General features: G+C 45.3%; 1 protein-coding gene across 1 annotated transcript; it reads right to left on the minus strand.

The window, feature by feature from the left end:
• Positions 1-33603: 33603 nt before the first annotated feature.
• LOC137417026 (uncharacterized) lies at positions 33604-55454 on the minus strand. Its single transcript, XM_068102743.2, has 3 exons — positions 55324-55454; positions 43383-43533; positions 33604-37013 (listed from the first exon to the last, which is right to left on the minus strand). Exon 3 carries the CDS (start codon positions 36964-36966, stop codon positions 35629-35631), a length of 1338 nt encoding a protein of 445 aa, XP_067958844.2. The 5' UTR covers positions 36967-37013; positions 43383-43533; positions 55324-55454; the 3' UTR covers positions 33604-35628.
• Between the last annotated feature and the right edge of the window lie 16635 nt (positions 55455-72089).

Genomic DNA, 72089 nt, shown 5'->3' on the forward strand with positions numbered 1-72089 from the left:
CATTGCCTAGATCAAAAGAGCTCTCTGAGGCCTTCAGAAAGAAGGTTGTAGATGCCTACGAGTCTGGGAAGAGATTAAAAAAGATTTCCAAACAATTTGAAATCAATCATTCGACTGTCCGGAAGATCATCTACAAGTGGAGAAGATTCCAAACAACTGCCAACTTGTTCAGGCCAGGCCGCCCCAGCAAGTTCAGCCCGAGAACAGACCGCAAGATGCTGAAAGAAGTCTCCAAGAACCCCAGAATGTCATCACGGGACCAACAGGTAGCTCTTGCCACTGTTGATGGCAAAGTGCATGAGTCTACCATTAGAAACGGGCTGCACAAATTTGATCGACATGGCAGGTGTGCCAGGAGGAAACCATTGCTGTCCAGAAAGAACATCAGGGCAAGACCAAAGTTTTCCAATGAACACCGAGGCAAAGACCAGCACTTCTGGGACAATGTGCTCTGGACAGATGAGTCAAAGGTAGAGCTATTTGGCCACAGTACCAGAAGACATGTTTGGTGAAAACCAAAGACAGCATTTGACCACAAGAACCTGATACCAACTGTAAAGCATGGTGGTGGAAATATTATGGTTTGGGGCAGCTTTGCTGCATCAGGGCCTGGGCAGCTCACCATCATAGAATCCACTATGAATTCTTCATTGTACCAGAAGGTGCTTGAAGATAATGTGAGGCCATCTGTCGGAAAGTTGAAGCTCAACCGAAGGTGGACCTTGCAACATGACAATGACCTGAAACATACCAGTAAATCCACCAAGGAATGGCTGAAAAGAAAGAAATGGAGGGTTCTGGAATGGCCAAGTCAAAGCCTGGATCTAAATCCCATCGAGATGTTGTGGGGGGATTTGAAACGAGCTGTGCATGCAAGAAACCCCTCAAACATCGCACAGCTGAAATAATTCTGCATGGAGGAGTGGGCAAAAATTTCTCCCAGTCGATGTCAGAGACTGGTCGACAGTTATAAGAAACGCCTACTTGAGGTTGTTTCTGACAAAGGGGGCAATACCACCTATTAGAGCCAAGGGTGCGTTTACTTTTTCCCCATGTGAAATTTGCATTTATGTTTATTTAAATTATACAATGGACTTCAAAATGCAAATGTTTCATGATATTTGTTATATTATATCACCTTTATCTATCAATATTGTTGAAATGAAGATCAAATAGCTGTATGTTGAAATATGTTGAAAAAGTCAAAACTTTACACGGGGTGTACTTACTTTTTCACGTGACTGTACATACCGGAAGTGGTCTCTTTTTTATAGCTCATCTGGAACAAAAAATATTCAGGTGCGGTATTAGCATCTTGTGGTGTCCGTAAGTCAGTCAGGCTGAATTGTAATCACTTGGAACTTCTTCTACGAAACTACACACATGATTTCGAGGAAACTTAACCACAACCTTCATCACCCGTGATGTATTAAAGTTTGCTCACAGCATTAAAAAAAAAACATCAGGGTTTAAGGTGCTCTATGGAGGGGGCGAGGGGTTGCCCCCCTAAAATAGGTACTTGCTTTCTTCTCTGAAACTACACACACAATTTCGATTACAATTTGACCACAACCTTCATCACCCACGATGTACTAGAGTTTGTTAACGGCATTTAAAAATTCAGGGGTTTGCCCTATACAAAAGGTATTTACCTTCTTCTCTGTTACACATTTTGTGGTTCATCCATACCGACCAGTGCTTCACTGGTTCTACCAGGTGATCCCACGGGCATTGCCCCTATTTTTTGAGTTTGACATGACGAAGTGTATCTGTGAATCTTCACTATTTTACAAACTACATGTTCATCACTTTGCTGTGAATGTGCAAATGCAGCTCATGCTACAAACACATTCAACTTATTGAAGGTTTGAGAGGCAATCAACACAAATATTAAGTCTTTCTTTAGCCCTGGACTGAAGCGAAAAACAATTTTAACTTCCTTCTGTTGCATGGTTGATGGATCAAAGTAGAAAACAACTCTGAGCACATTACTGTAGTACACACAGAGTGAGGTATGTATAGTCTGGGACGATGAAGACAGTATGTCATGAATGTTTACTACTTGTGTATTTTACAAAGCATTTCTCTGCTGTTTAAAGTGTAGATCTGTGATCTATTTTAAATGTAGAAGATTCCAGTGAAGAATGGATAAGGAAAGAGTAGGCCATATATTATGGCAAATGGGACAGGAGTCCCTACCTTTGATGACCCATGGAAATTCCACATAATGTTAAATCTCTCTCCACCATCCCTCTCCCCTCTTTCTCCTTTCCCAACTACCCCGCTCCCTCACCTCTTCTCCCTCCTCTCACTCTCTCTCCCCATCCTTCCCCTCACTCTTCCTCTTCCCCTGCCTCCCCTCACTCTCTCCTCCACTTCTTTTTTCCGATTTTCAATATCATGATTATATGGAAGGAAGAGGTAGTCTTGCTAAATCTTCCGGTCATTTCATTTATAGTGTTGGTATTTGTCACAACTACTTGAACATACTGTAATTTATTGCGAGGTGTGTATGATTGTTGGGTAGTCAGGGTAAAACTTGGTGAGGGGGACCAATGGTATCCAACCTGCTATTAAATTTTTTTTTTTTTTCGTATACAGGATCGAGGCTCGTGTAAGAGCTAACATTAATGACAAAAAAACCAAACGGACACATAAGACGAAATAAAGGGAGCGGGAGACAAGATGGGGAGAGAGGAGGAAGCACACAAGTACAACATTTGAGAGCAGGGACATCGGGAGATCTGTGGGAGGGAGAGGGATTGGCGGGACTAGGCGTGGGAAAGGGGAGTGGGGAGTGGGAGAGGTATAAAACACATGGACACTGCTCAGACTTCCAGGAAAGAAGTTGGTATTTCAGAAAAGTGGATCTGGAGTGAAATAACGGGGGTAGAAAAGATAAAGGTTTTGGATGGGGGAAGATAAGAGAAGATGGTGAACAGCTGTTTTAAAGACCTGGAGGGATGAGTGGGGAAGTTGATGAGTTGAAGTGATGGTGCAGTTACCACTAACTGAGGAAGGCCATTCCATATCTCAGTTACCCTTTGACTGAAACCGATCTTTCGTAGAGCCATATAACTCCTCTTCTTAAACAATTTCAGAGTATGTCCTATTGTTGCATGATATATTGTTGGAACAAAGAATTGCCTGGGATCCATGGCTACAAAGCCTTTGATGATCTCGTAGACTTCAATCAAGTCTCCTCGTCACCTGTAGTAAAGGGAGAACATAACCAGTTGTCTGAGTCTTTCCTGATATGCGAGTTGACTTGAGTTCTGGTACTAGCTTTGTTGCCCTCCGTTGCACCCTCTCTATCTTCATTTACATTTTCTTCCCGTTTTTTTTTCGCAACGAATCCTAAACCATCTTAGCGACTGTGAAAAATGAAATTTGATATTGAATTAGAGTTACAATAAAGTCTTGAGAAAGACAGAAAGCGCGAGCCTTACAAAAGAGGCCGATGAAACCTCAGACCCATTCGGAGTACGGCAATATGGCTGCCATTGTATAGAAATTGTGGGTGGAGTCAGGTGAACTGTCCAACCAATGGGTGGAACCTGAACGCACGGCTCATTTTATAGTATAGAAATGTACACAAGACTCCCAGGAGGATACGCTAATATGGTACTGTTGATCATAGAAGCGATCGAGAAAAAAAAAAGCCCAACCTCTCCAAAAGTTATGCTGAGTACCTCAGGGTATGTTCAATATGTGGTGGACCCCAGTGGAGACCTTGCGAATGAGCTAGCTGAAATTGTGGACATTAACATTTCCTCAAGAACAGTAAGATACACATTAGCGCAAAGTAGTCACAATGGATGTGTAGCTGCCTGGAATTTTTATTCCGAATTTTCCTCACTATTTACCTGTCCTTCGAAAAGGTTTTTTTGTACTGAGGACAGTTTGAGCTTCATTCCTCGACCATTTCTATCATCAACACTACCATCTCAGCTTATCCTTCTTCAGAGTCTTGTGTTCAACCTCTGCTGAACCATGAAGTTTCACTACACATTCACTACTGCACCACAATGACATCACCACCTATACCTCAATAGTCCATTCAGCAGGTGTGGCCTTCTGATTGCTTGCATGTGATAACAACCAACCACAGTGCACTATATCAACACGTGACTCCACGATGGAGCATTTCATTTTTACAAATGACATATGATTGCTATTTGCATTTTACACCTAGTTTTTTTTTTTTCCTACGTTTCCATAATTATTTCCATTACTGTATAATAGCTTCAATCTCCTCTTCGATTGGTGCATGTACCTCTCCAGTATAAAAGCATACACATTGTGCCTTTCAGCACTATCCTGAACAATAATGGATTTTATTGCAATACATCAAGCATTTACTCTTACAGTGGAAACACACCTGATCTAACGTGTATTTTGAAAACACCATAGCGGTACAACCAAAACAAGTGATAAGGGAAAAATATGCTTAGCATTCTCTTCAACTGTAATTACTCAAACTGCAGCTAAACATTGATGTGATTGGAATCTTAACTCGTGCATCCTACATGGTGGTCCACATGTATTGTTACCTCCTGCGAGGAAATAACATTCTGCATATGTTTTGTTATTTTTTAGCAGGGCAACAAGACGTACATAAGGAGCATGATGCATATATGTTACATGCTATAGAATTTTGGATATCTTCAGCTTGGAATAAACCTGTAAGATATTTGGTGCCAAGTAGCTTACCGGTCTAGTTCCTGCTCCAGTCTGATGTTATTAAATTCCAAGAGCATTGGAGCACTAAGGCAGCACGATCCGTTCGCGCAAGGTACTCCTGCATCCAAACACCCAGCGACAGAGATCGACAAACCGGCCAGTGTAATGAATGCAATAATTGAGCGTGGCGTTGGATGTTCGAGGGCGTGTCGCTGATTATAGAGGGCGTGGCGCTAGAGTTGAGAGGGCGTGGCACTGAAAATAGTGGGCGTGACGAAGGCGTGACACCTCCAAAAGCTTCTTGCTCCATATAAGATATAAACCAATGAGGTTGGTTATTTTCCTCTTGTTTTCGAGGTTTATTTTCATTTTAAACTCTATAGACTCGATTTTTATTTCCTTTTGCATTCATAGCTTCCTCCAGAAAAGGGCTTTGACTCTTTCTCGTTCATATAATAAACAGATGGCCTTTTATAATGTGTTTTCCTTTCCCTCTAAATTTAGTCGGGTAAATTAAAAAGGACGTTTTATTTCTTTTTTTTCGTCGTATCAACAACGGATCATACATACATAAATATTTGTTCTTGCAAAAAAAACAAAAAACATTTGCTGTTAATACTCGTAAATTCAATCAACAAGAAAACACCACCAGCGGAGATTGAAATGCTCTGTGTGAATTGGTTGTTGTTGTTGTTGTTGTTGTTGTTGTTGTTGTAGTAGTAGTAGTGCTTTTGTTGGAAAGGTTACAGAGATTTGCGTTCAGAGCTCATGCAAGCTCAGGCAAACATATGTTCCCAGTTTAATGTCGCTCAATTCCTCATCTCTGCAAGTCCATGGTTTAAACTACAGTAGACAAGGTAGAGCATTTTGAAGAGAAAGCACTACCAAGACAGATAAGGGGAAGGTAAAAGAACGCCAAAGAACACCAAAAAAAAGAACGCCAAAGAACACCAAAAAGAATGCCAAATAACACATTTATACAAATAAGAGCAAAATATCTTGTGGGGAGACCGTACAAAGTGCATCATTTATAGTCCAGGTTTCCTTAAACTTTTGAACAGTGTTACTATATTCTGCCGCCTTGTACTCCGATATAATGCGTGAGCGTATTAAGCCCTTCAGACATACAGAACTGTATTCCACCACATCTTTCTCAATTTTTGCCTTCCTGGTTTTATATATTGCCATTTTTGCACAGGCTAAAATAAAGTTAACAAGGAGATCTCGTGACTTGCTTAGTTTCTTTACCGGGTGCCCGATGATAAAAAGTGTTGGAGAGAAGTGAAGCCAGAAGCGCAAGAGAAGATTTTTCATCAGTAAGAACACTGGTTCAAGACGGTGGCATTGAAGGTATATGTGAAATATAGTTTCCCTTTCACCACAAAAGCAGCAATCCTCTGAGACGTTAGTGAAGTGCCGCATCATAGATCCAGAGCTCAGTGCACCATGTAGCAACCTCCAACTTAAGTCTGCCATCATTCTTGGCGTTGGGTAGAGATAGAGTGAATCCCAACGTGGATGAACAGTCGAAGGAAGTGGAAGAATCTCACGCCAGGGAGTATCCAGTCGGGTTGCAAGAGCTATATAATGGAGCGAGTGGATCACTAGCAGGTATATATTTTTCCTTGATAGCCCACAGAACGACATTTCCACTGTGCCAGGGGTCTTACTCATATTGTTTGCAGGTATTGGCTGAGAGAGCTCGCAACATCGTGGTCGGATTTTAAAATCCATGGAGTTACCGATGGACATCTGTCCAGATCCATCACCCTCTTTGGGATTCTCTAGATATTCCAGACAATCGGGAGGCAAGGAGCTTTTGACCTCTTCAAGTATCCTGGAGGGGATCCTGATTGTCCTCAGGCCCATTTTCGCTGCGAGTTCCTTGGGTAAAAGCGTTCTCTTACCATCGTTCAGAAGGTCTCCCACTGTGGATATGCTACCATCTAAGAGGCTCCTTCTTACTGAAAAGGAAGCCAGAGTTGGGCCCTGTAGAAGAGGGTTGAGAATGAGCGGTTCTTCTAACAGGTCCTTGCCTGGATAAGGAACTGTTCTTTGTACGTCGACTACATTCCAAGCCTTCAGCATTTCTTGATAAAAAGGAGGCAATGTAGCACTAGACAGGCTCCGAGATGTACTGATGAAAAGATTCCTTTTGTACCCAAGATTGAGCACTTTGCTGAAGAAGTATGATGCCAGTGAGCACCATTGCGGTGCAGGGTTCACATGTAGGTAACGTTGTATGGTCTTCAGCCTGGATGCGTGGTAGTGGCTTCGAAGGCAGGGAAAAGACTGTCCACCTTCTGAAAAAGGCAAGCTCAGAATGCCCAGGGAAACCCAGTGTTTACCATTCCAAAAGTAGTCCAGTAGCTTCCTCTGCATCTTAACCAGAAACTCCTCTGGAGTGCTTATGCAAGAGAGCCTGAATACTAACTTCGGAATTATAAACTGCTTAATAAGGAGTGTTTTCCCCTCAGAGACAGGACTTTTAGTAGTCCACTCCAGTCTCTCAACTTTGCTTCGATCTTGTCCCCTAAAGTGTTCCAGTTAATGAGTGGTGAGGACCCATGGGAAGTGGATAAGTGCACCCCCAAATATTTGAGCTCATTGCGACTCCAGGTCAATTTCTGAAAAAGTGTTGGTAACTCCTTTACCTGCATTTGTCCAATTAGAAGCCCCGAGCTTTTCCTCCAATTGATTGTAGCAGACGATGCTGCTGAATAGACCTGCTGACAATCATAAACTATTTGCATATCCCTTGCATTACTGGCAAACACGAGAACATCATCTGCATATGCAGAAAGTTTGAGGTTGACCGTGTTGTGTGGCACCACAATGCCAGTTAGCCTTCTTCTCATCAAACAAAGGAAGGGTTCGATACATAGGGAATATAATTGGCCGGACAGGGGACATCCTTGTCTTATTCCTCTCTCAAATGGAAAGGGCGCGAGCAAGAAACCGTTGACTTTGACTAGGCATTCTGCCGACATGTACAACGTCTGAATCATGCCTACAAATCTCCTCCCCAACCCAAATGTTAGCAAGGTTTCAAACAGATACTCATGGTTCATCTGGTCAAAGGCTTTCTCCTGATCCAAGGAAAGAAATCCGACTTGAGTCCGAGTCATGTCCGCATACTGTATCAGGTCTCTGACAAGGGATATGTTGTCATGTATTGTCCTGCCTTGAATGGCATAAGATTGGTCCGGGCTGACTAATTTTGTCAGGACTGGTCCGAGACGGAGTGACAACATTTTAGCCATGACCTTATAATCCACACACAGCAGAGACACAGGGCGGTAATTCTTCAAGTCTCTCAAGTCACCCTCCTTGGGAATCAAGACCAGCATCGCTCGACGCCAAGAAAGGGGCATTATACCTGTATCACATGCTTCCTGAGCTACGCTTAGGTAATCAGGTCCAACCAAGTCCCAAATTTTTGTATAGAATTCACATGATAAGCCATCCATGCCAGGGGCTTTATCTCTTGATAGGCTGTGCAGGGCGGTTTTCAATTCTTCCAGAGATAATGGAGTCTCCAGCTGCTCCCGGTCTTCTACAGAGGCTTCAGGAAGACTACTCCACAAAGTGCCACCTGCACCTGCATCTGTGCTCTTACCCGAATACAGCTGAGCGTAAAAGGCTCTAATTCGTTTTTGAACACCCTCAGAGCCATTGAGCAAGAGACCATCTTCTGCGAGAACACTCGCTATAGCCCTGAATTGACCTTTGCGTTTTTCCACCCCTTTGAGATAATTCAGGACATATTCATCCTCAGAAATAAACTGCAAACGAGAGCGCACATATGCCCCTCGTGCCTTCACATGACTACATGCTTTAAGGGTGCTCTTTTTTTCTTGGTATGCCTGCAGTTCAGTCGAGGTAAGTGTGGCCAGGTGCTTCTCAAGGTGCAGCAGTTCCTCTTCCAGTCTTTTGATCCCTAACCCAAGTGTTTTGCTCGATCCATACGAGTATTCCTGACACAGCAATTTCAATCGTACCTTGCCTACATCCCACCAGAATCCAAGTGAGCAAAAATCTCCTTTTTTATTCCTCCAGGCTTGCCAAAAATTCAAAAAGATTGACAAAAAGGCTTCATCCTGACTTAAAGCATTGTTCAGGTGCCACAAGCCAGGGCCTCGCCTTGTTTCCGCCAGGGAAAACTTAATCCAGGCCAAGTTGTGATCTGTGAAATGGGCAACTTTTATGCCGGAGTCACTGACACTCTTACACCAACGGTGAGACACGTAAATTCTATCGAGCCGGGATTGTGATATATGACCACCTCTGATACTCGTATACGTGAATGTTCTGTCTGTGGGGTGTTGTATGTGCCAAGTATCCCTCAAGTTTAACAGTGTTATGGTTTGTTGTAATATTCTTACAGAGGGATTATGCGGCTCCTGACCTATTCGATCAAGGGAGGGGTTTAGAGTGCAATTAAAGTCTCCTCCAAGAATTACACACTCTTCACCAGGCAAGGTGAGCATGAATCTCTGCAACCGGTTGAAGAAAACCCCCCTTGCAACTCCTACACAAGGTGCATAAATGTTGACGAAATTGACAACAAATTCTTCAAACTTTGCTTTTATATGTAGCAACCGCCCCACACTGGCTTCCTTTACGACAAGTATTTCAGGTTTCCTCTTTGGTGAAAAGAGGGTAGCCACTCCACAAGATGTGTCCGTTAGGTGACTGAAAAAGGCCAAGCCTTCCCATTGGTTTTCCCATCGGGATGCAACCTCTGGGGTCGTGTGGGTTTCCTGCAAAAAGGTTACTTCAAGTTTTTCCTTCACACAGAATGACAATACCTGGTGCACACGGAATGCATCCTTACAGCCATTGACATTCAATGATCCTATTCGTAAGTTTGATGTCATTATTGTATTGAGAGTTTTGTTTCTGTGAAATTCATCCTCCTAAACGAATTTATATTCAGGCCCGTAACTCAACAACTTTGCTAGAAACTTCCTGACTCGGGCTTGTTCGGCCGAGCCTGAAGTCCTTGTTTTATGTCCCTCTCTCCTTAGTGCATACAAGGAATGCACTAGCAAGTCATAATCTTTCCACCGTTTCAGTGCATTTTCCACTTTCTTCCTGCTATGCAAGCTTTGTTCCAGGAACTCGAGTATCTCCTGGCTGGGAATGCAGGAATGGCGTCCTGCCGGTAGGTCTGTCTCTAAACCAGTCAGTGACCCTTGATAGTCTTCCCCATCACCAATACTTTCCTCATCATCGCTGTCTGGAGGTTCAAGATCCTTCTCCTTTGGTGTACTTGTACAATGTGTCAAGTCTTCTGCCATGTCGTCTCTCAAGGCTGACTTGGCATAATCTTCTGGCGCAGAGGAACGCTCCTTTCGCTCTGATGCGGCGGACGTTGCTACACCTGTGGGAATGGATGCCTCCTCCTCAGTTGGTATTGGAGATCCAACCTTTTGGGGTCGTAAAATAGAGATGTGCTCAACTATTCCCCTTTCTGCGCCAACAGTGAGTGAAGTGACATCACCTGAGATGTCGGTCAGTGCCAGCAACTTTATTGATGCTTGTGTGTCTGGTTCCCTCTCTCTGTCTGTCCCACCGATGAATGCTACTTCAGAATCCTTTGAAACTTCGGTGTTAATCCTTCGGTTCAGAACTGCTCTTGTAGATGTTTCAATCCCTGGTTTATTTTGAAGCTTCGTTGCAGTTGTTATTATTGGATGCATTTTCTCAGGAGCCAACATCACAGTATCGTTTGGCCCTGTCAAGTCAGATACCTCTAGGTTGTTTGTCTTTACCGTGCTGGGTTTACTACCTGACGGTCTCCCTTCCTGTTCATTCTTCAAACTGTCTTTGGGTGGATCTGAGAGAGAAGACTCTCCATATCCTGTCGTTTGATGAATAGTTTCCTCTTCTTCTTCTTCTTCTTCCATTTCTTCAGATTGGGTTACCACTCTTTTCTCCTTCAGAATACTAGGCTTTACAAATCCCTTTGACACATTACTTCCCGTGTCATCCTCAATTGTACCAGGGTGTTCCGTGGTCCCATCCTCTGCGGGTTCGGATTTCCTCTTCTGTGCTCTCTTTGCCTTCCCTGCTCCCACTGCCTGCCATTGATTTATGGCAGCAGAAGAGTTGGGATGAGAAGCTGGTATAGAACTTTCTTGAGGGTCCACTGCCCTCGAGCACAAAGGAGCAACCGCCTCTCTTAGGTTACCTACAGTGACGCTGGGATCCTCTCGAGGCTGATCTGGACGTTGAGGAGCTGCAACCTCTTTAATGATGGTGGGGCAGTCTGCTCTCCTGTGATCCTTCGCTTTGCATACAAAACAACGGGGTTCGTTTGTCATATAAAACACCCTGTAATTCTTTCCGTCAAAAGGAATAACAAACGACCCCTCACATTCAGCCTCCTTTCCCAATTCAATGGATACTTGTCTTTTAAAAGACCAGACATGTTGTAGGGAGGGCTCATGACAGCCCAAAGACACAGGCTTGATGGGTGATCTCAACACTCCCAGTCGTTCCAGGAAAGGCACCACGAGATTGTCAGGCACGTAAGGAGATATATTAGATATAATTATCCTTGTACCAAGACTTGAGAGCGGCTCGACTTGTACAAAGAGTCCTCCCACACATCCCTTTCTCAATGGCTTTGTTTGCTGCAGCCTCTGAGTTTAGAAAGAACACAGCTTGTCCATACATTTTCGAGGCTGCAACTATCGTTGCTGGATCAACCACACTAGCGAGTGCGTTCACATAGGCCTCTATTTGGGTGATTTGTCCCAACTCGCATTTCACCCCGTGCTTCCTTGTTAACGCCTTAAACGGGTGGGCAGGGCGGTTCCCACCTGCACCAGAGGTAGTAGCGGCCATTTTTGCCCACGTACCATCCAGAGGCATGATTGCTATTAACGCCTAACGGTATATTTCCCGTCAAATGAAAATGGAAAAAAATCAAAAAAAAAATCAATGAGCTCGTTCGCGAGCTTCTGCTTATTTTAGCACGACCGTACCGGTATGCTAATGATTTGCTCAAAAGGATAAACAAACACGCGTTGAGCAAACAAGTGAATCCTCTTGGATTGCGCTGAGGTTCGGGCATGGAATTTCGAGCCTCGAACATGGTTCGAGCCTCGATCTTGTATACAAAAATAATAATAATAATCTATATTATAATAGCCGTAGATGATTCTGTCTGTCTGTCTGTCTGTCTATCTGTTGGGTGTCTGTCCGGGGTGTGGCTTACTCGGTTTGCAGAGTAGCTCCACCCATAGCTCCACCCATTCTGGGAGTGGCTATAAACAAATATCCACCATTTTATTAACTCGCATAGCTTTGAGTCCTGTTTTGTAGGCCCGTGGTGTCTTGCTCTCCCCCAGTTTTATTTCAAATCAAATTCGATAAATCATTTCATTTTTCACAGTCGCTAACATAGTTTTAGACTCGGTTGAAAAAAAACGGGAAGAAAATCCGATGAAAGTTGCCGTTTATAGAACGAAATGAATTCTCAAAGGCCTGTAACTTCAAGGCCATTGAGTCTCTCTCACGCCTTTATCTCCAATCTAACTCACCATATGATTTCATTTTTATCGATGGTTTTACTTTTAGACTCGGTGTCAGCAATAATTGAGAACAATCCACACACGCGGGAAAATGCAGAGATATATTTTTTAAAATCGCGTCATGGTGTATCATACACCGCCCAACATGACACCGCCGGCAATGTGTCGATATATATTAAAAATTCGCTTTTGCTTTTCCGTTATGATATATTACTATTTCGTTTGATGATAGTCGTCACAAAAACGTCAACAATGATGCCGACATATATTTCTTCGTTTATATTTCATTCAACATATTAGCCGGAAGTAAAATATGTTTCAGGAAATTACCGAGAGAAATCGCATCATGGTGTATCATACACCGCCCAACATGACACCGCCGGCAATGTGTCGATATATATTAAAAATTCGCTTTTGCTTTTCCGTTATGATATATTACTATTTCGTTTGATGATAGTCGTCACAAAAACGTCAACAATGATGCCGACATATATTTCTTCGTTTATATTTCATTCAACATATTAGCCGGAAGTAAAATATGTTTCAGGAAATTACCGAGAGATATTTCTTCGTTTTTTTTATTAGTTATGTGCGCATACACTTTAAATAGGTTTATTTGAAATCTTTAATTTTCCACAAACATTCCACACACGCGGGAAAATGCAGAGATATATTTTTTAAAATCGCGTCATGGTGTATCATACACCGCCCAACATGACACCGACGGCAATGTGTCGATATCTATTTTAAATTCGATATATCATTTCATTTTTCACAGTCGCTAACATAGTTTTAGACTCGGTTGAAAAAAAACGAGAAGAAAATCCGATGAAAGTTGCCGTTTATAGAACGAAATGAATTCTCAAATGCCTGTAACTTCAAGGCCATTGAGTCTCTCTCACGCCTTTATCTCCAATATAACTCACCATCATGGTTTTAGACTCGGTGTCAGCAACGCGGGAAAACGCAGAGATATATTTTTTAAAATACACCATATCACCGCCCAACAGCCAACAAGTATCATACACCGCCCAACATGACACAGACGTCAACATTTCGACATTATCGCTTTTTCTTTAAACCGAGCCGAACCGAATAAACCGAGTGAATTCACCGTTTACCTTTGATGCCAGTCGTCACAAAACGACATATATTTCTTCGTTTTTATTTCATTCAACATTTTTAGCCGGAAGTAAAATTACCGAGAAATTACCGAGTTCAGGAAATTACCGAGACATATTTCTTCGTTTTTTTATTTATTAGTTATTTGCGCATACACTTTAAATAGGTCTATTTGAAATATTAAATTTTCACAATGTAATTTACTTGCCATTTGTCATTTGATAATTATGAGACACTTCCTATTGAGGATCGTGACAATTCATGCGGTGCGTGGAAACTTCCATTTCCAAAATGGATGAGACGATCGATGAAGAACGCAGACTTGAACAGGATGTAGCAAGAAAACGAATGAGACGGGCGAACGAGTCCATCGACGAACGTCAATGCAAACTTGCGGGGTCACCCGTGGGAATCCCACGGGCATGGATGTGTGTGACATTTCGACATATTGAGTTAGATGCTGCACATTCATTTTTACAAAATGGTTACTGGCAAGTCATCAGATCCAGAAATGGTGTCATGAACACAATTTATTTACGCGCAAGCACGAAAGCAAGACGGGCCGATTTCCGATTCCGACGGGCCGACGGGCGAGATGGGCCGATTTGGAGCAAGAAAAAGAACGAGACGGGAGAAAAACGAGAGAAACGAGACGGGGAAAGCCGATTGGAGAGGCGAGTGAGGCGCGATTGGAGAGGAGTGTGAGGCACGATTGGAGAGGAGTGTGAGGCGCGATTGGAGAGGAGTGTGAGGCGCGATTGGAGAGGAGTGTGAGGCACGATTGGAGAGGAGTGATTGGAGGGGAGTGTGAGGCGCGATTGGAGAGGAGTGTGAGGTGCGATTGGAGAGGAGTGTGAGGCGTGATTGGAGAGGAGTGTGAGGCGCGATTGGAGAGGAGTGTGAGGCGCGATTGGAGAGGCGTGTGAGGGATTGGAGAGGAGAGGAGTGTGAGGGATTGGAGAGGTGAGGGATTGGAAAGGAGAGGGATGTGAGGGTTTGGAGAGGAGAGGAGTGCTAGGTGGAGACAGGAGAGTGTCAGGTGGAGAGGAGTGAGGGGTCACATATTATGTGAAATAAATAAATTGTGTTCATCACACCATTTCTGGATCTGATGACTTGCCAGTAACCATTTTGTAAAAATGAATGTGCAGCATATAACTCAATATGTCGAAATGTCACACACATCCATGCCCGTGGGATTCCCACGGGTGACCCCGCTAGTAATAATAATAATAACCTTGGGCCGAATCTCGCGCTTCACCAGTGCGCGTGCGCGAATTTACGTCACGTCGGCAGCGAGAAGGGGTTCCCCAACACGAACCAATCAGGAACTGCCACGTCACACTTATATGATCTCAGAATTCCTGTGACAGGAATTCGCGTTACACTGGCTGGAAGTCGTTCGCTAGAGGCGCTTCCTCAGCGCTAATAACTTATCGGCTTAATCGCCAAAACTATGCAAATTTAGCACAGAAAGTCAAGGGTGATTAAGCAAAAACAAGGCAGTCAAACAGTTTGTGATACGCCACAAATCGGGCGCGGCAAATCTAGTCCCACACGGGTGCGGCCGCACGCCGCGGCTAGGCCCGAACACAAAGGGCTAATAACTCAAACGGGACGTCAAAGTAAAGTAACAAAATGAACCAACTCGGTTCAAATAACCCAAATAAACCAAAAATACAAACGAAAACGGAAGAGGGTGAGATGGAAATGTCGAAAATAGCACGGCTCGAGGAGCAGCAAAATGGCGTGGCGTGGCGTGGCGTGGCGTATTAGTAGTAGTAGTAGTAGTAGTAGTAGTAGTAGTAGTAGTAGTAGTAGTAGTAGTAGTAGTAGTAGTAGTAGTAGTAGTAGTAGTAGTAGTAGTAGTAGTAGTAGTAGTAGTAGTAGTAGTAGTAGTAGTAGTAGTAGTAGTAGTAGTAGTAGTAGTAGTAGTATAGCCCCAGACAGTTCTCTCGAACAAGCCCGTGGCATGGCGACAGCCGATCGATCTCCCAGGAGCGATCCCAATATCCCCCACGTCCAGAGGCCGGACGAATCCGGGCAGCAGGGAAGAATGGGAATGATTTAGCCTCCGACTTGCGTTGGGGATGCGGGGGTGGGGGGGGGGGGGGTACAACCGTGGCATTGAAGAGCAAAAAGGAGAGCGATGCGCATCTTAAAGGGGCTCTGCCAGGTTTTGGAAAAAGGGGGCGGAGCTATGAATGCCTCGATGGGTGGAGGATTGACAAGAGAGTGGCAGGGAGTAGTCTGTATCGCAGGTTCGGTGTGCTTGGGATCGTGGTGATTCTGATGAGTAGACAGAGTTCTGAGGGTATTTGGAGAGCATCACAGAGTGTTTCTGGGTCACGCTCTGAGGAGAACTTTGGGGAATAGCATCGTAGCAGACTTTAATCGACTTTAGTTTATCTTTCAACTTCTACGAACAATAAGCAAAGAAGAAGAAAGAATAAAACTAGATGTTATTCATAGAATACTTACCCTGCGCAATCAACATGGTGTGAGCCAACTCTTCTGTTTTGAAGGTGTTTTTTTTCTTTGATCCAATATGGCTGCCAGACCACGTGAGCGATGACATCATAAAATTATATTCTCTCATATAATTGTACCGTAGATCACGCTCAATAAATTTCAAACTGATCAGACTAAGCGGTATCCCTGTCGAATCATGACGTCATGATGAAGGCAACAATGACGTCATCGTTAACCACACTCATTCCCCATGCAGAGTTCTTTACAATGAGCCACGTTTCAATTTTTTCCATGGAGCGGCTTCGGAGCAACGTTTTTCGGTTTTTGCATGATGGCGCCTGTACCACGTGTCCGATGAGGTCATAATAAAATATTCTACAGGAGGAGATGCTCCCATGGTGAAAGTTCTCTGTCAATCGGACTAACGTTTGCCGAGAAAATGAATTTTAACTAGAATAATGCGACTGTGTCGTCAATATGCCTCCGCATAGTCTCACAACGGGCCCTCGTTCACTGTCCTAAAAATAAACAAGTTTGATTTCAATCCCATCAGCTGTTTTCAAGTATCACATTTTCACCAGCCATGACAGGTTACACATCGATCGGTGAAGCGGTTTCAGAGAAGGCATTTAAATATATATATATAATATGGCTGCCCTACCACATGACATATGACCTTAAAAATGTACGCTCTGCATCTGTATGGGTAGGGGATCACATTTGTGAAGTTTGATGTTGATCGGATAAGGTTCGTTTTTATATCCAAGATGGATGCCAAACCATGTGACCTACGACATCATCATTTTCAAACTATATGCAACAGTGGTGTTGGATGACATCTTACTATAATTCACCAAATGTCCGTCTGTCCGTCCGTCCGCCCGTTCACAGGTACCGCAAAAACGGCTGAACCAATCCAACGATATTTTGGGTGGGTAATCCTAGGACCCCCTGGAGGAAAATATGCTATATTGTTTTTCCAATTTCAGCTTTGGCCTCCAGCATTTTCCGGTTTGGACTCCCGCATAACGTTATTTTCCCGGGTACTGCACAAACAGCTGCACTGATCGCTGCACAGCTGCACTGATTGGACTCGGTGACCTCGGACAAAGACCTTTTATAAGGACATGGGTTGAACCCCTGATTGAGAGAATGCCAACCCCCTCCCCACCATCACGGTCGTCTCTCCAACTCACAATCCCACGAGATATGCGGAAAGGACGACCCAAAACCAATTATCTTCTTTTTGATTCATATATAAACATCATTAAAAGTAAATAATGACCTCGGCCAAAGTTCAAACGACGTGGATTTAATCTATACATGAGAGAATTCCACATATATATTTGGGCGGTGTATAAGCTAACAGATTGCTGTCTCCATCGATCTTGCCAAGGCTGTAACACCTATAGGCTCAAAATCCTTTTAACTGTTGACTTGGTAGTTTTTACAATGAAGGAAACACGTATCGGGAGTACAAACTACATCGCGATTGTGAATGTGACAGCTCTGAGTATATGGCTGTCACAGTTATCTCCTGGCTGGAGATGAAATCAATGGGCTCTCCAATATTCGATGTGTTCATGGTTTGAATTACATAACGTAACGTTTGTGACGATGTTTTCATTGTGACGATGTTGTGACGATGTTTGTGTTCACGGTAGTGTTTGATGTGACGGTATGAACTAAATTTCGTAATGTTTTTCGTTTTAATTTTCGTAATCGTTCAATGAACGTTTAATGTTTAATGAACATTTAATGAGCGTAAGAATGAGCGTAATGATCATTAATTGAATGAATGAATGTAATGAATAATTCGATGCGAAGCGAAAGATGCCTCAGAGCTGTCACATTTACAATCGCTATGTAGTTTGTACTCCCGATACGTGTTTCCTTCATTGTAAAAACTACCAAGTCAACAGTTAAAAGGATTTTGAGCCGATATGTGTTACGGCCTTGGCAAGATCGATGGAAAAACAATATAGCCTATTTTACTCCAGGGGTCCCAGGATTACCCACCCAAAATATCGTTGCTATCGATTCAGCCGTTTTTGCGGTACCTGCGAACGGACGGATGGACGGACAGACAGACATTTGGTGAATTATGGTAGGATAAGGAATTTGATGTTTGGCATTTTTGGCTGGTATACCACTTCAACTATGATGTCATCATTATCATGCTTTTGTTCCCCATTGGAAGTACTTGACAATGTGTCAAATTTCAAATTTTGTCCATTCAGTGGGTTCCAATCAATATTTTAAAAATTATTTGCATTTAATCCAATATGGCTGCCATACCACGTGACCTATGGCATCACAATCATCATAAAAACATTCTGCATGGGTGTCACTCCTACCCTGAAAGTTTCGTTTCAATCGGACATGTGGTTCCTGAGTAGGACGGACGGACGGACAACCTGAAAACATAATGCCTCCGTCCACCTTCGGGGGCGGAGGCATAAAAATGCAGACACGTATGCAACCGAACGATCGCCTAACCAAGCTTTCGCTTCACAAGTGCATGGTAAGAATGGAGAAAACGTCATTTTGTTTTTGTTTAAATCCTTTATTAAAATTTTCACACAATCATTATACATTTAAAATATCATTAGCCTTTGTCCTTTGGTCATTTATCTTCAAATATGTTGGTCTTCCTTGTCCTTGAAGGGGCGAAATGTACACCTTCTTCAGAGTTAGCTGAGCGTCCTCATCCCCTGGATCTTGCGCTTCTTGAGTGAGTTAGATGAACACCCTCCTCCTCCTCACCGTCCTCTTGATTCCTTTTCTTCAGCAAAAAAGGCGTCTCCTTGATTGAGCCATTGTAGCCTTGAGCGACTTCTTGAGGCGGAGCGTCTCCTTGGGCTAGATGAGCGTCTCCTTGAGTGGGAGCCTCTCCTTGACGGAATTGACCATCTCCTTGAGTGAGATGACCGTCTCCTTGAGTGAGATGACCGTCTCCTTGAGTGAGATGAGCGTCGCCTTGAGTGAGATGACCGTCTCTTTGAGCTAGATTACCGTCTCCTTGGGCTAGATGAGCACCTCCATGAGCGGAAGCCTCTCCTTGATGGAATTGACCGTCTCCTTGAGTGAGATGACCGTCTCTTTGAGCGGGAGTGTCTCCTTGACGGAATTCACCATCTCCTTGAGTGAGATGACCGTCTCTTTGAGCTAGAGGACCGTCTCTTTGAGCAGTCCGAATCACAAAAACACAATCACAAAAACGATCCAAAACGCCAGCTTGCGATCCGCCATCTGTACCTGTATCAGGTTAGAGACTGCATGACCCATGGAGACGTGGATTCGTGTTTGCGTGAGGGGCATTTCACCACCTCTCGATGACGTCGCCGTCGATATGGCGTGCGTCATCACGCTCCTCATGACGTCCGACCTAAAAGAGCTTCAGAAGTTTTTCCAAGATGGCGCCCGTACCACGTGACCATTGACGTCATAAGTATCACAAAAAATACACAGATGGAGGTGCTCCTATGGTGAAAACGTCGTGTCAATTGGACTAACAGTTGCAGAGAAAATCAATTTAAAGAATGCAGCATTGTATCCATTATAATTCATTATAATAAGATTCGGCCTACTGTATAAAACAGTTCGACGTCGTTCATATTTGCGTGAATGCGTCATTTTGACGTGATGATGCCGATCCTCCCATAAAAGGTCATGTGATTCGTGTGGTAGGTCACTCATCGCTTGTCCGGTATTACTGTTTGTGGTTTTATTTCAACGCTGGGTGATTTATATTAGACCTTGAATCCTTGTCTCCTATCTTTGCTAACTTTGGGACAACAAGAGAATAACATTATATTTATAAATAAATGTATCTTATGTTTATTTGGGACCCTTCTGGAGTCTGGGACCCCTCTGGAGTCTGGGACCCCTCTGTTAGTCTGGGACCCCTCTGGACTCTGGGACCTCTCTGGAGTCTGGGACCTCTCTGGAGTATTGGACCTCTCTGGAGTTTGAGACCTCTCTTGAGTTTGGGCCCTGGACAAATGTCCCGTTGGTCCTCCCATAAATCCGGCCCTGGATACAACCACCACGAATAGGCGTCCCCAATAGTTGTGTGTCAACTGGTTGTTCTCTCCACACCTTTGGTAGATGTCGTGCAGACACCCAGGTCTATATCCTTTGTCTTTTGAAGTTTTTCTCTGTTGAGACTGACATATACTGTAACAAGAACGTTTTCCAATCGATGTTACATTCTCTCTTTCCAAAGATACTAACTATTCGATGTAATAAGATGAATCCAAGTCTCAACTTAGGAGATGACCAGTTTAATGAACAGCACAGCAAGCCACGTCACTCGGCCTCGTATCTCCCATCCGGCCTCCCAGCCCCCATGCTCCTCCGCATAGGCCACGCCCTCTGCTCACATATTCACATGACATCCCCCTTTCTCCAAAATAAAAAATAAAAAAATAGACAAGTTCATACAGAGCATCAAATGGGCTGGAAACATAAGGAGAGAGAGAAACAAAACAAAAAAGAAAATCACAGTATTACTGGGTGAATTGCAATGCAGTTCAAGATGGCTATCCACCCACAAATTTCCCTTAGCTAGACCACCAGGAATCAAATATCAAGCCTGACAAGCCGTCTGACCATGCGACCAGATCGAGTTTGGGATGCTGGTGGTGTGGTAGGCGCTTGGGTATGTGGAGATGATGGTGGCTCCTCGTCAGCACCCAGTTGTCCCTTGGCAATGGCACGGTCAACATCGGTATCATCGAGGGAATTGTGGAACATCTCGGGCTCCGGCCGCCATAGGCTGGGTCTGTTGAACGTGTCGGATGTGGTGGCAATTCCGCCTCAGGATGTTTCCTGTTTCCGTGACGACTTCGTATGACCTTGGCTCCGAGCGGGTGGTGGACACAATTGCTGGTTCCCAAGTGTGGGACCGCCCAGCCTCCTCGAGAATCCAAATTCGTTGGCCCGGTTGAAGTGGCCCAAGATCGGGGCCAGCCCGGCAGTCAAAGTATTCTTTTTGGGATGCTTGCCGACTTTCAAGTGCCTCTAGGGTTACGTCCCGATTCGGTGCTATGTTTGGCACCTTGGTAGGCAGGTTGGATATCATTTTCCTCTGATTCAGTACTCAGCAGGTGATGTGAGATGGCTGTCGATGGGTGTGGCCCTCAAAATGAGGAGGGCCATGTGTGGGTCAGCACCAGAGAGCTTTGTTTTGTGTAGAGTGTTCTTTATGGTTTGCACTTGGCGTTCTATGAAGCCGTTTGATTTCGGGTAGTGTGGGCTTGAAGTACGTAGGTTGAAGCTCCAGTCCTCAGGAATTTTTTGTTAAAGCGTGGCTGCTAAAATGGCCTGCTTTGTTGCTCATGAGAGTCTCTGGAATTCCCTGCTCTGAAAATACCAGCCGCAGAACACCAATTACATCGTTACTCATTGCCCCTGTTGGAAGTTTTCGAACAATGGGAAACCTGGAGTACACATCCGTGAGCAGGAGGTAGTCATGTCCATCCAGGAGGAATACGTCTGCAGCCAGTGTTTGCCATGGCCTGGTCGGGATCTCGTGTGGGATCATTGGTTCCTGGGACTGCCGACGCTGATGGGTCTGGCAGATGTGGCATGAGCCAATCCAGTTTTCAATGTCCTCATTCACCTTGGGCCAGAACACGCAATTGCATGCCCTGAGCTGGGTTTTGAGGATACCGAGGTGGCCCTCATGTAGCTTCCTGAGGGTTTCATGTTGTAAATTGGCAGGGATAAGGAGCCGGCCCCCCTTCCACATGACAACATCTTCAACACTCAGCTCATCGCGATAATTCCAGTATGGCCTCAGTTCACTGGGCAGATCCTGACGCCTTTCCGGCCATCCAGTCATGATGACTCTCCTGAGCGTGGTTAGGAGGGCATCCGCATCTGTGGCTTGCTGCACTTGTTGCGTCTTCTGATGGCTGAATTGGAGGTGCTCCACTTTCACGTCAAGCTGGATAGTTGGCGCTTGCGTTGGTGCCAACAAGCGAGACAGTCCATCGGCTAGGAGCATGTCTTTGCCAGCTTTGTACTTAATGCGTGTAAGGTTTGTACTTGATGCCGTAAATGTTTACCCCTGAAGCCGCAGTAGCATCCGTTGCAGTCGGGGGGGAGGGGGGAGCGCAGTGAGGTTTTTTCAAGCTGATCATTTCCAGGGGCTTGTGGTCACTCTCGACAACGAAGGGCCGACCGTATAGGTAAGCGTGGAAGCGTTCGCACCCAAACACGATGGCTAGCATCTCACGCTCCATGTTGGCATACCGTTGCTCCACCTCGGAAAGGCTCTTTGACGTGAAGGCGATGGGCTTGTTATCTTGCATTAGGCAAGCCCCAAGGCCTTTTGTGGAGGCATCGACCTGTAGTATTGTGGATTTGTGTGGGTCAAAGTAGGTTAGGCAGGTCTCCTGCCAGATGGCATCCTTGATCTTTTGGAAAGCCTGGCTGTGGCTGGCTGTCCATTCTAGTTGCTCTGATTTCACCAGTTCCCGAAGGGGGGCTGTTAGGTCAGACAGCTTTGGTATAAAGGGGCCCATGTACGTAATGATACCAAGTGCCTTGCGAAGTTCATAGAGGTTTTTCGGGTCTGGTAAGCTTTGGATTGCGTCCACTTTTCCTGGGTCTGGGTGGGCACCTTGTTGGTCAAAGATGAGACCAAAAAAATGAATCTGTGGCTTTTTGATGCTGCACTTGTCGCTGTTGAACTGCAGGCCGAATCTGGCAGCTGTTTTCAAGAGGTGGTGAAGGTTTCGATCATGTTCTTGCTCCGTTTTGCCATAAACAGCAACATCATCAGCAATGCCGATGACACCTGGGCATTGCTCAAGAAGTTGGTCCATCCTGGCTTGGAAGACGTCCTGGGACATCACCAATCCAAACGGCATTCGCTGGAAGCAGTAACGGCCATATGGCAAGTTGAAGGTCATGAGCAACTGGAAGGGAGGATCGAGCTTGATTGACCAGTACCCATTTTTGGCATCCAGCTTGGTTAAAACCATTGAGCCTGCAAACTTGTGCGTCAGCTCTTCAAGCGTGGGAGTACGGTGGTGGCACCTCTTGATGGCACAGTTCAAGTCCTTCGGGTCCAGGCAGAGCCTAAGTTTGCCGTTTGCTTTCCGCACGTAGGTGAGGCTACTGACCCACTGGGTCCCTGGCCCCCTGGTCTGCATCGACCCACTGGGTATTCCTTTTCTTGCAGGGGACGACAAGGGTGCCAAATTGCCGAATTTGTGAGCCATTGTAGGCCATTTGTCTGGGGTTTCTCCTGAATACGACCAGGTAGCGGCAGCCCAGTGGAGTCGACATTTTGGGGATACATTTGTCTGTATATCCGAAGGGGCAAGGTATTGCCCTCTGCCCCAGTATCGACCTTGACTCTCAGGGAGTGAACACCAGCTCGGTCAGGTAGTGAAATGGCCAAGTCCGTGAAAATCTCTCACCGGGAATCCATGGTCTGGCTGTGGATTTTGATGGTGGTGAAGCTCAACGTGTCGCAGTCCCCGTCGGGGTCTTCATCTCTCCCCAGGGTGTGGATGGGCTTTCGGGCGAAGGATTTGTGCCCTCTCGTGTCTGGGCGGGTTGTCTGCCGGCCTTGTTCTTGCCTCGCTCTTGAGAGACAGATGGCCTTCCAGTGGTTTTGCTTTCCACATGCCTCACAGGTTGAGCCCCATGCTGGGCATCGGTGTTGGGGCTGGGGTGGATGCTGTCTTCCACAGAAACGGCACTCTTTTGGGTGGTACCCAATTGTGTGGACAAAATTGCTTGCCTGTTGGGTCTGGGTAAACTGCTGCATGTGAGTGACAGAGGCCTCATGTGCCCGACTTATTTCCAGGGCTTGGTCCAGCGTGAGAGAGTCATCTTTCGCTAGGAGCTCTTTCTGTAGCTCCTGATACAGTGTCCCCGCAATGAGCTGTTCTATTATGCGCTCGTCCGCCTCGGGGGTCTTGAACTTGCATTTGGTCGCTTGGTGGTGGCATCTGGAGATGAAATTGTCCATAGTTTCATCTTCGTCCTGCTTAAATCGTTGTAAACAGAAACGAGCCACACGGTAATTGGCCTGGCGTTTCAGCTCAGCTTAAAAACGCTGCCAAACAATCGCTGGCGTCACGGTGTTAGGCCATGTGCCTTCGGCGTTCTCAAGGCCCCACGAACTGTAGCGTCGCAGGCCTTCCTCACCTGATAGCAGGAGAATGTGGTCGACTTGTTTGTCACCTGCTACATCCTTCACAGAAAAGTACAGCTGGGTACGCTTTCTGAATAGCTCGAAGGCTTCACCGAGGTTGGCGCTGGTCCAATCCATGCGTGGCATCATGGGTGCGTCCGCCATTGTGAGCTTGGCTACGAACCCCTAGATGTGGTTCCAATCGGGTGCATAGGTTTGCCTTTCGCTGCCACCATGTAATAACAAGAACGTTTTCCAATCGACGTTACATTCTCTCTTTCCAAAGATACTAACTATTCTATGTAATAAGATGAATCCAAGTCTCAACTTAGGAGATGACCAGTTTTAATGAACAGCACAGCAAGCCACGTCACTCGGCCTCGTATCTCCCATCCGGCCTCCCAGCCCTCGCGCTCCTCCGCATAGGCCACGCCCTCCGCTCACATATTCATATGACATTCTAAGCCCTGGCCATGGATCATAGTGCAGGGGTGGATCCAGGGGGGGGTGCAGGGGGTGCGCACCCCCCCCCCCCCCACTTCGATCCAGGATGAGGGTGCAGGCGGTGCGAATCTGCTGAACTGTTGGACCACGGAAGAACATAAGGAACTGCAGAAACTTCCAAGAACGCACGAAATGCCGTTTCTGACGATCAATTTTTTAAAATTTCCTGGGGGAGGACCCCCAGACCCTCCCCCCCCCCTTTATCCCCCCTCCCCCCCAGCGCTATAGTTTCATGCACCCCCTGTCTTGAAATTCCTGCATCCACATCCACCCCTGATCGGGCTATACATTTGACAATTACGGATGACAATGTCTGAAGCGTTTGAGACTATGTAGAACAGTAATGCCGTACTGCATAGTTATCTTGAAAATCAGCCATCCCATCGAGGCCAACGTTGTTGTTTGTTTTATTGAATGTGAAAGTTCCAGAAATGACGAGAAAGTTCCAGGCATACTGAGGGTTGCAGACCATCAGATTTCTGTACCTCGAGCAGTTTTAACCTGCGGGATGGGAGGGGCCGAGGGGGACCCGTTGCCCGGCAACACTGGGTACCTTTGCTGGTGTAGAATAACATGACAAAGAAAAAAGCAAGTTTTAATCGGATTATTGCATTTTCACAATGAATAACGTGCTCAGGAACATTGAATAAAGGACGCACGACTCTATGCCCTTCTCGTTTTCCGTTTGAGGCTTTTCGTTGGTGGAGGGTCGTGGGTGGGGGGGGGGGTAGGGGGGGTTGGTATACCAACGACTGTACATTTCGAACATGACCGAAGGTGCGGTTCACAGACCGCCATTTGCCTGGTTTTCTCAGAGCACAGCACACTCAAACCGAGACAGTGCAGTGAAATGGCCGGATGGCGACGTTCTGTTTGGTTTTTACCCACCGGGAAAACTCGTTCAAGCACTTTGCCTTTTTGAAACAAATGGCAAACACATGCGGGATCCATTGACCCGACAAAAATGGCACAAGGGATAAAATTGCTGCCCTTTGGTCAATCAATCCGGAGCGATATAAGATGCGACGCTGCCAAGCGCAACTATATACATATATATATATATATATAAACATATGCCCGACATATATGTATATATATATTTATATTTATATGTATATATATATTTATATTTATATGTATATATATATTTATATGTATATATATATATATGTATATATATATATATATATATATATATATATATATATATATATATATATATATATACATATATATATATATATATATATATATATATATATATATATATATATATATATATGTATATATATATATAGATATATAGATACATATATGTTTATATACATATAAATATAAATATATATATACATATATGTTTATATACATATGAATATAAATATATATATATATATATATATATATATATATATATATATATATATATACATAATATATATAAATATATATACTATATAAATAAATAAATATATATATATATATATATATATATATATGTATGTATGTATGTATATATATATATATATATATATATATATATATATATATATATGTATATATATATATATGTATATATATATATATATATATATATATATATATATATATATATATTGTATATATATATATATATATATATATTATATATATATATATATAGTATATATATATATATATATATATATATACTGTATACGTATACATATATGCCTATATGGAGTGACGCGTATTATATGAATACTTAATGTCGGGCATATGTTCGCAAAACCTGCTCTAATGCAGAATACGTGATGGTACTTTCCGGATGGCGCGCACAACCCTCGCGGAAACCTGTGATTTCGCAAATTAGTGACGTCATTAACGGGCTGTCACGATGGTCTGGAGGTCCGCACACTCGCCTCTAAGCTATCTATCTTAGGTTCGAATCCCGACGCAGCTATAATCTGTCATCCCAGTATAATAACACTAACAGGCAGGCTGATTCATTAATGTGCGTCGCTCGGATGGACGTTAAACTGGGTGTCCCGTCTGCTGGATTTAATTGGTGGATGTGAAAGAACCCACGGTGTCCTTCGTGAAGAGTAGGCGAGTTATCACCGGCTCCCCGAAACAAATTGTCAATAATAGCTATAACGACGTAATCGAACGTCAAGCCTGGCAGCTGGTTCGTGAAAGACCTGAGCCAACAACTTCCCCCTGCCAACCTCACAAGAACGTGAGAATAATTGTGCCCAGTAAAGAAGAAGAAGAACTCACGTCAATTGACGTACCTCAGTCTGGGCAAGGTTCCATTCGCAAAGACACGGCTATAGTGTGAGCCATCGTGGTCAGACGATTAATTCTATACAGACCTGAAACTGACATTTGGGAATTTTATTTTCCCAATCGTTGATCGCCGCACGACCACCACTGACTGACTGAAGATTGTTGTTGCCGTAGCACGCACGGCCGCGCGCCGCGTCCATGTCCAACGTGTCGCGCAGCGTCGTCCGTGTTTTTTCCTCTCATCATGCCGGCTTGTTTAAACAAAGGCCGATCTCGTCAGTCCTCCGGTCTCCTCACTCACCACGTTAACCGCAGAGAGAGGGCGCCTCGTGCCGGTGACCGACGTGCCTGATGGATGCCTCCTCCTCTCACGTCGGCTTCATTCCCTCAGGAAAAACGTGCTCCTTGCATTTCCTCTGGCCCACGGGAATGCTGCTGATAAAAAGTAATAATATAAAATGCGATAACAACTCAGGCTCGTCTAATAGCCGGAGCAGCCGTCACGCGATGCGGTAAAACTGACGACGTTGTGCGCCAAGATGCCGCTAAGAGGCGCTGTGTTTGGGATTCCTACTGAGACCGATGCTCGACCTCAACCTGCCACTGTTTTCTTCATTTCTCATGCTCAAAGATATCCATCATATGATCTCGAAACACCTCAAACAAACACGCTCAGTCATTTCATACTTCTATGTTCTGCATACAATATGTTGTTGTTCGACTTGTCGCTTCGTTCCAGGTGTCCGGTTCGAATCCAGCAGGTCGTGTCTAAGCGACCTCAACAGTCGGCCGTTTGTAAGATTTCATCACCAGATCACGTGTCTGAAATCACGTGACTGGATCTTAATCTCAACCGAGCAACCTAAACCACGTGACGTGGTCTTGTAAGCGGTGTGGAGCACAACCAACGAATCCCTTAATGAGTCTGTAAACCTCCAAATGAAGCAGCCATCACAGTCAGAATTCACCCCCACCCTGAGACAAGGTATATTTAATAAACAGCAATGATGGTATGGGGGAAGGAATATACAAGAAGTAACAAAGAGCAATCAGAGATTGCAGACCTTGGCCAGGACGTGTTTTCAGTGGTTTTTAAGGCTGTTGTGTTTAAACAAGTATGGTGGCCGAACCACGTGACCGATGACGTCAGCATCTTTTTTTTCTCAACCAATTTATCTCTAGATGCTGCTCAAGAAATTTCATCTTGATCGGATGAAGTTTTGTACTTGTCGAATTGTGACGTCATAATGGAGGAACCTATTATATCATCATTAACGTATTGTTACGTTTGTGGGGGGTAGGGATACCATAGTCCAGGTAGAGTGTATAGATTAGTGTGCTCCGATTGTTGTGAAGAAGAAGGAACCTCGATGTATTATAAGTAGGGAATTTGTGGAGACTGGATGTCGAGTAAGCTTGTATCTTCGTCCCCATCAGAGGGGAGGGGCTTGTTAATTAGCAAGGGATTATGGGTAATTAATCCCCTGTTTGTAATTGCCTCTGTAATCTTTCCCTATATTCCTTATGACACCGAACTACAGACACCTAGTAAGAAATCGCCCATTAAACACAATAATTCAAAACCAACCGGAAACCAGGCATGAAGCACTGCCGTGGATAACACTGACTTGGTGATCGCAGAGGACAGGCAGGTTCATGAGGCCACACCTAGAAGAGCAATGATTGGTCAGGGATTTGATGGGCACAGAGACTGGTAAGATGGGACTGTGGAATTGGTGAAGCAGGCACGGATGACGTCAGAGCCGCGCGTACAAAATAGTTGAGGCGGTGGACATTTTCCCCTCTTGCTTCTTCTGATTCTGGATCCCATCGCGAACGGTCGCCATTGCTCTTGCGCAAGAAAGCTTCATCGTGAACGGTCATGTTCCGACATCTTGCTAGTGATCGTGAGGAGGCAGAACTGCGGGCCGGGAACTGCGGTTTCCCGTGCAGAGATCGTGAGGACAAGTGCAGCTGGAAGAGTGATCTGCACGTCAAGTCTGTTCGCTTCGCAGAAGGAGCCAGGAGTGAGCGGGCCATGAGTGAGGCCAAGTACACGCCAACGAACGTGTGTTTCCCGCCAACGCCTGAGACGATCTTTGACGATTCCTGATGAGATACACCAGCCGATTTGAGCTAAGTGCCCACTAAATAACACATATTTATCTTCAGTTATTTTATCCTTTGTCTGTATTCGGGTCTGTGTGGGGGTGCTCCAATTCAGGAATATAGTTACATTTATCGTGCATTTTTTTTTGTTGCCAGCATTTTCTTCAATAACTCCGGTATTTTTGTACATCTTACTTTCGTGTTGTTTGAGTTAATTTATCTCGGTGTGAAGACTGCCGGTGGGATCCTTGAAGGTAAGCGCTCTTCGGTCTCTTCCTCCCCACGCATATAACGAATACCGTCATATTGAATTGAACGCCTCGGAGTGTAAAGCTTGTTCGGCAATCCGTTTCCTTGGAGGATTTTAATCACCAGGAATGTGACAATATGTTATTCCACATGGAGAGTTCTTTACAATGAGCCATGTCTCAATGTTTTCTATGCAGCGCTTTTGGAGATATAGAGGTACAATTTTTTTTCTGTTTTTCCAAGATGGCGCCCATACCACGTGACCGATGACGTCATACTTATTAAAAAGTCTACAGGAGGAAGTGCACCTATGGTGAAAATTTCTTGTCAATCAGACCAATGGTTGCAGAGAAATCATATTTACTAGCCGAAACCCGTGGAACATCCACGGAAGGGAGGATGTGGTGTATGGATAGAGTGTACCATTATGGATGGCATAGGGGATTTGCTTGTCTGAGTAAGAGTTAGGAAGAAAGATGAGAATGAAGAGTGCGTATATGAACAACGTATTTATTACAATCTACTTAAATGACAACGCTACGATATACTTTTGAAAAATGAATGGATTCGTAATAGGAATCGGCATAGCACCACTCTGGGATTGTCCACTCAGTGGACGGCTTGCTGTCGCCTTCGACTGTCCAATCAGCGGACGGCTTGCTTCGCCTTCACCCAGCAGACGCCAATAAGATGGCGTCGTAAGATGCGTCGTATCGGCAGTTAATCGGATGATTTTGGGCCCCAACGCCGGCTAATTGAGATTTTTCGAGTAAGTCTGTACGTGATAAACAAAGAGCGCGGTTCGTAGATCGTAAATCAATTAGTGCCGTGGGCATCGGGTCACTGGGTGCGGCGTAAAAGGGATAACAAAGTCGAGTCCTTACGGTATTATTATATAGATTCTGTGCCGACAAACAAACAAACGGACTCAAATGCAATACCCTCTCCTCATGCAAGGGAAATGATATCAAACCCCTTACTCCACTACCGATGATACGTGTCCATGGTGTCAACGAACGAACAGGATGCCTTGCTTATCTATTCTCTTAACTGGGCCCACATTCGTACCACGTGAGAGAGACAGAGTTCAGGACAGACTAATTGTTCCACAAACCAGCAAAGTCTGGCGGACAGTTTGGCTTCCTTGAACCCCAAACGACGTGGGGCTGCTGGAGAGGAAAACAGAGGAGGTGTGACTCTGCCTGGGTAGGTGCAGCTAGACTGGGCAGGATGTGGCTTCCGCTCCAGAGCTTTCAACTGCGTGTTACCCAGATTCTCTTTCTCAGATCCGCCTTTTATAAGGTCTCCCACACATGTCACTGGTGATGCTTCATGCCCTTCCCCTCTTACTCACCATTGGCTGACATTCAGCACAGTGGGCAGAGTGACCTCTCCGTGACCTGTCACCCTGGGCTCCGAACCATCACGGCCCCATCACAATGGCTGTGGTTCATTTTGCCGCCGAAACTTGTGGTTAGGGCCTAACAAAATGCTGAAAAGAACATAAAAAGACTGATTGCAGAGGGCAGATCAGTGAAAATGGAGTCGAAAGGGTTGATAATTGTAGATACACACAAAAGGGAAGGTTGATGATTATATACACGTTTTTGGTTTGTTGAATTAATCTTCCACGACAGCGATCCAAATATTTTGTGGATGGCAAAATACGGGAAGCACCAACATATAGTGACAACGTGTGAAAACTGGATCAAGCAGGTACACTCCACTCCAACTCATTACAAAGTTTGATTTTGAGCCTTATTTATTGTCATCGAGGCCTTTCTGGGTTTGCAGTCATTACATCGTTGAGATGACATCATCACGGCATTGGTCCAAGTTCGGAGCACTTCAATAATTCCATTTGCATCTCCTTGGGTTCGACTCCCAGGTTAAGGCAGAACTTTTTCACATATATATAAAAATATATATATATGTATGTATATACTGTTACGTTCTCCTCCCCAAATCCCGGTCACAGTGTACCTCCGAGCCCCGAGAGGAGTCACAGCAGAAAGATGTGTTCTTCTGTATGTCAAAGATCAATGGTGAAACCACACCAATTGTTACCAAAAAACAAGTATTGTATTAAGATTACACAAGAATAACAGTACAAAAAATAATAGTAATCAATTGTACAACCAATATATATTTCCTATGATGGTACCATCAGTTTCGTACAATGTAACTCACTGTGCTCCAAGTGAGCGAAAAAAGAACATTCCCAATGTCTCTATCCCGGCATCAAGCCAAAGTCGATCCACACTCCGTGATCGTCAGAATGATGTCGTATCGAGACCAGAATCCCGTTGGGTTGACAGTCACACTGCCAAAGATGGGCGAAAGTGTCCTCAAGAGGCGACTGGGAAAACACAGCTTCGGGTATGGTTCAACGGCTCCCAATCAACGAACCGCAAATTAACCTTCGGGAATGGACGTTCAACGGCTCACAGACGGCGAACCGCAAATTCCCACCTCGAAATCCACGTTACACACACACCAGATTAACATCTGGATGGTTGTGAAAATGGTTGAAGCGAGGTGAAGAGCCTGGAGCGATCCGAAATCGGCTTGAGGCAAAATGGCCAACGGCCCGTACTCGAGACATAATGGCACTCAAATGATTCTCTTCGGAATCAACCGCAAAACCTGACACGCAGGTTTATCTGTCACAGCGATAACAACTCTGTCGCAGGCATCCCTTTCCCAGGAAACCCCAAAGTTCGCTAGTGACCCCGTTCGCTAGCATTTGCTCAAAACCTCAACGCAGCTCGGTTTCTTGTCCACCTCACTTGCTCCGCCTCTTTCTCCTCTCCTACCTCTTCGTCCTCGTCCAGTTCCGGTTTCTTTTCAAACATTAACTTTTTTTACCTTTTGAAAATAGTAATCTCTATTTCACTTAAACGACAACAATAATAGTACATGCAACCAAAAATGTTTACAGTGGATGAGAACCACAACAACGGAAGTGACGAATCCGTAACAATATATATATATATATATATATATATATATATATATATATATATATATATATATATATATATATATATATATATATATATATATATATATATAAAATAAAACAGGAGTTAGGCACGCGTCACGTTATGTTGAGACAGACAATGTCCACCCTCCCCAGTGGATGTGTCTAAAAAAACGTCAACCCTTTGCACCTTTATTTAATGCTCTCCCCTCTGGAATCCATCTTGTATGTGCTGTTAAAGCATCTGTCAGGCGCTTAGGCACTAGTTTTTGCGGAGAAGTTGGCTCAATAGCGTAGTGTCGCTGCACACCTGGACCGGTTGCTAATTCATATTTTAACAGGTGGCTGATTGATATTTTAACAGATTCCTGATTGATGAAATTTTCTGATTCGGATTCCCCGCCATCTGGCATGTGTCCGAGATATTACGACACAAAGCAGCCAAAATAAATGTGTCAAATTTTGTCATATTTTGTTCACCCCTAGGTGACTTTCCAACAGCATCTCTTGTGTCAAACTCAAGATATCATACGATGCAGTTGCTAAACCACAATTTGATAATGTATCTTCCATTCATGTCAGCTGGTACATCAGGTAATCTCCATTTCCTCATTAAGACACCATGTATAATGCTAGAACAGCATTCGGTAGTGCGCATACTTCCGCCAGGCTGAACAGTTTATGTTTTGTTTCCCACTGATAGGCCGGATCTGATTTCGGACCTGAACCAACATCTAATCGGCTTGTTGTTGTCACCTGACCAACACGTCCACCAAGTGTATTCATACCTCGTCCATAACTTTTTTTAATGTCATGTTTATATTACTTTTTGCCTGATCTATCAATGCTGAGAATCACTTAAACATTAAATAATTATTGTATCCGAATCCATATTCAGATCTTCACAAATGTCGAATCGATTCTTCCGTGACACACACACACACACACACACACACACACACACACACACACACACACACACACACACACACACACACACACACACACACACACACACACACACACAACCGGTCCACCAAGTTTCGTCGAAATCCATCCATAACTCTGAGATATCGTGTTATGTATCGGTTTTAGCCACATCTCTCAATGGTGAAGAATCACTTGAAAATTTAATAATTCTCGTAACCGAATCCAAATTCAGATCTTCACCAAAATCTAATCATTTCTTCCTTCTCGCATACACTACCACTCTGCCAAATTTCGTCCAAATCCGTCCACAAATGTTTGAGATATCTTGTTCACAAACAGACAAAGCCACAAACAGATAGGGGTGAAAATATAACCTCCATCCACCTTCGCTGGTGGAGGCAATAAAAGGAGCTCGGTCTCGGTGTTCGTCCGTCCGTCCGTACATCCATCCATCCCTGAAGCCGGGTGACTATGTGTCGATTACTTACATACTATTGGAATGTACCTTTCGGCCCTTTAGACTGCTGAAATAATATTTCTGTTGCACACCAATCCTATAAGAAAACATTCGTTATGACAAGAAATGCAGTCACATTAACTCAAGTTTTATTACCGTATAACACATCCACAGCAGATAACACACCACAAAACAAGTATATACGTTACATGTGACCATCATCTCATCAACTAAATAATTAATTTTAAAAAGCACCACAAATAAGTGTCCATTGCCCAACGAAAGTTAATAGTCAGTTCTCGGGTTGAAGGGAAATAGTCAGTTCTCGGAAAGATGAAAAGAGATCATTAATCTGGAGACAGTGTGAGTGCGCCATAACAGACCAGCTTAAACTGTAGAACGCTTGCCATTGATCTGGGGTCATCTTGATTCTTTATATGGGATTGTTTTGCTCTGACAGAGGGCTCGATATTGGAAATGTCAGCCACACGTCGTTTCCCATGGAACTCAACAAACCCTTGTCGGCTTTCCGGTGATAAAATCCATTGTTTAACTTGTCCACCGATGGGGGGTACCACGAGCCTTCACGAAGACTTTCATAATTAATTGTATTGTTTTGTTCATTTTTCTTATATGCCGATCATATAAATGCAGTGTTCCTGGAAGAGCACTGCAAAATCAAACTCCCTTTGGCAGTATTACATATATATATATATAATAAAATAATATATATATATAAAAAATAATTTGGCATGTCTGTCTGTGTGTGTATGTTTGACTTGTATGCACTCCTAAATCGCTGGATGGAATGAGATGAAATTTGGTGGTTGTACTTGTAGTGTGCCTTGGAAGGTTTTGGCCATTAAATATTTTTTGTATTGGTGGGGATTCTGGAGAGGGGGGAGGGGCAACACAAATTATATATGTAAATGTGTACCGTATAGCGCCACTTGGTGGTGGTGGTGGTGGGAAGGGGTATTACAAGTCATATTTTAATATGCCAGTTCTGGGGGAATTAACCTGTCCAAAAGGATTGGTTCTTTGCTAGTATGTATAAAATAATCTACTTACTGTTGTTAAAGCCTTCTTATCATTCGTTATCTGTAGTAAAGGCCTGTGAAGAAGCAACTACACAGTGCGGTGTAAGCAATATTGAATCGTAACTCAGAAATGCTCACATAACAAGTGGTCATAGAAGATTAATTTTTTCATTCAGGAATATTTACCTGTGGTTTGTATATGTGCTAGTACGGGTACATCAATCAACAATAGTCTTGTTCAATTCTATAGCTTATTCAGTTAAAAAAATACTCACTATTGTTAAAAAAAAAACATTTAAAAACCAATGGTTAAGACACTTAAGCAAGCTCACCCAAAGTGTATGGCTGTGTTACAATGATAGCAATTCAAATTATAAAACTTTTGGTGCAGCATATAGCGCACTGTACTTGCATGCTTGGCAAATACAATCTTTACCTGGATGGTATTTGGAGTATTTGGAGGAGGATCCTCCGAGTAGATACCATGGAGCAATCTTGTGACACATTCTATACGCAAGTTATGTCGCTGATGCGTGCACATTAAGGCTGGATGTGCAATGGGTTTTTTAAAATCAAACTGAAGGTTGACAACGGTATGTCAACCTCCATGGTAAGGAAGGTATTGCATACATCTTGGGCATTAGCACTTCATCAGGAAGAGAAGATTTGTCCTATAAGTCTCAAGCGTCCTCTCTTGCTCCGACGAAGGGCCAATGGCCACAATGTCAGCATTACCTGTGCTTCCCAAAACAGTTGGGTTTTATCAACCTTGACAAATGTGCGCTATTGTTCGAATTGTACACCGACTCACACCTACCTACACCAGCTGTATGTACACTTGTGCATCTCTGGTTCAGACACATACCTACACTCGAGATATCTGTTCCACATAATTAGAACACTGCTAGATGCAAGTCTTTTCTGACAGTCAACAATGACCCTAATGATCATATCCTCTGAGGAACTCCAAAAATAAGAAGTTTTATTTCTAAAAGTAATATTATTTGCACGTTTCCTAATAGGTATTTTTTCCCCTAAACAGATCCGTAAGTTCTAAACCACAAGCCACAGTTATCATGTTTGATGAGGCACAGACTCGATGATTCTCCGCATCAGGTCCGTGCTGATTCGGTTGCATATAGATCGCGTCGGGCAGGCAGTCTTTGGCGGATGCAGCGACAAATCCTGCCTCGCAGCTTGCTCATGCGCAGGGCGTAGATGGCCGGGTTCACCGCCGAGTTGACGCACACGAGCAGAGTGCCCACCATGCGCATGGATGACAACCGTGAGCTGTTTGTGAAGGAGCTGTGAAAGGACTGTATGAGCGATGGTGTGAGGCACACGAGAAAGAATACCACAACAATTGTCAACGTGATGGTTGCTTTCCGATACGTTCTGCTCCGGTGCATAGCGCTTTGCTTTTGCATCTGTTTGACCATCACCAACTGGCCATTACTGCACCTTCCCGCGTCACCATTGCGTGCGTCACTCTTCTTGTTTCCCGAGGTATCCTCGGTTTTCAGGTGATTTATGCTCGGTGCGCCAGCGTCGACCACAAGACTGGGTGCCGTCTTATCCGTGTCGACGGAGGACATCTCGAAAGTCGAGGACGTCGAATGCTCTGCATCTTGCTCAACATGGCGCCGGCTCGCGTTCCTACGCCAGCATGACTGAGCATGATTGGCTGCATTCTGTTGCTGGTGCTGACAATGCCGCTGCTGATAGTTGCCTGGCTGCCAGGTTGAACTCGTCGTTGTCGTGGTGGTGCGCCTAGAGACCGTGCTCAAGAGAGCAAAGCAAAACGCTGTGGCAAGAAGGAAAAGTGGCGTGTATCCAATGGTAATGGCTCGGAAGTAGTTCTGAGTGTTAGTCGGGAATACCGTTGATATCTCGCATATGGTTTGTCCTTCGGACCCACGAGACCACAGAATGAATGGTATCACACCGAGGGCGGCCGAGTACAGCCATACTAGCAGAATGGATGCCTTGGCACGCTGTGCATTCATTATCTGCCGGTGTCGGTGGGGAAGCCGGACAGCGATGTACTGGTCGATGCTGATGACGAACGTCTGACCGAGAGACACCACCACGAGAACATTGATGAGGCAGAGCGATAGAGGGCAGTGCCAGAACTGACGGAGCTCGCGCACGTATACAGACGCCAGAGTTAAGATGAACGCAAGTCCCACAAGAAGGTCGGATATGCTCAGGTTGATGACAAAGTAATAGTAAATGTTTCGTTGGCGAATCTCGGTGGTGGCGAAGAGGTAGATGACAGCTGCATTCCCTATGAGAGCAAATGCAGCAAAAACGTGTATGAAGAGAACAAAGACGATCACTTTGTTGGACAATTCCTCTGCAGCCGTGCCATTGAAGCTCGCTGTAAGGATTGAGATGCTGTTGTTGTAGCTGGTATTCAGAACCCACCCGGCTTCAAGAGGTGGAGACATCTTCTTTCGAATGCTGGAGCTTATTCCACTTGGCCGGTCACAGATTTCTATATAAAGGCAAAAATAGGATCCGTCATTGTTCACTGTTGTCCATTCTTTAACTGTTTAACTCACAGTCAATTTTTAAGGGGAATAATGAGACAGCTTATATATCTTTCTGTGTGACATATTGAACTCTCTAACTACAGAGATATAGAACACCTTACCCCATGCAGTTATGAGAAAAAAAAGATATTGGCAGGGTCTCCGAGCAGCAAATTTGATTAGTCGAGATTTTTTTAAAAATTTTTTTGTATACTGAATCGAGGCTCGTGAAAGAGCTAACATTTACTTCACAAACAAATCAACCAGACAAACAAAATATATAAAAAGAGGGAGCGGAAAACAAGATGGGGAGAGAAGGGGAAGCACACAAACACAACATTTGAGAGCAGGGAGATGTGTGGAAGGGAGAGGGCTTGGGGGGAGGAGGCGTGGGAAGGTGGGGGGGGGGGGGGGGGGGGTGGAGGGAGAAGTATAAAACACAAGGACACCAAGGACTTCCAGGACAGAAGTTGGTATTTCAAAAAAGTGGAATTGGGGTGAAATTAGCGGGGGTAGAAAAGATCAAGGTTTTGGATGGGGGAAGATAAGAGATGGTGGTGAACAGCTGTTTTAAAGACCTGGAGGGTGGAGTGGGATTGAAGAGAGTGAGGGAGTTTGTTCCAGAGGCGGGAGAAAAGAGGCATGAAGGAGTGAAGGTGAGCAGAGAGTCTTGATTTTGGCAGTTTGACCATAAGAGGGTTGCAGGCAGATCTTGTGCGACCTGTAGGAATATTTGCAGGACAGAGCCCAGAGAGAGCTGGGGGGGCAAGGCCAGAGAGGAGTCAGTAGAAGATGGAAAGACCACCAACCTGCCTGCGGTGAGTGAGTGAGAGGCCCTTGGAGTTAGCTTCATCGCGGGAGATTCCAATGATTCTGAGTGCTTTGGTTTCAACAGCGTGAAGACGAGCTAGGTGTGAGGCAGGAGCACCAGCCCAGAGGGGAGAACAGTATTCCATTGAGCTGCGGATGAAAGCCTTGTATGTGGTGAGGACCTCAGGTGTGCCAAGGAAGAACTTCGCACTACGGAGGATGCCCAGTCGGCGACTGGCTTTGGAGGCCAGATTTGAAATGTGGTTTTCCCAGGAAAGATCATGGCAGATAGTGAGACCCAAAAGCTTGAGTGACAGAACTTCTTGGAGAGGATTATTCAGAAAGTGGATGGGAGGGTTGTCCAGTCGGTCTTTTCGGAGAGACATCGTAAGAGTGTGAGATTTGTCAGCATTGAAAGACATGTTCCACTTGTTTGCCCAGTCTGTGATTTTGTCCAGGTCTGCAGAGAGTGAGGAGGCAGCAGACTGCCGATCTGAGGGATGAAGAATGGATGATGATGTAAATGTAAAATTGATGATGTTGATGTAAAATGTAAAAATGTAAAGATAATGTAAAATGCTGTAATATTTTGTCCAAGTACCGCTAAACTAAAGGTTTGCGTGAAAGTGCCAAAAAAGGCTATTTGGGTTCTACATTGTTAAAGTTTATAATTAAATTGAAATAAAGTAAATATGTTAAAGATGTGGAATTTCTTTTTCGGAAATTTACCGCCATTGATGCAGCGTCTTTTACACCAGCTTATTTAACAAGTTACATTAGTTGTTCGTTCCTGTTGTTTGTGTCCTTTTTCCATCGCTAAAAAAAAAGTTTTCCTGTTTGGAATCTTACTATAATTCACCAAATGACCATCTGTCTGTTCGAAGGTACCGCAAAAACGGCTGAACCGATCGCAACGATGTTTTGGGTGGATATTCCTGGGACCCCTTGGAGTAAAATGGGCTATATTGTTTTTCCAATTTTTTTCCCAATTTTACAGTTTTTCCAAACACGATGGAATAATATTTACCGATATGAACAGTGATGTAGCTTTTATTGAAATTCTACAAATACTGTTTAGATTTTGATGAGAATTACGAACCTGCCCCGAATGCGGAAGTGGACAGATTACACAATGCGCGGGATTGATAATATCCCAATACAACCGTCATTCAATCGTAATGTTAAATCGTTAAACGTTAATCATGTTAATCGTTTTGTTAAAGTATCAATGGATGATTGCAATTGAGTGAATACAAGTATGATTTTGAATTCGTAATTGTATTCACCCACCCGTACGGAACTTCACATCAGGATTTAAATATTTGTTTTTGTTTATGTCACGAATGTTGTTAAAAGTTTATTATATTAATGTATATTTGTGATTGGAGTTATGCTGTTTGGAATGAAAAAAGAGATATCAAGTTCAAGTGAATGACAAAATGCAGTGACGGTTTTACGTTTTAAACGTGATATTCGCGGATCGCCATATGCAGATTCGCCATTGACTGGGAATTGGAACACACGTACCTGTTTGTTTGCGAACGGGTACGTTTTTCATGGACGTCCTTCACGAACTTGCTGTCCATGTCTGACGTGCGACTGAAGGTGCTACAGGAATGTAGAATTTATTGGTTTCATGCTTTAGCATTCGCCGTGTCTGCATTGTCTGTTTGCTTATGGCCCCCCACCCGTGCGTAGCACGGGTACATCACTAGTTCTTTTCAATTTTGTTTGCCTGCCAGACAAGCCAACAGCAAAAAAAAAAATCTCACTCTTCTGTGCATGGGCAGAGCCAAAGTACAAGTACCGCTAAACCACAGGTTCATTTTTCAAGTCATGTTCAAAACATAACGTTAAATTAAAATTAATTTTTTCCCCGATCATAAACTGACGTTTTGAGACAAACAGATAAAGTGAACCAATTGCTTAACCCTCAATGTTCGCTTTGTGTGACAATGGTAATTATGCATAATAATGCCCAATTAAACATTAATTGCTCTGGAATCACAATGATAGTTCAGGCACGCCACTTGCAAAGTACAGTACTCTGCTCCACCGCAGGAGTGTGGCTTTGCTTTCAGCACGCCACGTGGGACGTCTCGACCCCCTGCTCAGGTGGCATTACAAGTGAGAATGAAAAAGTCATGTTAATGAATTAGTGACCTACATATGGTAAGATATATCAGAGAAAATGCTTGCAAGAGTGGAACACCTCCTTTTCAGCACAGGTTAGGGTTAGCGTTAGGGTTAGGGTGGTTTCATCCCAGTCGGAGATATAGATGTAAGTGAAATAGAGATGGAAGTGAAACGAAAGCATTTCATTGTCATTTAATGTCTGCAAAAGAAAGGCGCTTGTAGGAAAAGAGGTCTGGCTAGATTGTCCGGTGAGGATGCCATGCAGAAATTTTGGGGGTTTTTTTTGTAGAAATACAAGGCTCATGGAGAAGTGTATCTGCACTGTTGTCTGAATTACACTAAAAAAACATTAGGAAGCAATGGACAAATCAAGAGTATATGAGAATCACAGCATCATGAGTTTGGTGATGAGTCTGGAGGATAAAGCCGACCAAACTTACTTTCAGTGATCGATTTCCTGTAATACGAGCATTGTCAGGATGAGCCCTTGAGCCACACAATCTGCGACATCAACATCAGCCGGTAATGTCCATGAAGGTGAAAGAGTTCATCAGGTGGGATTGCCATTCAAACATTGACAAGATTGGTTCAGCATTGGTCTGCAGCCATATTTTAGACCACACACTGTTTTGTAGTAAGGTTTGTGTAGGCTGGGATACAAAATGTCCAACGTCATTGCCTGTGTCCGTGCACCATTATGACACTGAAATGATGAAGCGCGTCAAATGGTGACGTCCATCATCTCAATAACCGACGAAGAAATTCTTCTGGGATTACCAAGGCCTCACACCTATATGGATTCCTCATGCATCCCCAGCCAATCACCTTTGTCCATTATCTTCAGACCATGCAGAAGGTTGCTGAAGTCACAAGGAAGAAGAGTTATGCAATTTCTGCTATGTCCATTTGCAACCAGATGGCACAGATTGCATTCATTCTGCATCTAAGTTTTCGGGCAGTATGGATGTATAACCGCTCTTCACTTAGGGGTATGGCCCTGACCTTGCACCGTTCAGGACTTCACGACTTTACGACCTTTACGAGTTTACAGAACACAATTTAGAAGTGGTGTTTGCAGTAAAAAAAGAAAAGAAAAAGAAAGGTTATTGGTGAAGCCTCACTCGTTTTCACAACTGGCTTTAAGTCATACGAGTGGGAAAGAGCTGATAGGATAGCCTTATTTTTTTTTTGTATACAAGATCGAGGCTCGTGTAAGAGCTAACATCAATCACAAAAAAATACAACCGGACAAACAAAACATACAATAAAGGGAGCGGGAGACAAGATGGGGAGAGAGAGGGAAGCACACAAGTACAACAGCAGAGAACAGGGAAATCGGGAGATCTGTGGGAAGGAGAGGGCCTGGGGGGAGGAGGCATGGGAAGGCGTGGGGTGTGGGTGGGAGAAGTATAAAACACATGGACACTGCTAGGACTTCCAGGAAGGAAGTTGGTATTTCAAAAAAAGTGGATCTGGGGTGAATTAACGGGGGTAGACGAGATCATGGTTTTGGATGGGGGAAGATAAGAGATGGTGGTGAACAGCTGTTTTAAAGACCTGGAGGGAGGAGTGAGGGAGTTTGTTCCAGAGGCAGGAGAAAAGAGGAATAAAAGAGTGAAGGTGAGCAGAGAGTCTTGATTTTGGCAGTTTCACCAGAAGAGGGTTGCTGGCAGATCTTGTGCGACCTGTAGGAATATTTGCGGGACAGAGCCCAGAGAGAGCTGGGGGAGCTAGGCCGGAGAGGAGTCGGTAGAAGACAGAAAGACCATCAACCTGCCTGCGGTGAGTGAGTATTGAGTGAAAGGCCCTCGGAGTTAGCTTCATCGCAGGAGATTCCATTGATTCTGAAAGCTTTGGTAAAAAGGCCTAGAGATACGCACACTCACCTCTAAGCTGCCTTGTCTGGGTTTGAATTCAGACCCACCTATAATATAAACTGTCATCCCGTTGTTTCACAGGTAGGGTGATTCAATGTGTGTGCCGTCTTATCAGCTGGGGGTCTCATCTGCTAGCATTCGTTGGTGGATCATGGACGTTAAATATCCATGATATCCATGATCCATGATAATGGTGTCCTCCGCGAAGAGTGGAAAAGGTATCGCCGGCACCCTGAACAAATTAGAAATTCCTCTCCTGACCTACAGAGGGCACTGCATCAGCGGCACTGCCGCGCCCTCAGCCAGTGATGCTGCTCCGCAGCTTTGTGCTGCATATTAAAGAATAAGAAGTGGGAATCGTGCCGAGGTTGATGGAGACCATGTGAAAAAATAACATTGTGCTCTAATATCTATGCCATGAGAGATGTTTGGCTGTCTGTCTGTCGCTATTTTTCTCAGAGATGGCCGAACAGATCTTCGTCAAACTTTCAGAGGTTCATGAGTGAGCGCCTGGGAGTATTTTAGGCAATAACCTTTTTTTTTGAAAATTTGAAGAAAACAAAAACTGGATTAAAAAATTTGCTCTATAGTGCCTAAGCCTTTCTAGTTATGTGAAAGGTAATATTAAATGATCCCCAAGCCCATTATTTAGTGGGTGTAAGGAAGTATTTAGGTACCCACAAAAATATAACAAGATGAAAATTCGATTTCTTCAAAATACTAACAGGATTAGAGCATCACCGAGCTACACCATGCACTCGTTCGTACTCGTGCTACAAAATGACGTCCCCCAAAAAGTGCACTCGCGTCCGAGGACAAAAAATTAATTGGACATAATTCACTGTTCAAATATGTCATGGACAAGACCACATGATCTGTCTGGAATGGGCACAGTAATGTCGGACTTCAAAAGTGCCATTCCGGTATCATGCCAGGAGGGGGCGCTGCATCTTATTCATCTTTCTGATGGGGACTTAAAGCTCGTTTTCCCGTCAACATTTGTGTTGTGCATGTTAGCCACGCTCACCGTATCTATACAAAGGCGGAGGGAGTTGTGTGCTGCTGTTCCCCTGCACAAACTGCCTGAATGGGGTTAGCTGTATAATTAGTTCGGGCATGCGGTCTGTTCATTTCAAATTACAAGTTTAATGAGGACTGCGGGCAGTCTGTTGAATTACAAATTAGAGGAACTCACTGGTACAGGGAAATGAAATGATCGGCCAAATTTCCTTTATCTGTACCTCGATTAGTTTGCAATTTAATTTTGTACATCAGTGTGGTGTAACGGTAAGAGTAAAGACTGGCATTCTTTGCCCACGTCATGGGGTTCAAATGGGACTGCACATTAGCAGTTTTATACAATTAGCTTATCATGGAAACAAATCCACAAACTCCGATTAGGCAAATCACCATGTCATTATGAGATCGATCATCAATTAAAATAAACAATTGGTTCATTAATACCTTTCAGGGAGGGACGACAGGTGTGCGCACAGGTAGCACACTTACCTTTAGCTGTTCAGTCCGACTATACACTGTTACATTGGTGCTGATCGCAGGTAGGGGTCATTGCCTCACAAAGTGGACTCCGATGCGGACACCTCGATGGTTGTCCCGTCTACCAGCACTAGTTGGTGGACGGTAAAAATCCCAGGGTATCCTTTGACGAGGAGCACAAAGAGTAAGCAAATTATCGCCGGAACTTTAATAATTTACACATTTCAATCAAACGTCAGGCCTGGCCAACCGGTTCGTGAAATACTTTTATCCAAATGTACCCCTCTACGAGCTGGCGACCCAAACTTAGTGCAGGGAAATAGCATAAGTAGGAGAGTAGGAGAATGGAAAACGGGGGTGGGAGTTCCACCTTAGTGCCAGCCCTCACACTTGCCAGTTTGCTTTTAAGTGCCCTTTAGTCTAACCTGGCCATACTCGGCAGTGAAGTAGTTAGAGAATCCACTCTGAGTCTGGCAGGTCGGTGGTTCAAAACCGTGACCGAGTCATACAAATTACCTTTTTAACAAAGTGCTACGTGCTGCTTCCTTGCTTGGCACTCAACATTTAAAAGTGTGGAGCATGGACAAGCAACGCTGGGTAGACAATTTGGCAAACCACCCACGATATCCCTTTTCAAAAATGCTTCAACATCACCAACACTCTGTAAAGAGTCTGATACATCAAAATCAAGTCAAACCTGAAATAATCACAACACTGCTGCCGAAAATCGGTGTTACCTGCACACACCGAATGGGATAGTGCAACGGACATTGGTTTCAATATGGTGAACAGAACATGGAAATATGGTGACAATACCATGGGTGACTTAGCGGTAAGTACTGTGAACATAGCATGTGAATATGGTGACCATATGATGGGTGAATTCGCTGTAAATATGGTGAATATAGCATGTGAATATGGTGAACATAGCATGTGAATATGGTGAACATAGCATGTGAATATGGTGAACATAGCATATGAATATGGTGAACATAGCATGTGAATATGGTGAACATAGCATGTGAATATGGTGAACATAGCATATGATTATGGTGAACATAGCATATGAATATGGTGAATATAGCATGTGAATATGGTGAACATAGCATGTGAATATGGTGAACATAGCATGTGAATATGGTGAACATAGCATATGAATATGGTGAACATAGCATGTGAATATGGTGAACATAGCATGTGAATATGGTGAACATAGCATATGATTATGGTGAACATAGCATGTGAATATGGTGAATATAGCATGTGAATATGGTGAATATAGCATGTGAATATGGTGAATATAGCATGTGAATATGGTGAACAAAGCATATGAATATGGTGAATATAGCATGTGAATATGGTGAATATAGCATGTGAATATGGTGAATATAGCTTGTGAATATGGTGAATATAGCATGTGAATATGGTGAACATAGCATGTGAATATGGTGAACATAGCATATGAATATGGTGAATATAGCATGTGAATATGGTGAATATAGCATGTGAATATGGTGAATATAGCATGTGAATATGGTGAATATAGCATGTGAATATGGTGAACAAAGCATATGAATATGGTGAATATAGCATGTGAATATGGTGAATATAGCATGTGAATATGGTGAACATAGCATGTGAATATGGTGAACATAGCATATGAATATGGTGAACATAGCATATGAATATGGTGAATATAGCATGTGAATATGGTGAATATAGCATGTGAATATGGTGAATATAGCATATGAATATGGTGAATATAGCATGTGAATATGGTGAACATAGCATGTGAATATGGTGAACAAAGCATATGAATATGGTGAATATAGCATGTGAATATGGTGAATATAGCATGTGAATATGGTGAATATAGCTTGTGAATATGGTGAATATAGCATGTGAATATGGTGAATATAGCATGTGAATATGGTGAACAAAGCATATGAATATGGTGAATATAGCATGTGAATATGGTGAATATAGCATGTGAATATGGTGAATATAGCTTGTGAATATGGTGAATATAGCATATGAATATGGTGAATATAGCATGTGAATATGGTGAATATAGCATGTGAATATGGTGAATATAGCATATGAATATGGTGAACATAGCATGTGAATATGGTGAACAAAGCATATGAATATGGTGAATATAGCATGTGAATATGGTGAATATAGCTTGTGAATATGGTGAATATAGCAAGTGAATATGGTGACCATATGATGGGTGACTTCGCTCTAAATATGGTGAATATAGCATGTGAATATGGTGAACATAGCAAGTGAATATGGTGACCATATGATGGGTGACTTCGCAGTAAATATGGTGAATATAGCATGTGAATATGGTGAACATATCATGTGAATATGGTGACCATAGTGTTGCGGTTGTGCCATAAAGGCAAACCCCCTATAGTCAATTGCACGACAACATGTAGCCTGCTTTAGTCAGTTATTTTCTATTGAATGTACAGATTAGCCCTTTCCCATTGTGTAGTAATGAAAACCAATATGCGTTGAAGTTAGGCAGGATGTCAAGCCTTCGTGTCGCTGGGAGAAGCCATAACACCAGATGTGCAGAAAGGCGTGGCCAAAAGCACGGCCCACGTGACCAATGGCGAGCCGGGAAGCCGTCGCCATGATGCGACAAGCCTCAGCCAATGGGAGGCTGTGGAACATTTTGAGGGGCATGGGCAGATCTGGTAAAAGCCCACACGGATCGCAATTTCACTCTCTTTTGCCTGGGATTTCGCCACGTCGACGACCTCCTGCTCTGTTCTCTTTTTGCCTTGTGGACGACATGATTCTCTTGCTTTTTGAGACTTCACGGAGGACACACCTGGATTCTCTTGCTTTCGGGACTTCGCAAGGACACACCTGAGCTCTTGCCCTTTTCGCCACGCCCACGACGAGACCTTGCTTGCCTTTTCGTTTCTTCCACGAGACGTGTTTGGCCTTTGTTCGACGCCCGACACCCATCGCGTCTGCGCCGATCTTTTGCGCCATCCGGCTGACCCGCAAGCGTTGGCAATTTCTACATGACTCACCTGCGCTGAAGTTCATCTACCTGTGCTGAGTTTGTCTGTGCCAACTTCGAGGCGGCGGTTCGTCCTGTGGACCTGATGTCATCGAACTGCGAGCCGCTCACACCAGACCCCGTGGCCAATTGCGAGGAATCCCAGTACATACATCGGTATGCCCTTTAACCAGTGTTATTCCCTGAGTGTGTGTGTCAGAGAGTGAAGGCGCCAGTGGGGTTTATTATGATAGGTAAGCATTGTTAAGGTGTATCTTCGTCTCTGTTTCTCTGTGCCTTCTGAATAAAAGGCTGTACATTTGATTCCTTTCCAACCTGTTTGGTACGTCCTTTCACCAATTGGCCTAGCATCATCCGAGACCGAATTTGGCTAGACTCAGGTCCATAAATCTCGTGGGGGTAACGCCACTTTCCACACCGTGCAAAACCACTCGGCATCCAGAAGGTGTGGGAAAGTGAGGGTTCGATCGCCGTTTTCGGTGACGTGTGCACCTTAAATTTGGAACCCTCCCAGCCCCTCATAAATCGGTTGCACTGCAACAAATTGTTGTCAGGAGTGGGGATTTGACCCTACCATAACAAATTGGTGTCAGGAGTGGGATTCGTACCTCGGTCATATCTCAACAAATTGGTGTCCGGGAGTGGAATGAATATGGCATTCCTTCTTTCACCTCCTCCAGCTTCTGTTTTACCTCTATTTCCCGTTGCGCCCCCGAAATCTCCTGCTCCAACTCTACCTTCGTCGGTTCCTCTACCTCCTGCGTCCTCTACCTACGTTCACGTACTGCGAAATTACGAGCGAGTGGAAATTTAGTTTAAAACAAATTTAAAACAAAATTAAAATTAAAATCGGATGATGTCAGGCCAAGACGTGCAGGTTCCGGTGGGTATAGAGAATGTAGAGAATGAAGGTGAATTAATGGCCCAGGACACAAAGGAACAGATTGACCTTGGAGTTAATCATGGCACGGCAGGGAGTGGAGACAATGGCCGCGCTTCGCGCGCAGGGCCGGCCGCGGAGGCCGAGCCTCTTCACCCTAACCTAACCTATGTGGGGTTAGACATGCAGTTATTCTTGACACAAATGTTAGCGAGCATGCAAGAGTGGAGTCGAGATCGAATGAAAAAAATGAGAGAAGAGTGGAGCTGGGGAATGGATAAAATGAGTACTCGAATGGACACCATGAGGGATGAAATACAAGAATCAAGGTGCGACATGAAAAGGATGGGGGAGGAGATTGGGCATAAGAGGGGCAAGGAGGTCGCGGGTGTGTGTGACGAGGTAAAGCGGAGTGAGATGAGCATCCAGCGAGGGCGGAAGGACAGCACGGCCAAACTGACTGTGGGAATGGAAGTATTGACGCGGGAGGTAGAGGAACCGACGAAGGTAGAGTTGGAGCAGGAGAAATTCCGTGGCACAACGGGAAATAGAGGTAAAACAGAAGCTGGAGGAGGTGAAAGAAGGAATAATTGAAATTGAAAAGACAGAAGGAGAGATGGAGAATGAATTAGGGAAGGAATTGATGGAATGTGTGCGAGAGTAGTGCTCGGACCGTGATGAAATGCCTGTTAATCAAATAGAAAGATTGCAGGTTCTTGAAGAGGACCGGGAGAAGGTGAGTCCCGAGGTGAGTAGTGATAATCGGGAATGTGTTTGGTGCGAGCGGGTGCTCGGCGAGCTTGGGAGAAAGGCCAGACCCGGGGGTTCGTGAGGGGCGCATTGTGAGGGTAACGAATGAGACGGAGTGTGTGGAGAAAGTGTGCACACCGGTGTGTGTGATTACGGAGTGTGTGGAGAAAGTGTGCGCACCGGTGTGTGTGATTACGGAGTGTGTGGAGAAAGTGTGCGCACCGGTGTGTGCGATTACGGAGTGTGTGGAGAGAGTGTGCGCACTGGTGTGTGCGATTACGGAGTGTGTCGAGAGAGTGTGCACACCGGTGTGTGCGATTACAGAGTGTGTGGAGAGAGTGTGCACACCGGTGTGTGCGATTATGGAGTGTGTGTGGAGAGAGTGTGTGCACCGGAGTGTGCAAGTATGAAATGGAGTGCGAGAAATGATGCGGCTCAGGCATCGACACCGACCGGGGTAGTGCCGAGTGAGACGAGTAGAGCACGCGAGCCCCCCGACGAGTGGTGCACCTTGGGGACCAGAGGGAATCGGTGCGGCGTTGGTCTCGCAAGGACCGGCGTGCGGGATTCGTACCTCTGGCACCCGCACGGTATTGTTGGCTCTGTACTGCGGCAAGGGCGATCGGCGGGTTTTGAGGGGTAATTTGAATTGTCGAAGGCACGCATCTTACCGGGTGAGGTGCTCTAACTGGGGCCGGTTGGGTCATCGTGCATGGGACCGCAGGGCCCCACGTAGGGATGGACCCCGGCACCTGGGCCCACCAATTCCACCCCCCCCCCCTCGGATCGTCAATGCCGGCCGGATAACAACCCATACAGGCGACCAACCAGCCGCATGGATCGCTCGGCCCTTCGAGGCCGAGCCGCAACAAGGTACCTCCACGGGGGGGGGGGGGGGCTCATAGTTTAGAGGACTGGGGGAAGTATGCACCCCCCACGTGGGGGTATGGTGGTGAGACCATTCCCCACGAAACGGGGCCCAATAGCACTAGTTTAAGGGGATAGCATCGTTAGGCCCATGGACGGGCCAGCAATGGTTGCTCCATGGGGGCACCGAAGCACAAGCTGAGGGAGGGCTAGGATAATGATTAGGGATCTAGAGAGACCTTCGGGACAAATATTTAAGTCGTGACAATGAACAGTAGTGGGGACCTAGAGAGTTTAGCTGGTTGTTAACGAAGGGTGTGCATCGTGTAAAGGGACGACGCGGAAGCACGAGTGATAGGGGAAATCATTTTGATAGATGATGCTGCCTAAGTGTGAATTGAATTGAGTAGTGGTGTGGAAATAGTGGTGTGCAAATATTTGATATGGAATAAATGGTGTGGAATGCATGGTGCGAAGGATTGAATGGGGGGAGTGGAACCCATTCACGAAGGCCCGGGTGGGTAGTTTAAAGTTAGATAGAGGGTACAGGCAAATTACCTGGATATTGACACCTGTAGTGCTGATTGTGGAAATAGTTTTTTTTTTTTGTAAGGTCCAGGAGGCAGTGGAATGGCTGGGCGTGTGGCTTAGTTAGTAGAAATAGTTATTTGGGGCACTCCGTCACTGGGAGCTCGTCGGCCAGGTAAGGCTGCAGGTAGGCCAGTTAGGTTAGAGTGAGTGGGGCCCGAGGATCCAGGGAAAGGACCCGGGTTGCTCAATGCCAAGGTGGGCATCAGGGGGTAAGCGCCAGGGCGGGCCTTCCCCAGGTAGGTTAGAGTGAGGAGCAGGCAAGCTCGGGAGGCAGCTCCATTGAACGGAGGGGTGCAGGTAGGTATACCTGCTGGTAGAGCCACATGACCCAGCCCCGAAATTGTGCGAGGGCATAGGTTGAAAAATGGTGGGTTTCAACCCAAAATTCAGGAGGGCACCTCAGCGTGGGCAATGGGAATTCGGGTTCTTAGAACCACATAGTTTAATGAAGGCCGATTGGCATGGTACAAACCCGGGGAGATTAAAATGTGTAATAATGTTAGTGTAGTTAGAATTTGGTGAAGACCCCTTCGCACCATCCACAGCCATCCACAAGGGGATGGATTTCGCACCACGGGACTCAATGTTTGATTGGTAAGATGCATCACGACGTGAGTACGAAACATTGTGCTCATTCCACCTTTCCTTCCTGGGAGAACCTGGGGGGATTTGGGGACGAATTTGGAATAAAAAGGGGAAATGTGAGACAAGACGTAGAGACGAATTGTAAATACAACGAGGGCTAGGGTAGTGTAGTTAATGGTGGGAGGCACGAACGGGTAGGGCCAGGCTCGACTTCACTCTGCCGGCGTTCCTCTCACCCGCTTGTCATACCTGTGTTTTGCATGTGCCACCGTGTCTTTTCCTGTTTTGCTCGTTGCGTCTTCTCTTCCTGCCCGATCCAGGACCATCAAGAGGACTTACCTTGCCGTCGCAGCATCTTGCTGCCATCAACACTCACATCCATCCACTCATCACCTTATGGACCACTTGGTCTCTGACCATACCCATCTCCATGGTTACACCTCTTGGCTGCCTCATCATCTTGCTGCATATGGACCACCTGTTGGGTGGCATTGACGCCACACATGGATCACCTGTTGGGTGGCACTGACACCACACATTTGGACCACGTTTCGTGTGGCCCCGCTCAAGAAATAAAAAGAGTGATCCATGTGTGCAATTATGAAGAATTAGATGGCCCTGATTTTGAAATGGCCTGTATGCTGGTCAGGGCCAGCCGGTTTTGTTAGCCCACCAACCAAGGCAAAAAACAAGAAGATGACTCCAGCATCAAATTCTCCTCGTTTTATTCCTCAAGTCCAGGTCCTGGGTCATAGTTTATGTAGAATATATTGTGTTTAGTGTAAAATGTAAAAATGTTGCCCACCGGTTAAGTGTTTAGTTTCAAAATTCCGGCAATACGTGAACAGTACAAGGTTGTGGGTGTGGATCTGTTAGGTAGTTTCTCAACGCATTAGGAGGGACATATTTAGTTTAAAAATGTACATTTAAATGTAAAAAAAAAAAAAAAAAAAAAAAAAAAATGTCACACACTGAGATTAGAGTTTAAAATGTTAGGGGAATCACATCTACATGTCGCACTAAAAGTAATGTTTAAAAGAATGCCAGTTCACCCCAGCCGCTCCATGTGGATGACTCGGGTCGAGTCTTGGTGAGAGAAGGGGGTAGTGTTGCGGTTGTGCTATGAAGGCAAACCCCCTATAGTCAATAATTGCACGACAACATGTAGCCTGCTTTAGTCAGTTATTTTCTATTGAATGTACAGATTAGCCCTTTCCCATTGTGTAGGAATCAAAACTAATATGCGTTGAAGTTAGGCAGGATGTCAAACCTTCGTGTCGCTGGGAGAAGCCATAACACCAGATGTGCAGAAAGGCGTGGCCAAAAGCACAGCCCACGTGACCAATGGCGAGCCGGGAACCCGTCGCCATGATGCGACAAGCCTCAGCCAATGGGAGGCTGTGGAACATTTTGAGGGGCGTGTGCGGATCTGGTAAAAGCCCACGCGGATCACAATTTCACTCTCTTTTGCCTGGGATTTTGCCATGTCGACGACCTCCTGCTCTGTTCTCTTTTTGCCTCATGGACGACATGATTCTCTTGCTTTTTGGGACTTCATACCTTGATTCTCTTGCTTTCAGGACGTCACGGAGGACACACCTGGGTTCTCTTGCTTTTTGGACTTCGCGAGGACACACCTGAGCTCTTGCCCTTTTCGCCACGCCCACGACGAGACCTCGCTTGCCTTTTCGTTTCTTCCACGACACATGTTTGGCCTTTATCCGACGCCCGACACCCATCGCGTCTGTGCCAATCTTTTGCGCCATCCGGCTGACCCGCAAGCGTTGGCAATTTCTACACGACTCACCTGCGCTGAAGTTCATCTACCTGTGCTGAGTTCGTCCATGCCAACTTCGAGGCGGCGGTTCGTCCTGCGGACCTGACGTCATCGAACTGCGAGCCGCGCACACCAGACCCCGTGGCCAATTGCGAGGAATCCCAGTATGTACATCGGTAGGCCCTTTAACCAGTGTTATTCCCTGAGTGTGTATGTCAGAGAGTGAAGGCGCCAGTGGGGTTTATTATGATAGGTAAGCATTGTTAAGGTGTATCTTCGTCTGTTTCTCTGTGCCTACTGAATAAAAGGCTGTACATTTGATTCCTTTCGAACCTGTTCGGTACGTCCTTTCACCAATTGGCCCAGCATCATCCGAGACCGAATTTGGCGAGACTCAGGTCCATAAATCTCGTGGGGGTAACACTGCTTTCCACACCGTGCAAACCCGCTCGTCATCCAGAAGGTGTGGGAAAGTGAGGGTTCGATCGCCGTCATCGGTGACGTGTGCACCTTAAATTTGGAACCCTCCCGGTCCCTCGTAAATCGGTCGCACCGCAACAAATTTTTGTCAGGTGTGGGGATTTGATCCTACCGTAACAATATGATGTGTGACTTCGCTGTAAATATGGTGAACATAGCATATGAATATGGTGAATATAGCATGTGATTATGGTGAACATAGCATGTGAATATGGTGAACATAGCATGTGAATATCGTGAATATAGCATGTGAATGTGGTGAACGTGGCATGTGAATATGGTGAACATAGCATGTGAATATGGTGAATATAGCATGTGAATATGGTGAATATAGCAATTATAGCATGTGAATATGGTGAACATAGCATGTGAATAGGCTGACCAAAGCATGTGAATATGGTGAAAATAGCATGTGAATATGGTGAATATAGCATGTGAATATGGTGAACATAGCATGTGAATATGGTGAATATAGCATGTGAATATGGTGAATATAGCATGTGAATATGGTGAATATAGCATGTGAATATGGTGAACATATCATGTGAATATGGTGAACATAGCATGTAAATATGGTGAACATAGCATGTGCATATGGTGAATATAGCTTGTGAATATGGTGAACATAGCATGTGAATATGGTGAACATAGCATGTGAATATGGTGACCATATGATGGGTGATTTCGCAGTAAATATGGCGAACCGAGCATGTGAATATTGTGAATATAGTGAGCATATTATATATGTGACTTCGCTGTAAATATGGTGACTGTATGATTGATGGCAGCGATCAAATGCTGTACGTTTTGTAAGTTTCAACGATATCAAAGAATCATTTATTTTGAACATTGCGTTTTCAATTATTTTTTTTTTATTTAATCAATATTTCATTTAATATGTTTAATATTCGATTAAGATTGTTGTTTTTATTATTACCATTATTCTCACATCTGGATTAGAAAACAAATTCTTTATCTTTAACTCCTGTCGAGCTTGATAATAATATTATAATATATTTGTCATCGACCTTTTTGTACAATTGATGTATGATGAAGCATGATGACTTCTATGTGGTGATACAACATATGACGAAGTATCCATTACGCCTGACACATCATCGAGCGAGCGTTATACTGGATGATCAAAAAATCATTTTAAACACACACCGGTGACCTTTCCCTCAGTCCCTTAGCAGGATGATTGAATTATTGTCCCATTAAGTCTCATACGGTGAACGATAATCCTCGAAGGGCTTGTTCTTTGTGACTTGTACAAACGATGTGACCGAGCAAGCAGTGTGTCACGATCAAAACACAATAGTATGGTCTATATCCCATATCCTTCCCAGGGTGCCAGAGATATTCTCCTAGGTGAAAGACCGTTAAGATACAATGGAATCTGGAACGTCCACTCGGAAAAAAAAAATCAATGCTGGTAGCTGGGTCTGCAGCTTAACATCCATCAGAGGGAGGACGCACTGAGGGAGGCAACGCCCTGCCTGTGAAACCCCAATGCGACAGTTTACAGTGGGTCGAATCTGGAATCAAATCCCAGCTAGACATCCAAGGGGTATGTTACCTCTGAGCTCGTCTGTCGAGCCCACAATGCATAACACAATAGGATTAAAGTGAGGGCTGCACTGGGGACGAGAACAAAGAGTGAGCCCGCCACCCATAAAAGGAACCCTGAAACCGCCCTCTGACCAACGTATTCAAGATAGTCCATGAAAAGTCAACTAAGTCAACTAAATACACAGTTATATATTATCATTGGTAACAAATATTTGTATATAATTGGTAACAACTTGTGGAGCGGCCCTCGTATTTCCCTATTTTAAGCCGCAAGTATGTGTCATAAAGGCAACAAAGGCATCCAGCACAGCCAAAGTAAATGTTTAGGGGACTCAGACGCCAGTTGCCATAGCATTATTTAAACGAGACACTCTAGGTTTCTTCACTCATATTTATACTCCCATTCAGTTCCCGATCCCTGCCTCTCTCTCTTCCGTTCGTTCTTCCTCCTGCTCCATTAACTGACACTATTAATCCCAGTCCTCCTGGATTCGTCGAGCCGGCATTGCGGCTCCTCTTCCTCCTGTAATAAAGCATTGACCCCTCCCCGCCAACGTTGCCATGGTGATCGTGTTGCTCTGTACCTGCTTCACAGTTCAGGCATCCACCCGCCATACCAGTCGCACAGGAGAAGAACCATCCCTACCATACCAGTCGCACAGGAGAAGAACCATCCCTACCATACCAGTTGCACAGGACAAGGGCTATGCCTGCCATACCAGTTGCACAGGACAAGGGCTATGCCTGCCATACCAGTTGCACACGACAAGGGCTACGCCTGCCATACCAGTTGCACAGGACAAGGGCTACGCCTGCCATACCAGTTGCACAGGACAAAGGCTATGCCTGCCATACCAGTTGCACAGGACAAGGGCTATGCCTGCCATACCAGTTGCACAGGACAAGGGCTATGCCTGCCATACCAGTTGCACAGGACAAGGGCTATGCCTGCCATACCAGTTGCACAACACAAAGACCGTGTCCGCCGTAACCTGACTGACGCACAACATTGCAATATGTATGCGGAGAGTAAGAGTACCGACATGCACGAGTCCGAATAAACACCTCATCAGCACCTTATTTCCTTTATCCAACTCCATTTAAAATTACCCACTTACGAAGGACAAAAATGGTCTTCAATTTCGTCGTCTATGTGCGGCCCTCAAATGTCACGACTCCGTTGTTAATGTCGATTGCATTCACAATTATTGTCTCTGCAGAATTCCGATGATACGAGCACAGAGAAAACACTGAAACAAGTCCATGACATTTTAACTGATCAAGTGAAATGTTTTACTCTTCCTGTTTGTGGAGACCACACATTTTGAAGTTTTTTAAATTCAGTTAAAAGTGGCAAAAAGGATCTCCTCCAAATTAATGAGGTCATTTTTCTGACATATCAACTCACCGATCTGGAGGTTCGACCAAAAACAGCCCAGTGATGAGGTCTTCTCGCACCGGCACGTGGTATTCTCCCTTCACTCTTCGCCGTCAAAGAAAATCTGAAACGCCAAACCTGGAAATTCACCACGATGCACCTATCCGCGCAGCGCTGTGAAATGATTGCGTCGTCGAACCGTCCGGGCATCGGACAGAGTCCGGGTAACAAGACGCGACAATGCTCCTGGGACTATCAATTTGTAATGCAAATCCAAGGCGTCCGAACGTCGGCCACAATACCCCAACACCCCCCACCCCACTCTGCCTTTACACCGCGGGTCCGTTGCCACTTCATTCAGCCGCCTTGTCTCTCACCGACGACTAACGGTCTCGCTATTCACTGAGAAAGGCTCAAGCAAAGGCTTTGCAGAATAGACCCTTTGTGGTATCCTGCACTGTTTAGCGGCACTATGAATGGTGGGGATTGCCGTGTCCGACGACCGAGGATAATAACCTTAAACTTAGCCTATAACCCACATGTATATCGATATATATATATACACATATCTATATATATATATATATATATATATATATATATATATATATATATATATATATATATATATATATATATATATATAAATTAGGGTGGGCTTCAAAAAATCAAAATGCAGATTTTCTCCGGGACATGGTCTATTTTTGTTCCTTTTGGTGTCAAATAAACCACACCAAATTTGAATGGATTCCAATAATATTTAGGGGTTCCACATCAGTGATGAATTTTTCCCCATGCAAAAATAGGAATTTCCATTTTTTGGGCTGTATATACACAAAATAAATACATAATTATATATATACATTAAATATAATATTAAAAATAAATATATAGTAAATATACATTAAATAATAATAATATATATTATATTATACATTATATATACAATTATACGATAGACAATTATACAAATATAGACAAATATAATACATTAAATAATATATTAAAAATAAATATAATATATTAAAATTTAAATATAATAAATAAATATATAGTTATACAATATATATACATTATAATTAAATATACATTAAATTTATACATAAACTAGAACGGGCACTCGGTAGAGCGCATACCTTCGCCGCAGCTACTGTTCTGTACTTGGCATGGGAGTGTAGGGAACAGAACAACAAAAATACGATTTTGACCTTTTCGTGACCTTGACCTTGACCTTTGACCCGATTGCTCCCAAAATCTAATCAAATGTGTCCCGTATAATAACCAATCATCCCACCAAATTTCATGCAATTCGGTTGAATACTTTTTGAGTTATGCGAATAACATACACACACACACACACACAGACATACAAATAAATACACAGCGATCAAAACATAACCTTCCGCTTTTGCGAAGGTAAATATACATTAAACTAGAACGGGCACTCGGTAGAGCGCATACCTTCGCCGCAGCTACTGTTCTGTACTTGGCATGGGAGTGTAGGGAACAGAACAACAAAAATACGATTTTGACCTTTTCGTGACCTTGACCTTGACCTTTGACCCGATTGCTCCCAAAATCTAATCAAATGTGTCCCGTATAATAACCAATCATCCCACCAAATTTCATGCAATTCGGTTGAATACTTTTTGAGTTATGCGAATAACATACACACACACACACACACACAGACATACAAATAAATACACAGCGATCAAAACATAACCTTCCGCTTTTGCGAAGGTAATAAATACACAGCGATCAAAACATAACCTTCCGCTTTTGCGAAGGTAATAATAAATATACATAAATACACATTATACATTATATATATGTAGTTATATACAATATATTATACATACAGTTTTGAGACTTCCTATGATCACTATCTGGGCAATTTTCATGCATGTTTTGTACAGGTTCCCGGCGTCAGGGGTACGCTTTTTTAGTGTGTAATATGTAGGCCTAACTTATTGACTGTGGCTCTTTTGTAGAGAGTGACCCTGTGGAGTAAGAATTAACAGGATTTTACCCACATTCTTGCGTATTTTGCAGATATGGCATGTGCTAGTAGTACCAGTGTTTCATTGAAAACTCGGGCTCAGGATAATGTGTATCTCATTGGGTCCACTTCTGGAGATGCCATCAAAGGTGCCAAGCTCCCGACTGTGCATCAATCTCTTGTCCTGTTTTTCCATCACCTGAAGAAGGAGAATCGCACTGCCCGGGAGAGTGCAACCCTCACCATTGAAGAGGTTGTGAAGTTCTGGGAAAAAGCTCACCTACCTACAACGACGAAGCAGCACTGCATCCATCGTTTGGAGAGGCTATATGAAGAATGGAGGAGCCTCCAAAAAGGTGCAAAGCGGGGTGGTGCGACCCAAGAGAAAAAGGAAGCATCCTTCAAGGCCTCCTTGGAGAAGACGTTTGATCTTAGGCATGCAGATTCGGAGGCCATAATCACCAACCCCGAGGACAGGAAGTTTCTTCATGATCAATTCTCAGAGAGGAAGGCTTCAATGGGATCTGTAGACACTGTGTTGGAAGCAAAAACGAAGCGAAAGAAAGAAAGGGAAGAAAAGGAGAAGACTAAGGCAGAGAAGGAAAATAAGAGACAGGAAATGGTCATGAAGGGTGCTATTGCTATGGAAGTCACAGACTCAGACCCTGACTCTGACTCTGAGACCACGGCACAGGCTGGGTCTTCATCATCTGATGGTGGGATATCTCGTCCCAAGAAAAGAAGGCCTATCAACATTGTCACTCCTGAAGTCGCAGCTTCTTTGGATCGTACGAAAACAAGTGACCAAATGGCTGTCCACAACTTGGCATCCATTTGTAGAGCAGTAAGATGGGATCCTGCAGAGCTGGCACTGAACCGATGGACAGTGCGGCGGAATCGCATGATGCATCGATGCAAAACCATGGACGAAATAAAAGAAGCATTTCATCATAATGTGCAGGGTCCTTTAGTGGTCCATTGGGATGGAAAGCTTCTTCCCGATGTCACTGGAGATTTTGTGCATGTGAAGGTGGATCGTCTTCCAATCCTTGTGTCCAACCAGTACCATGGAATGGAGCAGCTGTTGAATGTTCCCAAGTTACCTGACGGAGGAGGAGAAGCTATGGCAACCGCTGTAGTGGACACACTGAAGAGCTGGAACCTTGTGGGCAAGGTGAAGGCTTTGTCTTTTGACACAACGGCCAGCAATTCAGGTGTTCGTGGGGGGCTGCTGTCCTCATTGAAAAGAAGCTACAGACTGAACTAATTCATTTGGCTTACCGCCATCATGCGCACGAAATCATTCTGGGAGATGTTTTCACCACTCTTTTCGGTCCTTCATCAGGCCCTGACATCCAGCTTTTTAAGCGGTTTCAGGCGGAGTGGCCGTCCATTGCCCATCACCAACCAAAAAATGGATTCACAGATCCTGATATGGCAGCTGAGTTTGCACAGAACAATGACATGATGGATGAAGCTCTGGAATTTGCTCTTGTGTGTTTGAAAGATCAGCAGCCACGAGATGATTATCGTGAACTCCTAGAACTGACTGTCATCTACATGGGAGGAATCCCACCTCGTGGAATCCGGATCATGGCTCCAGGAGCAATGCACAGAGCCAGATGGATGGCAAAAGCACTATATTCACTACAGGTGTTCATGTTTCGGTCAGAGTTCCACTTGACACTTCGAGAGGCGAGAGAACTCCGAGCCTTCAACATTTTTGTCTGCCTTGTGTATGTACAGGCTTGGTTTCGGGCTCCACAAGCTATTGAGGCTCCCCTGAATGACATTAACCTCTTCAAGAAGTTGGAAAAGTTTGAACAAATCAATCAGAAGATGGCTCAGGCAGCCTTGACGGCACTTGGCCGCCACACGTGGTACATGAGCCCAGTACTAGTGGCATTTGCATTCTTTGACACCAGAATTGACAAAGAAAGCAAGATCAATATGATTGAAGCATTGAAAAATGACGGTGAAAACCCCTCTCCAAAGAGACCAGCTATCAAACGAGGAACCGCCCTGTCAATCGCTGGCCTCATAACAAAACACACCAAGCATTTCTTCAGCATCCTAGGGACCCCAACTGATTGGATGGATAAGGATCCTGGTTCATGGGAGCAATAAACCAGCTTTCAGGAAGCAAAGAAAGCCGCCAGTGGCTTAGTCGTGGTGAACGACAGGGCAGAAAGGGGTGTCGCATTGATACAAGACTACAATAAGCTCCTTACAAAGGATGAAGAGCAAAAGCAAGCTCTGCTCCAAGTTGTTGCTGCTCACAGGAAGATGTACCCCGATGCCAGGAAGGCAACAGTGGTGAAACAGGCCCAGAAATAGGAGTTACATTTCTCATTATATTTGGGTTTTTTAATATTATGTGATATGGTGTCTCTTCATTTTATGAACTGAACATTTGGATTGTTATCATTGAATTTGAGTTTTCATAGCAATATAGTGCTATTTGTGCAGCTATTGTAACTTGTGTTTGCTAGAATACATAGAAAGTGAGTGGAGGGTGGATTTTCATAAAACAAACTTCTGGTTTTGCTTTCGATCCATATATAGAAAAGTATTGTAGACACCTTTAGTTTGAAGGCTGATGTGGCACCCCTAAATAAAATCGAATTGCTTTCATATTTGGTGTCTTTTCATTTTGGAACAAAAGGAACAACATAAAGCCATGTCCCAGTAAATATTTAAAAAGAATTATTTTGAGCACCACCCTAATATATATATATATATATATATATATATATATATATATATATATATATATATATTGTTACGGACCGCGGATAAGATGTTGGTTTGCCGAGCGGATGGCACCGCGGCCGAACAGTTACCCCGACTAACCCGATTCCTGAATGTTGGCCGGATCGCGCCACAGATATTCAATGGGGAAAAGACTAAAGCGAAGGATGTGAAGAAGAAGGAAGACAAAGGGTAAGGAATACCAATATAATTTATTACTATGTACAGGATTGAAAGAAACCAAGGAAGAAGGAAAGATAAGAAAATAATTTACAGAAGAATTCAGAGACACAGTGCAACGCTAGCTTACCTACAGTCTTAATTAACCCAGGGACAAGACACACAGAACAAACTCACGTGCACAAAAGGATGGAAAGGCAGAAGGTGGATGGCTGGAGGGAGAGGAAGGTCCAACGGATACTGCAGCACGATCGGCGCGTTTAGCAGCCGCCGTTCCTTCGCGGCCCTGTTCAAAACTGCCATCCAGGCCCCAAGCTGCTGTTGTTGCTGCTGTGGCTGCTGCTGCTGCGGCTGTGTGGACGTCGCGTGCTCTTTTCAGGACTCGTCTCTCTCGTTTTGTCAAAGCTCATCTGCTTCTGTAAAAGCTCATCTGGTCCAACCACTCAACTCAACAACAACGTCCTTGCTTCTTGCGCGCGCGCTTTTATAGCGCCTCAGGCGATCAAGCCGCCGGCCTTCAGGTCACGCCCCCCCGGTGAGCTCGCGTCGGCCCTGATTGGTGGGCACAGGCTCTCTGACTCCACCCTTGATGACGATGGGCGGGCACGCCCTTCTTCCCCGAGCTGAGCACATGTTCGATGGTGGTTTTGGGGCGAAATCAGCAACCCACCGCTGTAACAAACCTGGCAAACTGCCCAGTGCAGTTGGCAATGGAGACTTGGAGGGGATGTAGCTGGAAATGGAGATTTTGGGAATGGGAATGAAAGGGGATCTATCTTGTTTCACTTGGTGCAATGGAGTGTCATCTTAATGGAAGACAAGGCCTTACCCTAATACACATAATAAGGAAATATACTACTGAACAGGGATATTATAGTGTCCTTCATGTATGCTTTATGGAACTAACTACGGGAATGCCCTTTGACCTTTATACATAACTGGAGTAAGGAGGGTCCAGAATAAAGCAATAATAATAAAAAACACAATAAAAAAACACAATCCTCATATCCATAACAATATATATATAAATATATGTTGTTGCGGTTTTGAGTTTTGTATAATAAAGGTTAAATTTCCCCCTCATAGTTAGTCACACAAACAACACGGAGCTTCGCGATAGTTCAGTTATTTCATAGTATGTGTGAGAATAGTCCTTTTCCTGTGTTAGTTTTGCGATGCGTAGAGTAATGAGGGTAGGTCCTTCTCATACTTCCATTGCCTTATCCCGCCTCCATTGCCTTCAGCCTCTTACGCCTCTTTGTGCTGCCTTTGGCTTTTTGGCGCAAATTAACACGAGGCCGGCCTAGCAAATCGGGTCGGGACCGAATGAGGGTGGCAGAGAAGCTGATGGTAAGCGCGAGCCGCCAATCAGGGCTCACAGGGTTTGGCTGCAGCACTGCGTCACAGGGCGTGGATGGAACGTTTGAGAAGGCTCAGGGCGTGGCAGATATAAGCCGTTGCGCAGAGCCACCAGGAGCAGTTGGAGGAGTTGAGAAGTAAGAGGAGTCGAGCAGTAAGTGGAGTCGAGCGTCGAGCAGTTGGCGGTGAGTTGGCATTGAGTGAGGAGATGAAGGAGCGTGGTTAGCAGTAGAGCTTGAAAGATACGAGATCAGAGAAAGACGTGCATGAACCAAGATACGCGCTCATATTAAAGTGGCGCTCGGTTGAGCTTGAAGCTGAGCCGCTATAGTGCATTGGGTTACGCGAGTGATAGCGCGCTGGTTGCTAAACGCGCTGTGGAACCGCCAGCCGCGCCGAGAGACGTGTACGTTTCCTTCCTGCCTCATCAGCTGCCTTCTGTTCGGGAGACGCGCTACGAGGATCCTTCCACCGCCTGCTCGCCATCATTGCGGGACGTGCTGTGACCGAGGAGAGCTGGACGGGGCCGTTCCTGGACGACCAAGTTGGCGCGTTTGACCTGAACATCATCCTGCCTGCAATTTCCCTGTGTGAGTGTGAACGAGCCCGCGTCTGGGCCTTAAGAATAAGACTGCTTAAGTTCTGCTCTGTGTCTCTGCTTCTACCGATCATTGTACATAATATTGGGGATAATAATTAAACCTGTGTTCTTCCTTCCATTTGATTGTTCCTGTGTTTTCCATCATTGACTAAGCGTGGTACGAATAGAACCACTCTAATCGGGGTCCAATATCAACGGTGACTGCATGGACCACGTGGTACGCAATCCGCTCGGTGTACTCAAATTACACGTGGCTCTTGCGAGGCTTGGTTCCCCGCTTTTGTGGCAGCGCAGGTATTTAGGTACGAGCGAGACTTGGTCCCGAAACCCTACCTTGCATTTGCCCGGAAGAGGTGTTTCAAGTCTCTCGGTTACGCCAGGCCCAGAAAGAACAAGGGGCTTAATCCCCCCTTGGTAAGGGTAAGAAGGGCGGCGGAAAACCGTAACAATATATATACACAAAGAATTAAGTTAAGCACCCCTACACAACGAATTAAGGTAAGCACCCCCTAATATATATTCTTTGTGTATATGTATACATTGGCATATATTCTAAGGTATGTGAGATCAAATAATGATTGGTATGACATTAGCAATTATCCATTGATGAAATTGAGTGATCAAAGTGAAAAAAAGTGATTGGTTGAGTCAGTCATCCGATCACGTGGGTCCTACACACGTTATTGACGCAAAGATCGCTAGAGGTCTTCTCAGAACAATGACTGTACGTTAGAAAACATAAACGTCATCCACACTGTCCGTGATGGACCTATAGCTCCATACTTAAATTGAGGTGAAAATATGCCTAAAATTCCCAAAAAATTTCACCTTAAATTATTCAGAATAAAATATTGAAAACGGCATGATTGTTATGTTTTTATGTGACCATAATATCACTTCTCCAGAAAATATAGCAATATCATGGGTATATTACACTGTTTTGACGACAACAAACTTGTAATGTGCGAGGTTGTAAAAAAACGGGGGGGAGGGTGCTTAACTTAATTCTTTGTGTATATATATATATACAGTGAAACCTTGACTTACGAGTGCACCAACTTACGAGTTTTCCGAGATACGAGCCTTCGCTCGGGCGGTTTTTTGCTTTGTGGTGCGAGTCGAGATCTGAGTTACGAGCTTACGCCACCCGCCACTAGGTGGCCCAACGAGCGTTCAGGTCACGTGGTTATCTTGCCGTGCAAGCATCTCTGCCGTATATCGCTGCTGCTTTGTTTTCGCATTTTTGTTATTTTGGAAAATTTCTTAGTTTTAACCATGGGTCCTAAGAAATTGAGTGCCAAGGGCAGTGCTGAGAAGAAGAAGAAGATGATGTGCTTGGATATAAAACACGCAATCGTCGAAAAACATGAGCGAGGTGTGCGTGTTGTCGACTTGGCGAGGCAGTACGATCGTAGTACTTCTACGATATGTACGATTTTGAAGCAGAAGGAGTCGATAAAGGCTATAACGCCAGCCAAGGGCGTTAAGATTATTTCAAAGCTCCGGACCTCTGTCCATGAAGAGATGGAGAAGTTGTTGTTTGTGTGGTTGACGGAGAAGCAGCTCGCAGGAGATACCGTGACCGAGAGCATCATGTGTGAGAAGGCACGAGACATTTACGGGGATTTGGTGCAGCAGGCGGCGGGAACATCAACGGACGAGGCATCGGAAGTCATTCAAAGCCAGTCGGGGATGGTTTGATAATTTTAAGAAGAGGACCGGCATTCACTCACTCCGTCGTCAGGCATGGTGAGGCAGCAAGCTCGGATGTGAAGGTAGCTGAAGATTTTATTATAACTTTTGCCGAACTGATAGAAGCCGAACGATACATCCCCCAGCAAATCTTCAACTGTGACGAGACAGGGCTCTTCTGGAAAAAGATGCCGAGGAGGACGTATATAACGGCAGAGGAGAAGAGCATGCCAGGCCACAACTTGTTCAGAGTGCCGGCGATAGCTCGCCTTCTCTTTGTGGAAGACACGGTGAGATCCTTAACATCCAACAAATAATGGGACGCAAACGGGGCGCCCAGTTTAGCGGTACACACATTGATTAATCACCCTGCCTGTGAAACACCGACATGACAGGTTATAGCTGGGTCGGGATTCAAACCCAGGCTGGACAGTTTAGAGTCAAGTGTGCGCACCTCCAGTCCAGGCCATCCTGCCAACTTGTATGCTGCATACAGGTGAAATATAAAGCGTGAGATATTTTTATATATACTGTATATTTCAAAAAAAATTGGTGTGGTTTTTGGGGGGCTGGAACGGATTAATAGCATTTCAATTCATTTTAATGGGGAAATTTAATTTGAGAAACGAGCAAATTGAGTTACGAGCTCAGTCACAGAACGAATTAAACTCGTAAGTCAAGGTTTCACTGTATATATATACTGTATATATATATTGTATATATATATATATATATACAGTGAAACCTTGACTTACGAGTTTAATTCGTTCTGTGACCGAGCTCGTAACTCAATTTGCTCGTTTCTCAAATTAAATTTCCCCATTAAAATGAATTGAAACGCTATTAATCCGTTCCAGCCCCCCAAAAACCACACCAATTTTTTTTGTTACGTGTTTTTAAATAAGAAAAATGTACTTTATAAATAACAAATAATGTATAAACAAGCACGACCTCGTATATACTGTACATAATAAAAGAGAATGTAAAGAAATAAACTGGTTTTATTAAGTGTATTTACCTTGAAGATCAGATGAAGATGCTGGCGGAGGTGGAGGAGATAACTTTTGCCTTTTTCGCCGCACTTTCCTCGCTTTCACTTGCAGGGCGTTTCAATAAAAACCTGTCCAAGGAGGTTTGTTTCTTCCTCCCTTTCAAAATGTTTCGAAAATGAGTGAGGCAAGTGTCGTTACACAGCGCCAACGCACGACCTGTTGCAACTTTTTCAGGGTGTTTCTTTTCAATAAACTCTGAAATTTTCTCCCACATTCCCAACATTTCCTTAATCTCACTTGTAGCGATAACCACCTCCGCCTCTGGCTCCTCCGCGTTAATTTCCTGCAAAACCTCCGTATTCTGCTGCTGCTGTAGCTCCTTTAATTCCTCCGTTGTCAGTTCCTCGTTGTGCTTCTCGACGAGGTCGTTAACGTCTTCTTCATTCACTTGCAGGCCCATGGACTTTCCGAGGGACACAATCTCCTCCACCACTAACACTTCAGGTTCGAATCCTTCGAAGTCCCTTTCGGACACAACCTCAGGCCACAGCTTCTTCCATGCAGAGTTTAAGGTCCTCCTTGTAACACCCTGCCAGGCCATGTCGATAATTCTGAGGCAGGTCACGATATTGTAGTGATCCTTCCAGAACTCTCGAAGGGTGAGGTGTGTGCTCTCCGTAACCGCAAAGCAGCGCCGGAACAGGTGCTTGGTGAAGAGCTTTTTGAAATTTGAAATCACCTGCTGGTCCATGGGCTGCAGGAAAGGGGTGGTGTTGGCTGGAAGGTAGAGGACCTTAATAAACTTAAATTTAAACTTAATAAACTTAATAAACTAAAATTCTTCAAGGATGTCATCTTCGAGGTTTGGTGGGTGTGTGGGAGCATTGTCAAGGACGAGAAGGGCTTGCAGGGGTATAGTGGAGCGTCTTAGCCCAAATATTCAAAAGAATTGTGCATTTTGTGATACAAGCACCAAATTTGGCACAAATGTACATTAATATGTTGCGAACATTTTCAGATATTGGGCCACTTGAAATTCCGTAATTTTTTTTTTCAAATTTTTTCAAATTTCGTAATTTCAAATTTTTCGGGTGACACCGTCACAATTTCGGTCTTCGAGGCCGGCCGATAGGCAAAGTGTGACCGGAAGGGACGAGGTTCTCCTGACCACGTGGCCCTCGATCTGGGAAGCGAGAGGCGTTCCATTAGTGGACGCGCCCCTCACGCCCGACTTTTGGGCGGCCCCGGCAGGCCGTTTGTTTTGACGTTCCCTGACAGGCCCCGCACCCCCACCTCCGGGCCGACCGGAAGCTTGTGCTGAGTACATCATACCTGAACAACTCAGTGAGGCAGAACACAGCAGTGCACACCAGGGTGACCCCTTCAGTGCATAAACCAATTAACCTGTCCACTGCAGGGCATATAGAAATGAAGTTATTTTCTGCATATAATAATAATATAAGTTCAGTTCTATATAACAATTTCTGTTATCACCACTACCACTACAACTACCACTACTACAAGCTTTGTCTGGAATTTTGTGGACTAATATAACAGACAAACAGACATACAGACAAGCTGGGATCAAAACATTACCTCCTTCCACCATTGAGTGTAGAGGTAAACATCATGGAAATTATATCATGCCCTAGATTTAATTCATGCTTACCCGTGTATTTGCTTCACTGGTTCACAAGGTCTTTTGCATACATGTAATTCAGACTCTCGTCTTCATTGCTGACCACACAATGTTCGCAACATATTAATGTACATTTGTGCCAAATTTGGTGCTTGTATCACAAAATGCACAATTCTTTTGAATATTTGGGCTAAGCCGCCCCACTATATCGGCCGGCCTCGAAGACCGAAATTGTGACGGTGTCACCCGAAAAATTTGAAATTACGAAATTTGAAAAAATTTGAAAAAAAAAATTACGGAATTTCAAGTGGCCCAATATCTGAAAATGTTCGCAACATATTAATGTACATTTGTGCCAAATTTGGTGCTTGTATCACAAAATGCACAACAGGTTTGCTATGCTGCTACACTAGTAGGTTATTTTCCAAAAGGTACTTCTTGATGGCAGGACCAAAGACCAGGTTTACCCACTCCACAAAGAACTGCCTGGTGACCCACGCCTTTGCGTTTGCTCTCCACATAACCTGCAGTTTTTCTTGAAGTATCGTATGAGACTTAAAGGCTCTGGGGTTTTCAGAGTGATATACGAGTAGCGGCTTAATCTTGCAGTCACCACTCGCATTCGCGCACAGTGCAAGGGTTAACCTATCCTTCATGGGTTTGTGGCCTGGCATGCTCTTCTCCTCTGCCGTTATATACGTCCTCCTCGGCATCTTTTTCCAGAAGAGCCCTGTCTCGTCACAGTTGAAGATTTGCTGGGGGATGTATCCTTCGGCTTCTATCAGTTCGGCAAAAGTTATAATAAAATCTTCAGCTGCCTTCACATCCGAGCTTGCTGCCTCACCATGCCTGACGACGGAGTGAATGCCGGTCCTCTTCTTAAAATTATCAAACCATCCCCGACTGGCTTTGAATGACTCTTCCGATGCCTCGTCTGTTGATGTTCCCGCCGTCTGCTGCACCAAATCCCCGTAAATGTCTCGTGCCTTCTCACAGATGATGCTCTCGGTCACGGTATCTCCTGCGAGCTGTTTCTCCGTCAACCACACAAACAACAACTTCTCCATCTCTTCATGGACAGAGGTCCGGAGCTTTGAAATAATCTTAACGCCCTTGGCTGGCGTTATAGCCTTTATCGACTCCTTCTGCTTCTAAATCGTACATATCGTAGAAGTACTACGATCGTACTGGCTCGCCAAGTCGACAACACGCACACCTCGCTCATGTTTTTCGACGATTACGTGTTTTATATCCAAGCACATCAGCCTTTTCTTCTTCTCAGCACTGCCCTTGGCACTCAATTTCTTAGGACCCATGGTTAAAACTAAGAAATTTTCCAAAATAAACAAAATGCGAAAACAAAGCAACAGCGATACGGCAGAGATGCTTGCATGGCAAGATAACCACGTGAACTGAACGCTCGCTGGGCTACCTAGTGGCGGGTGGCGTAAGCTCGCTCGCTCGTAACTCAGATCTCGGCTCGCATCACAAAGCAAAAAATCGTCCGAGCGACGGCTCGTATCTCGGAAAACTCGTAAGGTGGTGCACTCGTAAGTCAAGGTTTCACTGTATATATATATATATATATATATATATATCTATATATGTATGTATATATATATATATATATATATATATATATATATATATATGTATATGTATATATATATATATATATCTACGGTTTTGAGATTGGCACATTGAAGTCATTAAAGGTTAACGGGTTTCCCCCATAGTTAGTCACACGAACATCATAAAGGCCCATTTGTAGTATAGTTATGTCTTAGTATGTGTAAGAATAGGCCATTTCCCCTCTTAGTGCCTGCGTTGTGTAAAGACAGAAAATAGACTTTACTTGCCACCGATTTCCCAGCCACCCTAGCCTTGATCCAGTTTGTTAAGCATTGGCTTCCCACTAGTCGAGTAACACGAGGTATGCCTAAAAAGGGTGGAGCCAGCGCTGAGGTCGGGGAGCGGCAGCGGGAGACGGTAAGAGCCACCAGCCAATCAGGGCTCTAGCGGCATGGCGTGAGAGGGCGTGGTGAGGCGCGCCTGGTGAGTTCAAGAAGGTTCGTGGGGCGTGCCTATATAACGCGCTGCGCAAAGCCCTCGACAAGACTTGAGAGGGTTTGCTCGCACGCAAAGACTTGTCGGGAGAGGGACTTATCAGCAGGGCTTTGCTGCAAGAGGGTCAGAAGGACTTGTTCAGTGGAGACGCCATTGTGAACTATAACCTCGCAGTATAACGTGCGCACCCAGGGGAAGAAGGAGAAGCATTGGCGGTACACATACGCAGGCGCAGCCTGACGCGCCGGGAAAGCGAATAGCGCTTTTCACCCACGCGAGTAAGTGCGGCCATAGCCGCAAGTGAATAACCGCCAGCTGCGTCGAGGTCCACTCCCTACCAATTCGCCCTGTGATAACTCGCTCCATCCAGACGACACGCGGAGAGCTCCTGCCTTCACCTACTCCAAAGGACGTGCCGGGGACCGGAGAGAACTGCACGAGAGCCATCCATGGGCGAGCTGGTGAACATCGTCCTGCCATCTGCAAGCCCCGTGTGAGTGTGTGTGCGTGAGACGGGCCCGTGTCCCTGGGATTAAGTATAAGACTGTTTTAAGGATTGCTCTGTGTCTCTGCTCTTGAACCATTGTACATTGTAAATAATAATAATTAAACCTGTTATTCCTTTGCTTCCAAATTCGATCGCCTTTGTGATTTCTCCATTGACGAAGCATGGTACGAATAAGAGCCGCTTGAATCGGGGTCTAGTAAGTGATAACGGCGCGGATCGCGTGTACGCAACCGCTCAGCGTATCAACATACGTGGTTTGTGCGGGGCTTATCTCCTCGCTTCAGGGCAGCGCGAGTATTTAGGTAATAGCGAATTTGGTCCTAATACCCTATTTCATGCTGTCCGGACGGGATGTCATAGGTCCCGGGTCGCGCTGGTCAGTCAGAGACAAGGGGACTAATCCCCCTTGGTAAGGGGAGAAGGCCGGCGGCAGATCCGCAACAATATATACTAGACCAGTATATCTATATATATATATATACACACACAGTATCAGTATCTTTATATATATATACACACACAGTATGTATATATATATATATATATATATATATATATATATATATATATATATATATATATATATATATATATATATATATATATACATACTGTGTGTGTATATATATATATATATATATATATATATATATATATATATATTGTAACGAATGTGGAAACGTTACAATGTGAACGTTACAAAAGTATGGTAATAAAGCACGGCGTTACGCGCGCTGCTTGTGAGCAAGGAGGAAGCGGACAAGCGGTAACATATAAACGTCTTTATTGTAAGACTACACTGTAACACTGAACCCTTCCGGGCTGGTCGCCCGGTGTATATCCTGAGGCCACGCCTACCCCTCGGGCGTGGCCACCGCCCACTTGGTGCGTGGAATGATGTCACCACGCCAGTGGGCTTTTGTGTCCGCCACACGCGCCCCCCCAGAATTCCCGCGCACCTGGAGGGCCAGTTTGCGGGGCAGACGAATGACCCGGCCGAAGCGCCCCCTGGCGATCGGCGGCGTCCGGGGTGCAGGGATACCAGGTGGGATGCCCCTGGCTGCCCCTGGGATGGGTGCAGGACCGGGGGGCGCCGTGGCGGCGGGGCTGGGCGGTGCCGGGGGTCCGCCCGCAGGAGGGCGGCCCCGACGTGGGGGTCGGGCCACTGGCGGTGGATGGTCCACATCGAGGTGGGCCGGCTTGAGGCGGTCTACCGAAACGCGGTCAGGAGTACCGCCGATGTCCAGGGTGAAGTGCTTCGCCCCGGTCTCCAGCACGCGGAAAGGCCCGTCGTACGGGGGCCGCAGTGGTGTCCGATGGGCATCGTGGCGGACGAAGACGTACTCCGCCGTGCGAAGCTCCGGGGCGACGTGCGTCGGTGGGTGCCCGTGGCATGCCGTTGGCACCGGGGCGAACCTCTGGGCGGTCTCTTGCAGAGCGGAGCGCTGCTGTGCCGCGGACCATGGTGCCGTGGAGTCGGGGAGGAACTCGCCCGGCACCCGCAGCGGTTGCCCGAAGACCAACTCCGCCGCGGATGCGCGCAGGTCCTCCTTGGGCGCCGTCCGGAGGCCCAGCAGGACCCAGGGGAGCCTGTCGACCCAGCCGCCGTCGCGGAGGGTGGCCCGGAGCGCGGCCTTCAATGAGCGGTGAAATCGCTCACACAGGCCGTTAGCCTGGGGGTGGTAGGCCGTGGTTCGGTGCAGCCGGACCCCGAGCCCCTGCGCAACCGCCCCCCAGAGCTCCGAGGTGAACTGGGGGCCGCGGTCGGATGAGATGTCTGAGGGGGCGCCGAACCGGGCGACCCAGGTGGCGATGAAAGCCTGCGCGACATCGGCCGCCGTTGTCGACGCCAAGGGCACGGCCTCCGGCCACCGGGTGGTGCGGTCCACCATGGTGAGGACGTAGGTGAAACCCCGCGAGGGGGGCAGAGGTCCCACCAGGTCCACGTGGACGTGGTCAAACCGGCGTTCCGGCACCGTCACCGGGGCCAACGGGGCCTGGGTGTGCCGGTGCACCTTGGCGCGCTGGCACGCGAGGCACGTCCTGGCCCAGCCGCGGACGGCCTTCCGGAGGCCATGCCAGACGAACTTGTCGGCGATCAGCCTTTGGGAGGCCCTCGCGCCCGGGTGGGACAGGCCGTGGATGGCGTCAAACACCTGGCGCTGCCAGCCCGCGGGCACAATGGGGCGAGGACGCCCGAGGGAGACGTCGCACAAGAGGGCCGCGCCCGCGCCGTCGAACGGCACCTCGGTGACGCGGAGGCCCGTGACAGCGGTCCGCAAGGCCTGGACGTCGGGGTCAGCGGCCTGGTCCGCTGCCATCCGGGCATAGTCGATGCCGAGGTGGACTGTGTGGGCGACGGCCCGGGAAAGGCAATCCGCCACCGGGTTGTCCTTCCCCGCGACGTGCTGGATGTCCGTCGTGTACTCGGACACGGCCGAGAGGTGACGCTGCTGCCGGGCCGACCACGGCTCGGTGACCTTGCCCATCGCGAAGATCAGCGGCTTGTGGTCGACGAAGGCAGTGAACGCCCGGCCCTCGAGCAGATGGCGGAAGTGCCTGACCGCCAAGTGAAGTCCGAGCAACTCGCGGTCGAAGGTACTGTAACGGCGTTCGGGCGGGCGAAGCTGCCGGCTAAAGAACGCCAGCGGTTGCCAAGCTCCACGCACCCATTGCTCGTGCACCGCGCCCACCGCGTAGTCCGAGGCATCGGTGGTGAGGGCGATCGGTGCATCGGGCGCCGGGTGCGCGAGCATGGTGGCGTTAGCCAAGGCGAGCTTCGCGCCCGTGAACGCCGTGTCCATCTGCTCGGTCCAGGTAACGTCGACTTTGCCCGGCTTACCTCGGAGAGCTTCGTGCAGGGGGCGCAGGAGCTGGGCGATACGGGGCAGGAACCGATGGTAAAAGTTCACCATGCCCAGGAACTCCTGCAGCCCTCTGATCGTGCGGGGGCGCGGAAACCCCTTCACCGCCTCCACCTTGGCCGGCAGGGGGACGGCGCCGTG

Source organism: Myxine glutinosa, chromosome 8 (assembly GCF_964187855.1).
Source record: "Myxine glutinosa chromosome 8, kmMyxGlut1.1, whole genome shotgun sequence".
Lineage (NCBI taxonomy): Eukaryota > Metazoa > Chordata > Myxini > Myxiniformes > Myxinidae > Myxine > Myxine glutinosa.

What these genes read in the sequence shown, in the direction of transcription:
- LOC137417026 (XM_068102743.2), bottom strand. Translation starts at nt 36,966, where the DNA reads ATGTCTCCACCTCTTGAAGCCGGGTGGGTTCTGAATACCAGCTACAAC.